Here is a 72,089-nt window from a genome sequence, read left to right on the forward strand (position 1 = left end):
AATCAAAACCGTGTGCATTCTGCATCTTACAGTTCCAGCAGTGTTTTATTCTCTCACCTGCTCCCATTCATCTCTTCCTGTCGCCACCTCCTCCAGACCGATCTGCTGTGATCAACAAGTCTTCACCACCCAGTATCACCGACTCCAACTGTACGTCTCACTCACACTCTCTATGTTCTCTCCATGCATCCTCCGTCTCTGCAAACAGTTTACTTTCTAACATATCGCAGTTTCGATCGAAGGCTGATTGACTCGAAGCACTAACCCTGGTTCTGTCTCCAGAGTCGCCGACTGACCTGCTGAGCTTTTTCATCAGTCCAATTTAGATTATTGTCACGTGTACCGAGGTACAGTGAAAAGCTTTTGTTGCATGCTATCCAGTCAGCATAAAGACAATACATGAATACAATCGAGCCATTTACGGTGTAAAGATAGATGATAATGGAATATTATAGTTAAAGTAAGCAATGTTGCTGTAGGATTAGATATTTAAGATTGTGGAGGGATTGCAATGTGTGACTGTAGATCTGTTTCTGTTGTCAGCACGCAAGTAGTCACCTGTGATAGACACAAAAAGCTTGAGTAACTGGAGCAACTCAGTGCATTACGACTCTATGACTCCCAAGCTGATGGCCTCAGTCTCCCAGTCTGAAGAAGGGTCTTGATCCAAAGCATCATCCATTCCTTCTCTCCAGAGATGCTTCCTGTCCCGCTGAGTTATTTCAGCATTTTGTGTCTATCTGTGAACACAAATATATCCTCACCTACACATAAATCTACACATAAAGTTTTGTCTCCCTCAATCTGTTGTCCCCTCACACCCCTCACCCAGTGACCAGCCTCCACAGCCTAGCTTTGAGAGGCAACAAGATGTGGGGGACCTCATTGAAACACACCAAATTGTGAAAGGCCTGAATAGTGGACTTGTAGAGGATGTTTCTACTAGTGGAAGGGCCGAGGATCAGAGGGCATAGCTTCAGATTAAACGGTTGTACCTTTAGAAAGGAGATGGGGAGGAATTTCTTTAGTCAGAGGGTGGAGGAGGTGTGGAATTCACTGCCACAGATGGCTGTGGAGGCTTGAAGAAGGATCTCAACCCAAAAACTCGCCCATTCCTTCCCTCCAGAGATGCTGCCTGTCCCGCTGAGTTACTCCAGCTTTTTGTGTCTATCTCCAAGTCATTGGGTATTTTTTAGGCACAAATTGACAGATTAGTATGGGTGTTAAGGGATATAGAGTGAAGGCAGGACAATGGGATTGAGAGGGAAAGATGTATATATATATATATATATATATATATATATATATGTTCCGTTTGAGACATTTGACAACAAAACATTCTTGACTCTTGACAAGAAGGACAAGGCTTTCAGCACATGGGAGCACCAGCACCTACAGTTTCCCTTCCATGTCCCACATCATTGTGACCTGGGAGACAGGAGAATGGGGTTGAGAGGGAAAGGAAAATCAGCCATGATTGAATGGCAGAGTAGACGATGGGCTGAATCGCCTAATTCTGCTCCTATAACTTATGAAACTGAACATAAGAAGTACCAGGCAGTACACTTCCTCACCAAAGCTCTACGCTTCCAGCCTGTTGAGTATAGATGCACAGACCAAACTGTTTGTGTTTCAACAAGTTTCATTAAGTTAAGCACACTGCCGATCTATATGCTGGTTTAGAACATCCTGGCAAATCATATCCCACATTTAATTGTTCCTTTTAATTATACCGGAAAGAAGGATATAAAATTAAGAGAAGTGCCGATAAGGTAGAGAGTCAGAACCTTTTGTCCCAAGGTAGCTTAATAATAATAATAATAATAATTTTATTTATAGAGCACTTTAAAAACAAACATAGGGCACATTTTAAGGAGATATGTGGGACAGGTTTTCTTCCACAGGAGGTGATGAGTGCCTGGAACGTGCTACCAGATGAGCTGTTGAGGTCAGATATCTAAAAATATCACATCTAGACATCCAGTCCTGACCTCCAATTTACCATATTGGAGACTTTCGTACTATCTCTAATTGGACTTTACTGGATTTTAACTTGCACTGACATAGCCTAGACCAGGGGTGGGCAACCTTGTTCTGCATTGGGGTCAGGGCGCATGTCTGCGAGCGGATGGCGAGCCACATCTATCAGGTGTAGACATGGATCCCGCCCCCATCCCGCCCCGGATGGCAGGCACCAGATCACATGTTCACAGAAGGTAGATTAAAATGCTGGAGAAACTCAGCGGGTGAGGCAGCCTCATGCAATCCTGACATGTCTCACCCGCAGATTTTATCAAGCATTTTTGTCTACCTTCGATTTTTCGAGGTATCTGCAGTTCTTTCTTAAACGTGTTCACAGAAGGTGCGCGGCCGTGCCGGCGGCTTTGCACACGATGCGGTACAGCTGGAGCTCGGCGCTTGGCTGCGCTCGGCACTCTGCAGGCCGGATGATTACGACACAAAAAATACGCCTGTGGGCCGGATGATTTCAGGTTACGGGCCGCATTCGGCCCGGGGGCCATAGGTTGCCGACTCCTGGCCTAGACCATCACACAACCAGCCGCCCTTCCATTGACTCCATCTACCATTCACGCTGTCTTGGCAAGGCCACCAGCGTAGTCAAGGATGAGTCTCACCCTAGACACTCCCTGTCCTCCCCTCTCTCATCAGGCAAGAGGTACAGAAGTGTGAAAACGCACACCTCCAGATTCAGGGACAGTTTCTTCACATTTGTGGTCAGGTAACTGAACGATCCTATCACCAACTAGTCAGCGGTCTTGACCTACCACCTACCACATTGGAGGCCTTCGGACTATCTTTGTTCACATTTTACTGGACTTTATCTTATACCAAACGTTATACCCTTTATTCTGTATTTACACTGTGGACAGCTTGATTGTAATCATGCATAATCGTTTCACTGACTGGAGAGCACTCAACAAAAAGCCTTTTGCTACATTTCATCCACTTGACAATAATAAACCAAAATAAACTAGAAACGATAGTAACATTTAAGAGGCTTTTAGTTAGGCTTGTGGATATGAAGAGAATGGAGGGCTGTGGTTCATGTACAGGCTGAGGAGATTAGTTTATCCTGGCTTTATGTTCAGCATGAACATTGTAGACCTGTTCCTGTGCTGTGCTGTATCCGTTGTTTAAGATGTGGACTCTTATACATTGGCAAGACCAAATGTAGACGGGGCGATCGTTTCGCTGAACACCTTTGCTCAGTCAGCCTGGACTTACCTGATCTCCCGGTTGCTTTGCAGTGTAACTACAGAATAAAGGGTATAACGTTTGGTATAAGAACACTTTAATTCTCCTTCCCATTCCCATACTGACCTTTCTGTCCTTGGCCTCCTCCATTGTCAGAATGAGGCCAAACCCACATTGGATGAACAGCATCTCATATTTCGCTTGGGCAGCTTACAACCCAGCGGTACGAATATTAATTTCTCTAACTTCTCTCTCTCCATTGTCGTACCGTCAAAGGTATGTAGTCGTAGCTTCAAAGGTGTCTTGTTGAGTCTCATTGCAACTCGTTTTCACCCAGCCCACAGTTAACAATAGCCTGTTTCCTTTATCATCATTACTTTTTTGCATATCTTTCTTCCATTTGTTCTATATGAATGAATGAATAAGTTTATTGGCCAAGTATTCACATACAAGGAATTTGCCTTGGTGCTCCGCCCGCATGCGACAACATGACATAGTGACAGTTAGGAATGACACATAAAACATTAATAATATCTCTCTACATAATGGTCTATATCCCTCGTTTCCCTTTCCCCTGACCAGTCTGAAGAAGAGTCTTGACCCAAACGTCACCCATTCCTTTTCTCCAGAGATGTTGCCTGTCCCGCATTTCTCCGGAGATGCTGCCTGTCCCGCTGAGTTACTCCAGCATTTTGTGTCAAACTTCAGATAATGCTTGAAAGCTCACAGTTGTCCTTGAGATTTCCTTTCAGGTTCAGCGCATGAGTCCAATCCCAGTATTGATTGTAGAGAAGTGACATATGCAAATCCTGCAGCCCGTACATTCATTTACAGTTAAAGCACACTTTATTTTTTAATTTCATTTCGTTCCAATAAATTGACGGTTCAATTTAACTCTGCCTTATTTTACACAGTCAGCATTTTATATATTGTTTCCGTTAAAACTGAACATTGCACTGCCTTTCTATTTTATTTTGCAAAAGCTTTTATCCGCTCCCTGTTGTATCAGAGTAATCACCTCTCACAACGCTCCAGCCATTCATTTCCATTAATGTGAGAGTCAGACCCTATTTCTGTCCGTTTAGGGGGATGGCTGCTCAGGATTGTTCTTTAGCTTTCTTTCGGGATCAGCAAAGCACTCCCCACCCCCCTCCACCATCCAAGCCGGAAACTCAGACCTTTCCTAACAGAGCACAACGGTCGATCCGAACACAATCATACCGTTGGAAGCATAGAGATTAAACACTCTACAGCATTCGTATCAAACTGGTTAAGTTGAATAAATGATCGATTCATCCAACAAACACTAAAAGTGTAATGTCACAGCCCGCCAGTGGTTAATTTGTGTGAATTAAATTGCACAATGTGGCAGGAAAACTGATCTTAGTTTAAAGATCAAGGAAACAGGCCAGAGATGGACACAAAATGGTGTAGTAACTCAGCAGAACATATCTGTAACAGGCAGCATCCCTGGATTCAGATCGAGACCCTTCTTCAAACAGGCCCTTCGGCCCATCGGTATCTGCGCCGACCATCGATCGTCCGTTCACGGGCGGAGACCGGTTCTCTGGTGGTGGAGGCCGGTTCTTTGGATACTTTCAAGAGAGAGCTAGATAGGGCTCTTAAAGACAGTGGAGTCAGGGGATATAGGGAGAAGGCAGTAACAGGGTACTGATTGGGGATGATCAGCCATGATCACATTGAATGGTGGTGCTGGCTCGAAGGGCTGAATGACCTACTCCTGCACCTATTGTCTATTGTCTATTGTCACACTTGTTCTATGCTATTCCACTTTCGCATCCACTCCCTACACACAAGGGGTCAATTTTATGGAGGCCAATTAACCTACCAACCTGCACGTCTAGGGGATGTGGGGGGAAACCAATGCACCTGGAGGTATTAACCCACGTGGTCACAGAGTGAACGGGCAAACTCCACACAGACAGCAATTGAGGTCAGGATTAAACCCAAGTCTCTGGCGCCGTGAGGCAGCAGCTCTACCAGCTACACTACCGTATTGCCATTAAATACTAGAAGTGTAAAATAGCAGCCCACCAATTATCACTTTTTGTGGATTAAATGGGATAATGTGGCAGAAAAGACTCAGTTAATGAGCTTGCCTTCAAATATCCTTTGCTTACTTTCTACGTCAATATGTCATGGAGTCAGAGAGTTGTACAGCATGGAAACAGGTCCATGTCCAACTTGCCCTTGCCAACCAAGGTGCGCCATCTACACTGTCCGACCTGCCTGTGTTTGGCCCATATCCCTCTAAACCTTTCCTATCCATGTACCTGAGTATAGAAGCTGGGATGTAATGTTAAAATTGTACAAGGCATTGGTGAGACCAAATCTGGAGTATGGTGTACAATTTTGATCGCCCAATTATAGGAAGGATGTCAACAAAATAGAGAGAGTACAGAGGAGATTTACTAGAATGTTGCCTAGGTTTCAACAACTAAGTTACAGAGATAGGTTGAATAAGTTAGGTCTTTATTCTCTGGAGCGCAGAAGGTTAAGGGGGGACTTGATAGAGGTCTTTAAAATGATGAGAGGGATAGACAGAGTTGATGTGATCAAGCTTTTCCCTTTGAGAATAGGGAAGATTCAAACAAGAGGACATGACTTCAGAATTAAGGGACAGAAGTTTAGGGGTAACATGAGGTGGAACTTCTTTACTCAGAGAGTGGTAGCGGTGTGGAATGAGCTTTTAGTGGAAGTGGTGGCGGCAGGTTCGTTGGTATCATTTAAAAATAAATTGGATAGGCATATGGATGAGAAGGGAATGGAGGGTTATGGTATGAGTGCAGGCAGGTGGGACTAAGGGAAAAAAGTTGTTCGGCACGGACTTGTAGGGCCGAGATGGCCTGTTTCCGTGCTGTAATTGTTATATGGTTATATGGTTATACCTGTGTAAATGTTGTCTGTCAACCTCCCTTCTATTTACTTAATTTACACTTTATGCTGTCTCTGCAAGGCATCCAACATAATCAAGGACAAGTCGTATTTCAACAACTCCCACTTCTCCCCTCTCCCTTCAGGCAGAAGGTATAGAAGCGTGAAAACGAACACCTCCAGATTCAGGTACAGTTTCATACCAGCTGTTATACAAACTGAACCATCTGACAAATAACTAGAGGGCAGTCCTCAACTACTATCTACCTCATTGGAGACCCTTGGACAACCTTTGATCGAACGTTACTGGACTTTATCTTGTACTAAACATTATTCTCATTAATCCCTTTATCATGCATATATGTACATTATGGGTGGCTCGGTTGTAATCATGTATTGTCTCATCACTGACTGGTTAGCACAAACAAAAGCTTTTCATTGTACCTCATAAACTAAACTCAACTCATAGCACCTACCTCCTCTGTCAGTTTGTTCCATATATCCACCTATATATATGTGTGAAAAATTAACCCTCCAAAGTCTGTCCACTGTCGACTTGAACTCAGGTCTGGGATACAAACTTAACTCCAGAGATGTGTCGGATGGAACGGCAGATGCAGGTTTAAACCGAGGATAGACACAAAAAGCTGGAGTAATTCAGCAGGTCCAACAGCATCTCTGGAAAAAAGGAATAGGTGACGTTTCGGGTCGTTACCCTTCTTCAGACTGGTCTCGATTGAAGTCTGGAGAAGGGTCTCGACTTGAAATGTCGCCTGTTCCTTTTAAGAAGGTTTTGCAAGTGGAAAATAAAGTTTAAAATGTCAATAACTTGTAAAATTTACCATCAATGTGAACGAAAATTGACATCACAGGACAATGGTGAGTAAGGTGGCGCAAATAAATTGTAGCGCTATTGTGTACCATTTTTGCGCAAATATACGTACGTACAAATATAGAAATATAGAAACAATATGAGAGTTTTAGTAATGTGTAGATAAGCCAGGTGCAGGCAGGTGGGACTAGTATAGTTGGGACATGTTGGTCAGTATGGGCAAGTTGGGCCGAAGGGCCTATTTCAACACTGAATGACTATGACTATGACATTTATCTTGTAACTCTCAGTAAGAATTTACGAGCAGCATACCTGGGGTGTCAGTTTACATCAGAAAGGGGTGAAGTGAATAAATTTGATAGACAAAAGGAAGACAATTTGCATCCTTTACTATTCCATTTTTACAACAAGCTAACATCTGTTCAAATAACACAGACAACAATTTAGGTGCATTAATTACCAGTGTTGTAAAGCTAATTAATTACCATCATTATAGCAACAACTTGTGCTCATAAGTATCTTTAACATAGCCTGAAATGTCCCAAGGTGTTGCAAAGCAAAGCACTCACTCAAAACTAAATCAAAATAAATAATCTAAGAAGGAGATATTATTAAGGGTGCTGAAACGCATGGACGTAAAAGCACATTTTAAGTAAGATCACAAAAGAAATGACATGAATGGAAAGACTGAGAGAGGTTTAGCGTGGAAATTCCAGAGCATTGGAGTTTGATAGCTAAAAAAGGCACAAAGTGCCGGAGTAACTCAATAAGTCAGGCAACCTACGATACGATAAGACAGATCTTTATTTATCCTAGGAGGGAAATTGACTTGCCAACAGTCATAAAATACAAAATATATGAAACATGAAATTAAAGTGACAAGTGGAAAGGATTGGGGATGTGCAAAGATTGGGAATGGAGGGGGGGGGGGGGGGGGTCAGGCTCAGTCTACCCCACAACAGAAGGGGGAGGAGTTGTACCGTTTGATAGCCACAAGGAAGAAGGATCTCATGTGGTGTCTCTTGGTGGGACCAATCTGTTGCTGAAGGTACTCATCAGGTTGACCAATGTGTCATGGAGGGGGTGAACTGTATTGTCCAGGATGCTCTGCAGTTTGAGGAGCATCCTCCCCTCCAAGACCACCTCCCATGAATCCAACAAAACTCACCAGGATTCCTGATGAGTGTGTTAGTCCTGTAGGCGTCCGCGGCCTTCGCCCTGCTGTCCCAGCGCACGGCAGTGAAGAAGTTGCCACTGGCTACCACTGATTGGTAGAAAATCTGCAGCATCTTACTGCAGACGTTGAAGGAGCAGTACCTGCTCAAAAAGTACATCTCTAGAGAATGTTTAGTTTGGTTTAACGATACAGTGTAGAAACTGGCCCTTCGGCTCACCGAGTCCACACAGACCAACAATCATCTGTATACTAGCTTTATCCTACACACGAGGGACAATTTGCAGAAGCCAATTAACCTACAAATCGGCACGTCTATGGAGTGTGGGAGGAAACCGGAGATCCCAGAGAAAACCCAAAAGGTCACAGGGAGAACGTAAAAACTCCGTACAGACAGCACCTGTAGTCAGGATCAAACCTCGGACTATCTTTAGTCGGACTTTACTGGACTTTAATTTCCACTAAATGTTATTTCCTTTATCCTGTATCTGTACACTGTGTATGGCTCGATTGGAGTCATGTAGAGTCTTTCCGCTGATGGGATAGACTGCACCAAAAAAGCTTTTCACTGCACCTCGATATTTTTACTGAATTATATGCAAGAAAGGAAATTCACTGTATCACAGTACTCATGAGAATAAAGTGCCATTAAACAATTGCATCATTGGACACATGAAAAACAAAAAAAACAATTTGTTAAACTATTTCTTCCCTTGGGAGAAGAATCTCCTGGTCCTCTGAATCACACACATGGCTCTTGATGAATGGACCTTTCTGAAATAGTTATGCTAAATTTCAAAGCTTTCACCATCCAGGCCTCTCAACTACTTTCAATGGTAAAACGTTTGGACATTCAGAAAGGAAATAATTTGAGAGATATTAGGCGTAGGGTGTTGATGTGGATAGAAAATTGGTTGGCAGACAGGAAGCAGAGTAGGAGTGAACGGGTCCTTTTCAGAATGGCAGGCAGTGGCGAGTGGAGTGTCGCAAGACTCGGTGTTGGGGCTGCAACTGTTTACCATATAGATTAATGATTTGGAAGAGGGAATTAGGAACAACACTAGCAAGTTTGCAGATGACACAAAGCTGGGTGGCAGCGTGAACTGTGAAGAGGATGTTAGGAGGTTGCGGGGTGACCTGGACAGATTGAGTGAGTGGGCAGATGCGTGGCTGATGCAGTATAATATAGATAAATATGAAGTTATCCACTTAGGTGGCAAAAACAAGGGGGCAGATTATTATCTCAATGGCGTTAGGTTAGGTAAGGGGGAGGTGCAGCGAGACCTGGGCATCCTTGTACACCATCACTGAAAGTTGGCGTGCAGGTACAGCAGGCAGTGAAGAAAGCTAATGGAATGTTGGCCTTCATAACAAGAGGATTTCAGTATAAGAGTAAAGAGGTTCTTCTGCAGTTGTATAGGGCTCTGGTGACACCACATCTGGAGTATTGTGTACAATTTTGGTCTCCTAATTTGAGGAAGGACATACTTGTGATTGAGGCAGTGCAGCGTAGGTCCACGAGATTGATCCCTGGGATGGCAGGACTATCATTTGAGGAAAGATTGAAAAGACTAGGCTTGTATTCACTGGAGTTTAGAAGGATGAGGGGGATCTTATTGAAACATATCTATATTACTAAAAGTCTGATCTTGACCGCTTTTGGCACACTGTGGCGTGATTTCCGAGAGAACGCCGCCACCTACGGCCGTTATTTTTGGCCACCTCGCTCAGAGCCCCCCTCCGCCTTTCGGGGCCAGAAGATTTTTCCCATCGATGAAAAATCAGAGAGATATTTATGTTTTTAAAAGATTTGCCATTCTCTCTGCTGCCCCTGCTGGTGGGAGGGGTAGGGATTATAAAACCCGGAAGTGGTGTGCCTCACTCAGTATCTTCAATATGGAGGAAGCCAGAGAGTCATGTTTCTCTGAGCTGTGAATAACACTGAACACATGTCTAGTCAACTGTGAGTGCCCTTAATGTGGTTCTAAAATGCTTGCAAAAAGTGTCTATTGGTTCGAAAATGCTTGCAAAAAGTGTCTCTTTTGGTTCTACAATGCTTGCAAAAAAGTGTCTCTATTGGTTCTAAAATGCTTGCAAAAAGTGTATATTGGTTCTAAAATGTTTGCGAAATGTGTCTATTGGTTCTAAAATGTTTGCAAAAAGTGTCTCTTTTGGTACTACAATGCATGCAAAAAGTGTCTCTATTCGTTCTACAATGCTTGCAGAAAATGTATTTTTTGGTTCTAAAATGCTTGCAAAGAGTGTCTATTGGTTCTAAAATGCTTGCAAAAAGTGTCTATTGGTTCTAAAATGCTTGCAAAAAGTGTCTATTGGTTCTAAAATGCTTGCAAAAAGTGTCTCTATTGTTTCTAAAATGCTTGCAAAAAAAATCTATTGGCTCTAAAATGCTTGCAAAAGGTGTCTCTATTGGTTCTAAAATGCTTGTAAAAAGTGTCTCTATTGGTTCTAAAATGCTTGCAAAAAAGTATTGGTTCTAAAATGCTTGCAAAAAGTGTCTCTTGGTTCTAAAATGCTTGCAGAAAGTGTCTTTTTTGGTTCTAAAATGCTTGCAGAAAGTGTCTTTTTTGGTTCTAAACTGCATGCAGAAAGTGTTTATTGGTTCTACAATGGTTGCAAAAAGTGTTTCTATTGTTTCTAAAATGCTTGCAAAAAAAAGTGTATTGGTTCTAAAATGCTTGCAAAAAGTGTCTCTATCGTTTCTAAAATGCTTGCAAAAAGTCTCTATTGGTTCTAAAATGCTTGCAAAAAATCTATTGGTTCTAAAATGCTTGCGAAATGTGTCTCTATTGGTTCTAAAATGCTTGCAAAAAGTGTCTCTATTGGTTCTAAAATGCTTGCAAAAAGTGTCTCAATTGGTTCTAAAATGCTTGCAAAAAGTGTCTATTGGTTCTAAAATGCTTGCAAAAAGTGTCTATTGTTTCTAAAATTCTTGCAAAAAGAATCTATTGGTTCTAAAATGCTTGCAAAAAGTGTCTCTATTGTTTCTAAAATGCTTGCCAAAAAAGTCTATTGCTTCTAAAATGCTTGCAAAAAGTGTCCATATTGGTTCTAAAATGCTTGCAAAAAGTGTCCCTATTAGTTCTAAAATGCTTGCAAAAAGTGTCTCTATTTGTTCTAAAATGCTTGCAAAAAGTGTCTCTATTGGTTCTAAAATGCTTGCAAAAGTGTCTCTATTGGTTCTAAAATGCTTGCAAAAGTGTCTCTATTGGTTCTAAAATGCTTGCAAAAAGTGTCTATTGGTTCTAAAATGCATGGGAAAAGTGTCTATTGGTTCTAAAATGCTTGCAGAAAGTGTCTTTTTTGGTTCTACAATGCTTGCAGAAAGTGTCTTTTTTGGTTCTAAAATGCTTGCAAAAAGTGTATTGGTTCTAAAATGCTTGCAAAAAGTGTCTCTATTGGTTCTAAAATGGTTGCAAAAAGTGTATTTTTTGGTTCTAAATTGGTTGCAAAGTGTCTTTTTGGTTCTAAAATGGTTGCAAAAGTCTCTATTGGATCTAAAATGCTTGCAAATAGTGTGTCTATTGGTTCTAAAATGCGTGCAAAAAGTGTCTATTGGTTCTAAGATGCATGCAGAAAGTGTCTTTTTTTGGTTCTACAATGATTGCAAAGTGTCTATTGGTTCTAAAATGCTTGCAAAAAGTGTCTGTATTGGTTTTAAAATGCTTGCAAAAAAGTGTCTATTTGTTCTAAAATGCTTGCAAAAAGTGTCTCTTTTGGCTAAAAGGCTTGCAAAAAGTGTCTTTGGTTCTAAAATGCTTGCAAAAGTGTCTCTATTGGTTCTAAAATGCTTGCAAAAAGTGTCTCTATTGGTTCTAAAATGCTTGCAAAGAGTGTCTATTGGTTCTTGAATGCTTGCAAAGAGTGTCTATTGGTTCTAAAATGATTGCAAAGTGTCTATTGGTTCTAAAATGCTTGCAAAGAGTGTCTATTGGTTCTAAAATGATTGCAAAGAGTGTCTATTGGTTCTAAAATGCTTGCAAAAAGTGTTTTTTTTTTAATCTAAAATGTTTGCAAAGTGTCTTTTTTGGTTCTAAAATGGTTGCAAAAAGTGTCTCTATTGGTTCTAAAATGGTTGCAAAATGTGTCTCTATTGGTTCTAAAATGCTTGCAAAGAGTGTCTATTGGTTCTAAAAATGCTTGCAAAAAGTGTCTATTGGTTCTAAAATGGTTGCAAAAAGTGTATTGGTTCTAAAATGGTTGCAAAAAGTGTCTCTATTGGTTCTAAAATGGTTGCAAAAAGTGTCTCTATTGGTTCTAAAATGCTTGCAAAAAGTGTCTATTGCTTCTAAAATGTGTGTGTGTGCGTGTCGTCTGTCTGTGCGTATGTGTGTGTCTGTGTTTTTTAGCGTGTGTGTATGTGTGAGTGTCTGTGAATGTGTGTGAGTGTTTGACTGTGTCTCTGTGTATGAGTGTCTGTCTGTGAGTGTGTGTCTGCGTGAGTGTCTGAGTATCTGTGAGTGTATGTGTGTGTGTCTGTGTGAGTGTGTGTACGTGTTTGTGATTGTGTGTGTGTGTGTGTGTGTCTTTGTGTTTGTGTGTATTTCTGTGTGAATGTCTTTGTGTGTGTGTCTGGCTGCATGTGTGTGAGTGTCTTTGTGTGTGTGTGTATGTGCACTCTGCTTGAAATGCTGTGAAATGTGGGCTGTGGTGATGTGCCTCCTGCTGGTGTGCTGTAGGTTGACTTGGGCCCGTGCTTGTTGAGGTTGGACTTGCTGCCTACACTCCATGATGACGTTTGAGGTAAATTCTCAGATTTTCTTGGTTAAAATTTGACCGCTTAATCTCTCTATATTAAAATTGTCCTTTTTTTATATCAAAAGCAAAGTGTTATCAAAAGGCAGTGAGCAGCAGAACACCGCAAGAGACACAACATAAAATAACTTAATAAATCTCATCTTTAACATTTAAATTGTTGTTATTTTAAGTCATTCACATTTTAAACTTTAATAAATCCCTTTTCCACTTGCCATGCCTGCGGGCTCTTCATCACAATAGTATCCTAATAGGCAGGAATGGTTGTCGGAGAGCCACTAAGAGTGCATGAGGGGAGATTGAGGGGAGATGGACTGAATGCGTGTGGGGGAGGGGAATGGCATGGAGCAGACTGGGGGGTGAAGGGAGGATGGTTGACTGAGTGAACTGCCACCACCAGCCATGTGTGACTGGGCTGCCAGCCCACCAGCCATGAGTAAGTGAAATGCCAGCCCACCAGCTGTAAGTGACTGAAGTGCCAGCCCACCACCCATGACTTAGTGAACTGCCAGCCCACCTGCCATGACTCACTGAACTGCAAGTCCAAAATTCCATTCAGTCCACAATGTCCATACTAGCCCTCTGGAAACCAGTCCCTTCAGCACAAAACAGACTGTGACTGAACTGCCCGGCCAGAGTGACGGAGCTGCCCGGCCAGAGTGACTGAACTGCCAGCCCAAGAATCCATTCAGCCCACAATGTCCATACTAGCCCTCTGGAAACCAGCCACTTTGACCCACAACACACATACTAGCGCCCCCCCCCCCCCCCACTGGCCAGCAATATTGGAATTGGTGCAGAGGTGGAATATTGCATTGGGGGACCAGCCCTCCCGTGTGAAGCTGGGAACAATGGGTCCCACTTAGTCTAGTAAAATTATAAAAGGACTGGGCAAGCTAGATGCAGGAAAAATGTTCCCAATGTTGGGCGAGTCCAGAACCAGGGGCCACAGTCTTAAAATAAAGGGGAAGCAGAGGTGAGAAAAACCCTCTGAATTACCTGCCACAGAGGGCAGTGGAGGCCAAGTCACTGGATGGATTTAAGAGATAGTTAGATAGACCTCTAGGGGCTAGTGGAATCAAGGTATATGGGGAGAAGGCAGGCGCGGGTTATTGATTGGGGACGATTAGCCATGATCACAATGAATGGCGGTGCTGGTTTGAAAGGCCGAATGGCCTCCACCTGCACCTATTTTTTATATTTCCACGTTTCTATGTTTCTAGATCGTATGTAGAAAATTCAAGACTTGGATTCATTGTCTCCAGAATGTGTCTTCTTTCTCAGTTCACCTCCGGGTTTGTTGTGGATCGTTTTATATATTTGTTCACAGCTCTTGAGGAAAGAGTGTTTGAAGCGATGTATGTGGAGTTCCCGAAACCCCCTTAACAAAAAATGCTACATAGCAGACCACTTATCGAAGCTGTAATTCGTGAATTAAAAGGAGCAGTCGAATCCCTCGAAAATGGACTAAATAAAAGGTAAATATGAGAGGCAATGAAAGGTTGTTTTTCAGAATGGAGGGAAGTGTGTAGTGGAGTTCTCCAGGAACTGGTTTGGTTTAGTTTAGTTTAGTTTAGAGATTCAGTGTGGACATCGAGTCTGCACACACCAGCGATCCCAGCGCCTACATACCTGTACGTCTTGAAGAGTGAGAGGAAACCGAAGATCTCGGTGAAAACCCACTCAATCACAGGGAGAATGTGCAAACTCCATACAGACTGCACCCATAGTCAGGATCGAACCCGGACCCCTGGGACTGTAAGGCAGCAACTCTACCGATGTGCGACGCCACCATGCTGCCTCTGAGAGAAAGTGTGAAGTAATGGAGGGCATCATATGAAGGTGTTGGCAAAAGAAACAGAAGTGAGTGAGGAGAAACCTATTTATGCAGTTAGTGGCTGGGGTCTGAAATACACACCTATTGAGGGAGTACAGCGTAGATTCACGAGGTTAATTCCTGAGAAGGCGGAACGGTCATAAGTTGATGGAATGGAGTGGCTGGGCTTGTATACTCTGTAATTTAGAAGGATGAGAGGTTATCTTATTGAAACATATAAGATTATTAAGGGATTGGAGGTAGGAAACATGTTTCCGATGTTAGGGGAATCCAGAACCAGGGGCCACAGTTTAAGAATAAGGTGTAGGCCATTTAGAGCGGAGATGAGGAAAAACTTTTTCACACAGAGAGTTGTGAATCTGTGGAATTCTCTGCCTCAGAAGGCATTGGAGGCCAATTCGCTGGATGCGTTCAAGAGAGAGTTAGATAGAGGTCTTAAAGATAGTGGTCAGGGGATATGGCGTGAAAGCAGGAATGGGGTATTGAATGTGGATGATCAGCCATGATCATATTGAATGGCGGCTGGCTCAAAGGGCCGAATGGCCTAATCCTGCACCTATTGTCTATTGTCTATTGTGTGGGGCAGAAGATAGACACAAAAAGCTGGAGTAACTCAGCGGGTCAGACAGCATCTCTGGGGAAAGGGAATAGGTAACATTTCAGGTCGAGACCATATTTTACATAGACCACTTCTACAGACGCTGAAGAAGGGTCTCGACCCGAAATTGCCTATTCCTTTTCCCCAGAGATGCTGCCTGACCTGCTGAGTTGCTCCAGCATTTTGTGTCTATCTTTGGTTTAAACCAGCGTCTGCAGTTCCTTCCTACATGTTGTGTGGGTCAGAATTGGCTCATCACCTGAAAGGAAACATCATGTAGGTCTGTGGGGAGGAGGGTGTGGGAGTGGGGCTCAATGAATTACACCTCCATAATGCCAGTATGTTTTAATTTTGATTGGGGATTAAGATCAAGATTAACAAGACTATCGTGAAGGCAGTTAATTTTATCTTGCCATTGATTTACCTGTAAAGAAACTAGCAATTTTGTCTGTTATGGAAAATAAATCAATTTGTTTAATTCACCATTGACTGTGAAATTAAGACTGAGCATAAGGCACTCTTCATTAAACCCACTAAAGAAACTAGCTTCCCATGAATACAAAAGGAGTCCATTCTCCCCATAGTGTCGACGTTGGTTGACAATGGGTTGACGTTGGTTGACAATTGGTTAACCAGTTTAATCCCACCCAGCAACACGTCCATCGAAGAAAGACACAAAATGCTGGAGTAACTCAGCGAGACAGGCAGCATCTCCGGATAGAAGGAATGTGATGTTTCGGGTCGAAAGCCTTCTTCAGATTATTTAATTTTTCTTCACAGGACTATATCCTTATTTCAGTACGACTGCCTTAATGTGTTTAGTAAGGAACTGCAGATGCTGGTTTACACCCAAAGAAGGTTCTCGACCCAAATCTTCACCCATTCCTTCTCTGCAGAGATGCTGCCTGTCCCGCTGAGTTACTCCAGCATTTTGTGTCTATATTCGGTGTAAACCAGCATCTGCAGTTCCTTCCACCACGAGCCCATTGTCTTGCTCTGTATCCTTTCGAATTATACTGAAGAATATTTTACGCCGTTTTTGTCAGTAGATTCTGCAGAAGAAATAGTGAGCAAACATCATCTTTTTTACTAGGCAGTGAGTCGGGTACAATGTTACAATTTGATAAATGAAAGCCTTATTTGATGGACAATATTGTGAAACAATATCACATTAGGCTAGACACAAAAAGCTGGAGTAACTCAGTGGGTCAGGCAGCATCTCTGGAGAAAAGTATTGGATGACGTTTTGGGTTGAGACCCTTCTTCAGGTGTAAACCAGCAACTGCAGTTCCTTCCTAGGGTAGTTGTACTGAAACATGGATATCCAGTTCAGTGAAGGAAAATAAAATAAAATACATGGGACAATTCACCATATTTAAACTTCATATCTTCTTACAATGTAAAAATGTGTAATTCGGCCAATCAAGGTTATGCTGGCTCTCAGAGCATTACCCTCAGTCCACCTGGGTACCACGTAGGCGATTATTCAGAGGACTGCCGGCGACTGTCAGAGTGGAACACACACACGAACGCACGCACGCACACACGCACACACACACACACACACACACATCGCAAAGGCGGGGGCCAGGGCAAGCGGGGGAGCCCCGTTTCAATTTCACACGGTACAAAGCCAAGGTGATACAGACACACACCGCGATGAACAGGAAGGTTGGCGCTGCAATTAAGACGGTAATTCCTTTAAAAGAGGGGAGAAGGGGGGAGAGGGGGGGAGAAGGAGTGGGGACACTTTTAAGAAGCCAGACAACTTTTAATGCCAGAGATACACAGCTGTGAAGTTTGGCGGACATTTAACATTACCGGTCGGTTCGCCTTGGTTCTGAAAACTCCTGCTTACGTTTTTTATTCCCCAATGAGCCAATGAAAATGCCTGGTCAGCAAAGGCGATTAACTAAAACTACCTACAACTACCTCGACTACCCATAACTACATGGCAACCCCACTACAACTGCTCCTACGACTACAGGATTATTGATTTTCTCCATGGCGACCAATTTTTGGTCACAGAAAATTTTTCAAAATTTTGAAAAATTTGCGGAGACCATATTGAGGCCGCGACTAGTTCCCACAATGCGGGAACTCCTCGTGACCATGAAGGAGACTAGCCAGAGACCACCAGCAAACATGTGGCGATCATGTGGCGAGCGCAGAGTCTTCTGCACTCGCCTAAAAAGTTGCCCAAGTGGGACAGGCCCATTAAAGACATCTCCCCTCTCATCAGGCAAAAGGCAGAGAAGTGTGTAAACGCACACCTCCAGATTCTTCCCAGCTGTATTCAGGCAACTGAATCATGCTACCACAACCAGAGAGCATTGCTGAACTACTATCTACCTCATTGGGGACCCTCAGACTATCCGTGATCGGACTTTGCTGGCTTGACCTTGCACTTAATGTTATTCCCTTATCATGTATCTATACACTGTAAATGGCTCGATTGTAATCACGTATTATCTTTCTGCTGACTGGTTAGCATGCAACAAAAGCTTTTCACCATACCTCGGTACACGTGACAATAAACTAAACTGGAACTGGCCTCCTGCGCCCCAAGGAATAAAGTCCTAATCTGCCTAAACACTCCCAATGACCCAGGCTCTCGAGTCCTGGCAACATCCTTGTAAATCTACTCTGCACCCTCTAGGGAACTATGTAGTTTTACTCCCAGATCCTCTGCTCCACAATATCCCCAGGGCTCTACTATTCACTGTGAAAGTCCTGTGTTGGTTTGACTATCGAAAGTGTACCACCTCACACTTACTAAACTTCAAGTTGTCCATTTTCCATCGTCTTTCTGTTGACTGGTTAGCAAGCAGCAAAACTTTTCACTGTACCTCGGAACACTTGACAATAAACTAAACTAAACTTGCCCAACTGGTCATGATCCTACTATAATTCTTGAGAACCATCTTTACTGCCGATGATATTACCTATTTAGGTGTCACGTCACCTCCGATTCTGCCTAGTTTTTAGTGTTTGATATTCCTCAAGTTTGATATTTTGTTTTTTTTAGTTTAGACCTACAGCGTGAAAATAGGCTCTTCGGCCCGCCGAGCCTGCGCCCATCAGCGATCCCCGTATATTAACTCTGTCCTACACACACTAGGGATAATTTACAAATTTTTAAACGACAATTATCTTACAAACCTGTAATCCTTTGAAGTGTGGGAGAAAACCGGAGCTCGCGGGGAAAACCCATGCAGGTCACGAGGAGAACGTACAAACTCCGTACAGACAAGCACCCGTAGTCTGGCTTGTTGGGGTTCTCTGTGACAGTGCAATGGACAATTCTGTAACAGTGCAAGGACAAAGTATGAAGGTTCAGATCAAACATATTCCCAACTAAACATAAGACAACGCTCAGATCTCAACACCCATGGATATTATGGAACATACAGGAGATGGACACAAAATGCTGGAGTAACTCAGCGGGACAGGCAGCATCTCTGGAGAGAAGGAATGAGTGACCCAGGGTCTTGACCCAAAATGTTAGCCATTCCTTCTCTCCAGAGATGCTGCCTGCCCCGCTGAGTTACTCCAGCATTTTGTATCTATCTTCCGTTTAAACCAGCATCTGCAGTTCTTACCCACACGTAGAGCATGTAGGGTTGGATAAAGCAAACCTGAAGATTATCACAAATTCCGACGGCTGCATAAGTGATGAAAGTTGGCAGCAAGTACAGGGGTTGGCAAAATTAAAAATACATTGAAAAGCCGAAGGGAGTGCATGAGAAAACTACTGACAACCAGGAAGAACTGCATGGTTACTTTTAAATAAATGAAAAGGAAATATTTTTTTAAGATCCAAATAGCAGCATGATTGTTGGCAAAAGGATTTTTAAATAACAACATTTATTTTGAAAAATATATTATTAAGTAGGTTTGAAAAGATAATCAGAAGTAAGGGACGACAGATGGCACAATGGGCTAAGTGTTCGGCTGGCGACCGGAAGGTAGCCGGTTCAAATCCCGCTTGGAGTGCATACTGTCGTTGTGTCCTTGGGCAAGACACTTCACCCACCTTTGCCTGTGTGTGAATGTGTGTGAATGTGTGTGAGTGATTGGTGGTGGTCGGAGGGGCCGTAGGCGCAGAATGGCAGCCACGCTTCCGTCAGTCTGCCCCAGGGCAGCTGTGGCTACAGAAGTAGCTTACCACCACCGAGTGTGACTGAGGAGTGAATGAATAATGCGATGCAAAGCGCCTTGAGTATTAGAAAGGCGCTATATAAATCCCATCCATTATTATTATTTAGAAGTAAATACCTGGAGAAGGCTTCACAAGTTAGGATGTTAGAGCCATTGACCAACAAGGAAGAATGCAAAATTGTGGAAACAAAACACACAGAGATAGAACAAATAACAAAGAGATTGGAGGAGCAGCCAGCATCTGAGGATGCAGGGGGATGATTGGACTTTCAGTTTAATACCCTGCATCAGGTCTATGTTCCTCCTCCAGTTTGTGTTGTTCTCTCCAGATTCCAACAAATAGCCCTCTCTTTTGTCTCAGAAGAAAAATAAGTCATATTAAGGGATTTAGAATCACTAACAGTGGATAAATCACCAGACTTATAGGTCGGCATGCCCGGCACAATGGTAGAGTTGCCACTTTATAGCGCCAGAGACGCCGGTTCGATCCTGACCAATGGTGCTCTCACTCCTGAGTTTGAACGTTCTCCCTGTGATCGCGTGGATTTTCTCCGAGTGCTCCGGTTTACCTCCACGTTCCAAATACGCACGGGTTTGTAGGTTAATTGGCTTCAGTAAAATTTGCAAATTGGTCCTAATATGTAGCACAGTGCTTGTGTGCAGGGATCGCTGGTCAGCGTGGACTCGTTGGGCCGAAGGGCCTGTTTCCGTGCTGTATCTCCAAACTAAACTAAACTAACCTTACCGAATACTTATCGAATAGTGACAGGCCTGGACAGAGTGGATGTGTAGAGGATGGTTCCGCTAGTGGGAGAGTCTAGGACCAGAGGGCACAGGCTCAGAATAAAAGGTCATTATTTTGTCAGAGCGTGATGAGGCTGTGGAATTCATTGCTGCAAAGGCTGTGGAGGCCGTGCCATTGGATATTTTTAAGGCAGAGAGTGACAGATTCTTGATTAGTACGGGTGTCAGAGGTTATGGGGAGGAGGCAGGAGAATGAAGGACAGATCAGCCATGATTGAATGGTGGAGTAGACTTGAGGGGTTGAATGGTCTAATTCTGCTCCTATGACATTAACTTATGAACTTGTAACACACCATGCCAAGGTGGCACAATGGCAGAGCTGTTATCTGCTGCCTCACAGCGCCAGAGACTCTGGTGCTGTCTGTGTAGAGTCTGCACGTTCTCCCTGTAACCACGTGGGTTTCCTTTAGGTGCTCCGGTTTCTGCCTTCATCCCAAAGACATGCGGCTTTGTAGGTTAATTGTCCTGTGTAAATTGCCCCCAGTGTGCAGAGAGTGAATGAGAAAGTGGGATGATGTGTGAAGCGTGAAGGTGGGATCGATAGTCAGCATGGTCCCAGTGGGCTGAAGGGCCTGTTTCCACACTGTATCATTAAACTAAACTCCCCTTCTCCCCATATCCCCTGACTCCATTATTTCCCCATATCACCTGACTCCATGTGGCACATGATTCAATCAGGACAAGCACAGAAAACATGGGAATAAACTAACCTAAAGACTAAACTAAGCTAATCTTTGACCCGTTGAGTTACTCCAGCTTTATGTGTCTATCTTAAACAGAACTGAAGATACCTCAGGCTCTTAGAAATGACTATGGGATGAAATAGCACAGGCTCCATCTAAGCTTCCAATCCGCTTCAAGTGCAGACAAAGAGGAATTGACCAAGTAATCACCGTCAGACAGGCCTTAGTTGGGGCACATTATTGGAAAATTACTGAGATAGGGCATAAATCAGCATTTGGCAAGGCATGGCTTAATCAAGGACTGTCAACATGGACATATTCATGGGAGGTCATGTCTAACCATAATTGCATTTTTTGAGGACGTTGCAAGATGCGTCAATAAGGGCAGTATATTTGATGTACATGGATTTCAGCAACATACTCAGCTGAGTCCCGCAAGGAGGATTAGTCAGGGAGGTAAAGGCCTGTGGGATCCAAAGGAAAGTGAATATCGATTAAAAATCGCTTCCGTGGGAAAAAGCAGAGTAATTGTCAATGGAAGTTTTGGTGAGTGTTGTCTGCATGTTCAGCCCTTTTGCAGTAGAGGTCCCTTGCCATGGGTAATTTTGTATAATGACTTGGAAATAAATATGGTGGCCATGATTAAGAACTTTACTGAGGACTCCAAAACTTGAAGCAGAGTGATCGATAGTGAGGAAAAAAGCTCAAAGAAGAATCGGTTGGATGCACATGAGTGCGGCAAATGCAGAGACATAGACAATAGACAATAGGCAATAGGTGCAGGAGTAGGCCATTCGGCCCTTCGAGCCAGCACTGCCATTCACTGTGATCATGGCTGATCATCCACAATAGTACCACGTTCCTGCCTTCTCCCCATATCCCCTGACTCCATTATTTCCCCATATCACCTGACTCCATGTGGCACATGATTCAATCAGGACAAGCACAGAAAACATGGGAATAAGTGTGAAATTAGGAGTCACTAGAGAGTAAAGGGACAGCTGAGAGTATAAAGGCGGCGGCACGGTGGCGCAGTGGAAGAGTTGTCACCTTACAGCGCTAGAGACCCGGGTTCAATCCTGACTACGGGTGCCGTCTGTACGGAGTTTGTACGTTCTTCCTGTGACGTGCTTGGGTTTTTTCCGGGTGCTCCGTATCCTCCCACAAGCCAAAGACGTACAGGTTTGTAGGAAAGTTGGCTTTGGTAAAATTGTAAATGCTCCACAGTGTTTAGGATAGTGCTAGTGTACGATGATCGTTGGTCAGCATGGACTCGGTGAGCTGAAAGGCCTGTTTCCACGCTGTATTTGTAAAGTCTAAAGACCAAAGTTTAAACGGAGCACATGCCCGCACATCCCTGAAGGTGGCAAGGCTGATTGATAAGGTGCTTAAGACTAGCTATGCTGATTGCCTTTACAGGTTGCGGAATTGAATACAAATTCAGGAACGTTCATCCCAGAACCTATGAGCGGCACGGTGGCGCAGCAGTAATGTTGCTGCCTTATAGTGACAGAAACCCGGTTCGATCCTGACTACGGGTGCTGACTGTACATGTGAATGGAATTGACCTGCTTCCCTTGGCTGGATAATCGATGGAAATGGACAACATAATTAATTGCTAGTAACTCTGGGAGTGTATTGAAGAAACACAGCAAAGTATTTCTTCAGTAGGAAGGAACTGCAGATGCTGGTTTAAACCAAAGATAGACACAAAAAGCTGGAGTAACTCAATAACTTCAAAGTCATCTTGTTTGGTCAAATGGTCTGTACTCAATCTCACACAGGCCACAGCTAACAATGGCCTATTTCCTTTATCATCATTACTTTTTGGCATATCTTTCATTCATTTGTTCTCTATCTCTCTGCATCACTGTCCACTGTCTCATTTTCCTCTCCTGAGACTCTCAGTCTGAAGAAGGATCTCGATCCAATGCATCATGTATCCCTTTTCTCCAGAGATGTTGGCTGACCCGCTGAGTTGCTCCAGCTTTTTGTGCCTGTCTCACAGCCATGAGAAAACTGTAAACATCCCCCAACTCTACTGTTCCCTGTTGCCACCACCATCCTTTCCACACTTCATCTTCCATATGAAAGGGAGGTGTGTGCAGTGTGAGGCAGAACATCTACCCAGTAATCTGTTCCACACGGTACAAGACCCGGAGTCCTTGCAATGCTATGTTTTAGACTCTTATACCAACCTCCCTCGGTCACAACTCTTCTGCAGTACAATCTAAGGGCTGTGAATTAACAAAGTGCCTTGCTAACTTTCTCTCCCTGATACTTTGCAGTGTCCAAAGCTCTGTCTCAAGTTCAACTCAACTTCTTCTACACTCCACTTCAGTTGGAGTTTAGAAGAATGAGGGGGGACTTCGTTAAAACATCCAGAATGGTGAAAGACTTGGATAGAGTGGATGTGGAGAGGATGTTTCCACTGGTGGGAAAGTCCAGGACTAGAGGTCATAGCCTCAGAATTAAAGGACATTCCTTTAGGAAGGAGATGAGGAGAAATGTCTTCAGTCAGTGGGAGGTGAATCGGTGGAATTATTTTCCACAGAAGGCTGTATGGGCCGTCCGTGGATATATTTCAAGGTTCAAGGTTTCAAGGTCACGGTCAGTTTATTGTCACATGTACCAGTTAAGGTACAGTGAAATTTGAGTCACCGTACAACCATACTAAGTGAAAAGCAACAAGACTCACAACCACTTAAAAGTTAACATAAACATCTACCACAGTGGATTCCACATTCCTCACTGTGATGGAAGGCAAGAAAGTTCAAGCTTCTTCCTCACAGATAGATTCTTGATTAGTGCAGGTGTCAGAGGTTATGGGGAGCAGGCATGAGAATGGTGTTAGGAGAGAGAGTTAGATCAGCCATGATTGAATGGCAGAGTAGACTTGATGGGCCGAATGGCCTAATTCTGCACTTATGACCTTATGATGCCTGACCTGCTGAGTTACTCCAGCACTTTGTTGCTCTGCTTCTAGTCCCAGGTATCTTCAGCTGAATGTTTATCAATGTTGAATGTATAGATACTAAGAATGTAATAAGAGGTTTTGCATGCTGTTTGATTTGTATATATGTTTTTAAATTGAAAGAAACTTCAGCTAACTTCAATTAACCACTACAGGCTAATAACCCAGTCACCCAGGAGACTAAAAACTATGTTAAATCACTGGGATTTAAAACTGTAATCTTAAGCAAATCTAATTGCAAAACAAAATTAAACCAATAAATTTAAAATGAAAATAAAATCATCCTGTATTCACCAAACTTCACCTCAACTGTCCCTGTGCAAACACTTTGAACAAACCCTACCCATTTGGTTTTGCATTCTTCAACGTTCTTGTGTGCTTGAACTTGCTCCTTCCTCTAATTTTCACTGACTTTCATTTCTTTAATTTTTTTTGCCTTAAACATCAACTGGTGCAATGTTAAGGGAAACTGTTTCCACTCCAGTCTGAAGAGTTGCCTGAAGCACTCCATCTCCCTTTGATCAGACTCCTGAGACCCTTGAGGAATAGAACCCAGTCTGCTTTCAACTTTAAGATTCAACGTTAGGGCCTGTCTTCTGCCTCTTCTTTATAATCATGTTTACTTCCACCCGCTGTATTTACAGAGTCTACAAATTACTGTTCTTAAAGGCATAATGCTGCCTCTTTTCCTGGGTGATTTATTTCCATTTGGAAATTGCAACATATATATCCTTTTCTGTAGATGTTGTAAGTTCCACCAACATAGAACATCTGTCTATCTGTCTGTCTGTCTGCCTGTCTGTCTGTCTGTCTGTCTGTCTGTCTGTCTGTCTGTCTGTCTGTCTGTCTGTCTGTCTGTCTGTCTGTCTGTCTGTCTGTCTGTCTGTCTGTCTGTCACTAAAACTCTGATATTGTGCTCTTCCGGTTTGCGTGGTTTTTCTATTTGCGCAAAGACGGTACACGATAGTGCTACGATTTTTCGCCACCTTACTAACCATTCTCTTGTGCTGCAAGTGCAACAAGTTTTGTTCCGATCGATGGTATATTTAGAAGATATTAAAGTTTAAAAATCTTAATAACCGTGCATGCACAGATTGGTCTCCTCTCCTGTCAGTCAAGGCCATGGCCGGGACGGCGACGCCCCTTCCTGCACCGTGGCCTCTCCTGCCTCACTCACAAACTCCTCTCTCCCCTCCTCACAGTAACTTTGGAAGGAGTAGGATGGGGACCCACAGCTCCGTTTATATCAACGGGTCGATGGTTGGAAGGGTGAAGAACTTCAAATTCCTGGGCGTGCACATCTCTGAAGATCTTTCCTGGTCCGAGAATACTAATGCAATTATCAAGAAAGCTCATCAGTGCCTCTACTTCCTGAGAAGATTACGGAGAGTCGGTTTGTCAAGGAGGACTCTCTCTAACTTCTACAGGTGCACAGTAGAGAGCATGCTGACCGGTTGCATCATGGCGTGGTTCGGCAACCTGAGCGCCCTGGAGAGGAAAAGACTACAAAAAGTAGTAAACACTGCCCAGTCCATCATCGGCTCTGACCTTCCTTCCATCGAGGGGATTTATCGCAGTCGCTGCCTCAAAAAGGCTGGCAGTATCATCAAGGACCCACACCATCCTGGCCACACACTCATCTCCATGCTACCTTCAGGTAGAAGGTACAGGAGCCTGAAGACTGCAACAACCAGGTTCAGAAATAGCTACTTCCCCACAGCCATCAGGCTATTAAACCTGGCTCGGACAAAACTTTGATTATTAATAACCTATTATCTGTTATTTGCACTTCATCATTTTATTTATTCATGTGTGTATATATTTATATTACGGTATATGGACACATTGATCTGTTTTGTAGTAAATGCCTACTATGTTCTGTGTGCTGAAGCAAAGCAAGAATTTCATTGTCCTATCAGGGACACATGACAATAAACTCACTTGAACTTGAACTTGTCTACCGTCTCCCCCACCACCAGCGGCAGGGTTGGGGAAAGGAGAGGGAGGGAGAGGTGAGGGAGGGAAGGAGGAGTGGGGAAAGACGCTGGGGAGGTGAAGAGGGGGGATTGAGGGAGAGAGATGAAAGTGGGAGAGGTGAGGAGGAGGGGGAATAGAGAGATAGGAGGGGGGAGTGGGAGAGTGGGGGAGGGAGGGAGTGGGGAATGGAGGGAGAGGAGGGCAGTGGGGATGGGCAGGAGGGATGGTGGGGGGGGTAGGGGGAGGTGAGGAGTGGAGTGGGGCATAGAGGGATAGGAGGGGGATAGGGGGAGGAGTTATGGAGGGAGGGTAGGGGAAAGGAAAGGGAGGGGGAGGTGAGGGAGGGATTGTGGAGGGGAGGAAGTGAGGGGAATGAAGAGAGAGGGTGAAGAGGATGGGGAGGGAGTGCTGGGGATGAGGGAAAATGAACCGCGCCTGCGCAGTTGAGGGCTATGCGTGAGTGGTGGAATATTTCATTGGGGGAGCAGACCCAACGGGTCTGCACTTAGTCTAGTAGAGCTTAATCCCATACAGCATTGGAACAGGCTGGTAATGCCCTTGCCGATCATGATGCTAAGTTGAACTAATCTGCTCTGCCTGCACGTGATCCACTTCCCTCCATATTATGCATCCTAAAACCTCTTCAACACCACGATCATAGCTTCCTCCACCACCACCCCCGACAGCGGGTTCCAGGATCCCACCACTTCTCTGTGTAGAAAACATGCCCCACACCTCTCCCTTAAATAGAGACAATGGTGAGAAGTCTGGTCTGTGTGATGGGCTGGGCTATATGTACAACACTCTGCAATTACATGCAGTCGTGGGTAGAGATGTTCCAAAACCAGGCTGTTACATAACCAGGCTGTTACATAACCTGGCAGTCTGCTTTCTATGGTGTATCTGAAGATGTTTATTAGAGCCATTGGAGACATGCCAAATTTCCTCAGTCTCAGACTGGTGTGCCTTCTTGGCAGTTGCATCAATGTGATTGATCCAGGACAGATTGTTGCAATATCGACGTTGCATAATCTGGCACAGAATGGAGGGATATAGACCATGTGTAGGCAGATAAGGTTAGTCAGATTGGCATCATGGGCGGCACAGATTTAGTGGACCAAAGGGCAGGTTCCTGCGCTGTAGAGTCCTATGTTCTACGTTCTACATTTTATGTTTTATGTTCTATGTTCTATGTTCTATGATCTTGTTCCCTATTGCTTTTCCATTGACGTGACTGTGGGATATGTGTGTGTTTGTGTGAGTGTGGAGTTGTATTGGAGAGCTGTGGGTTGAGCGCAGTGTGTGGGTGGGATGTGTGTGTGTAGGTGAGTGTGGAGTTGTATTGGAGAGCTGTGGGTTGAGCGCAGTGTGTGGGTGTGTGTGTGGGATGTGGGTGTGTAGGTGAGTGTGGAGTTGTATTGGAGAGCTATGGGTTGTGTGCAGTGTGTAGTGTGTGGGTGTGGGTGTGGGGTGTGTGTGGGTAGGTGAGTGTGGAGTTGTATCGGACAGCTGTGGGTTGTGCGCAGAGTGCGTGGTTGTGTGAAGTTGCAGCTGTTCACGCCACTGACAAGGAAGTCAGGACTCCAGCATGAAGAGGCCGCATCATTCATTGAGTTTCCCCGTCCAGCGTTACCCCTTCCTCTGCTTCACATGTCATCAAAGAAATTACACAGCAAATATATTGCAAAATATTTTTTTCTGAACAAAATCCATCCAATTTGCAACAGAATGAACCAATTCTGTTACCTTCGTACTCAAGAGTTCCTCTCCCACTGATCCACCGCTCACTCATCAAAATTATCCTCCCGTGAATTGGTTTGGAGCCTGTCCATCCCCCATAGAAACATATAAAATTCTTCAGGGGTTGGACTGGCTAGATGCAGGAAAATTGTTCCGGATGTTAGGGGAGTCCAGAACCAGGGTCACAGATTAAGAATAAGGAGTAGGCCATTTAGAACTGAGTTGAGGAAAAACGTTTTCACTCAGAGAGTTGTGAATCTGTGGAATTCTCTGCCACAGAAGGCAATGGAGGCCGATTCACTGGATGTTTTCAAGAGAGAGTTAGATTTAGCTCTTCGGAAGAACGGAATCAATGTATATGGGTAAAAAGCAGGAACGAGGTACTGATTTTGGATGATCATCCATGATCATATTGAATGGCAGTGCTGGCTCGAATGGCTGAATGGCCTATACCTACACCTATTTTCTATATGTTCATATACTTCCCACAGACTCAATATACCCTACACATACGCCAAACTACCCATATACCTTCTACACTCCCGTACCACCCCACTAAATCTGCACACTCACACACACTCACACACATCTCACAACCCCCACATCCTAATCTCCCCATACATCCCCCACACACTCCTGAAACCTACATACCTAGATATTTCCCATGGTGGGGTAGCACAATGGTAGAGTTGCTGCATTACAGTTGCAGCATCGGAGACCCAGGTTCGATCCCGACCATGGGTTCTGTCTGTATGGAGTTTGTACGTTCTCCCCATGACTGCATAGGTTTTCTCCGAGATCTTTGGTTTCCTCCCACACTCCAAAGACGTACAGGTTTGCAGGTCAACTGGCTTGGTATAAATGTAAATTATCCTTAGTGTGTGCAGGAAAGTGTTACTTTGCGGGAATCCCTGGTCGGTGTGGACTCAGTGGGCCGAAGGGCCTGTTTCCACGCTGTATCTCTAAACTAAACTAAGCTTCATGCTTCCGAAATGTCCTCACACCCAGACACACCACACATTCCCCTCAAAACCTCTACATTCACACCCTCGCACCCTAAACTCACACACACTCCATATACATCCATGCACCCCACCAAACCTACATTCTTAGACACCACTACGCACCTCACAAACTCCACCCCTACAAGCTCCCCCCACTGCTCATGCACACCTACACTCTCCATGAAACTAACACAGTCCAATTTGTGTATTGCAGTCCAATTTGAACGCTATAAAGAAGTCAGGGACAAAGAGGGAAGATATGTATTAGTTAAAGGAAAGCTGGAAAACAAACTTGTGACACTGATCAATGTATATGCCCCCCCAGAGAGTACCAAATGTTTTTTCAAAACTCTGTTTGACATTATTGCCTTCGAGACTGAAGGAATTTTGATATGTGGAGGGGACTTCAATGTGGTCATGAATCATAATTTGGATACAACCAGCCTAAAAAAACCCAAGATGCATCTGACCAAGTTTATTAACACATCAGTGCAGGAAATGGACCTAATCGATGTTTAGAGAGAACTTCACCCTTTAGAGATGGACTACACACACTATTCAGTGCCTCATTCAGTCTACTCCAGGATTGACTACTTTTTAATGAATACGGGTGAAAGCTACAGGATCACAGAGTGTAAAATCGGGGTGGCAGATGTATATGATCACAGTGCGATCAGCTAGACAGTACACCTGAATAGTAGAAAAAGAAAAGGTACACAAAAATGTTGGAGAAACTCAGCGGGTGCAGCAGCATCTATGGAGCGAAGGAAATAGGTAATATTTTGGGCCGAAACCCTTCTTCAGACTGATAGGGGGTGGCAGGGAGAAGGAAGGAAAAAGGAGGAGGAGGAGCCCGAGGGCTGGGGGATGGGAGGAGACAGCTCGAGGGCTAAGGAAGGGGAGGAGACAGCAAGGGCTAACAAAATTGGGAGAATTCAATGTTCATGCCCGCCGAATGCAGGCTCCCCAAGCGGAATATGAGGTGCTGTTCCTCCAATTTCCGGTGTTGCTCACTCTGGCAATGGAGGAGACCCAGGACAGAGAAGTCGGATTGGGAATGGGTGGGGGAGTTGAAGTGCTGAGCCACCGGGAGGTCAGGTAGGTTCTTGCGGACCGAGCGGAGGTGTTCGGCGAAACGATCGCCCAACCTCCGCATAGTCTCACCGATGTAGATCAGCTGACATCCAGAGCAGCGGATGCAGTAGATGAGGTTGGAGGAGATACAGGTGAACCTCTGTCGCACCTGGAACAACTGCTTGGGTCCTTGAATGGAGTCGAGGGGGGAGGTAAAGGGACAGGTGTTGCATTTCTTGCGGTTGCAACAGAAAGTGCCCGGGGAGGGGGTGGTACGGGAGGAAAGGGAAGAATTGACAAGGGAGTTGCGGAGGGAGCGGTCTTTGCGGAAGGCAGACATTGGGGGAGATGGGAAGATGTGGCGAGTGGTGGGGTCACATTGGAAGTGGCGAAAATGATGTAGGATTATTTGTTGTATGTGATGGCTGGTGGGGTGAAAGGTGAGGACTAGGGGGAATCTGCCCTGATCGTCCCTTATCAATAACCCATGCCTGCCTTCTCCCCATATCCCTTGACTCCACTAGCCCCTAGAGCTCTATTTAACTCTCACTTAAATCCATCCAGTGATTTGGCCTCCACTGCCCTCTGTGGCAGGGAATTCCATAAATTCACAACTCTCTGGGTGAAAAAGTTTTTTTCTCACCTCAGTCTTAAATAACCTCCACTTTATTCTAAGACTGTGGTCCCTGGTTCTGGACTCGCCCAACATTGGGAACATTTTTCCTGCATCTAGCTTGACCAGTCCTTTTATAATTTTATATGCTTCTATAAGATGCCCCCTCATCCTTCTAAACTCCAGTGAATACAAGCCTAGTATTTTCAATCTTTCCTCATATGACAGTCCTGCCATCCCAGGGATCAATCTCGTGAACCTACGCTGCACTGCCTCAATCACGAGGATGTCCTTCAAATTGGAATGAAAGAATGGGCACAAAAAGGCATAACGGCAATATATACAGTTTCAGAAAAGTGGCGAGTTTATGAGCTTTCAAGATTAAAAGTCAAAGGACAGTCTCGAAAACAAAGATTTTTTTAGATACTTGCAATTAAGGGACTACTTTACAAAAGAGATAAGGCCAGAGCTAGATGAAACTTCAAATAATGTGATCAAGGTGATTGTGGATGCATACAAACAGAAGGGGTCTCGGGTCATCTCTGCTTTCTACCAAGCTCTGGTGGGAAGCGGGGGAGAATCAATGCTCTACATAAAAACTAAAATGGGAAGCAGGATTAAAAATTCAAATAACAGAAGAAGAATGGCATCAAATGTGTAAAACACAGTGTACATCCACAAGCTCACGAGGATGGAGAGAATTTTGCTGGAAGAATCTAACTCGCTTTTTTATAACACCCTAAATAAAAAGCAGACAACTTGTTGTACAACAACACTGTTGGAGGCTGTGTGGGAGTATGGAGGCAGACCACTCGCATATTTTCTGGTACTGTGTAAAGATAAGGCCATACTGGGAAAATGTTAACGCAGCTATTAAAAATATTTTGGGTTATAAAATCCCAAATACCGGCCCTGTGATGTATCTGGGGCACATTAAAAATATTGTAAAGATGGAAGATACCTATTTGATTAAAGTTTTGCTTGCAGCAAGTAAGAAGGCCATGACCAGGCAGTGGCTTAATGAAAAAAGTCCAAAACAGGAACAGTGGCTAGAAATTGTGTGAGACACCTTTACTATGGAGAAACTGACATATTTCTTGAGAATCAAGGAGAATTTATTTGAGAAGATCTGGGAAAAATGAACCGTTTATTTGAGCCATGACACCAACTAGATAAATGCCGAGCTAGATATGGGAAGGTTGTGTTATATAGAACTAGATGGTATGTTTGGGCAAATATTGAAATATCTCCAGATAACTAATCAATGCAACTTTGTGTACCACATGGTCTCATTCCAATTATTTATGTATTTATTTGTTGGGGGGAGGGGGGGGGGTTCTATTTATTTTGTTTTTTGGTTGTTGCTTTTCTTATTTTATTATATTTATGGTGATGGTGTTTTGTATACCTCTGTGAAAATCAATAAAAACTTAATTGAAAAAAAAATAAACTTGCACACCCAGACACCCACAAACCCAGTCAACACCACACATTCCATACCTATCATCTACCTCCAATACAGACTGGGTACTCTGATCTGCAGTCTGTAGATGGGTCCTGATCTGAAACTCCACCTGAAACTCCATGTTCTCCAGAAATGCTGCCCGGCTCACTAATTTAACCCAGCACTTGGTACCTGTTTTTTGTAAATCAGCATCTGTGGCTCCTTGTTTCCACTCTCCTCTGCTCCTACCCTTCTGCACAGGAAGAATCAACTCTACAGATTGGCATTATCTCCCAGCTTATGGATCCCAACAACCTCAACCATATTGTTGGGTGGCATGGTGGCGTAGCGGTAGAGTTAAGGGCCTGTCCCATTTTCGAGACCAAATTCACAACCTTTTTTACTCGTGGACATTTTTCATCATGTTGAAAAACGCCCTGACCTACCTGATGCCACAACTACCTACGACGAACATCACGACCTGCTATGACCAACATATGACCTCCCACGACCTTCCTATGACCTCCTACGACCTTTGTGACGAGTATGCTGCGAGTATGAGTCAAGGGCAAACTTGGCAGAGGTCGTGAATTAGGTCGTGAAAGTGGGACTGGCCCTTAACTGCCTTATAACACCAGAGACCCGTGTTCGATCTTAACTACGGGTGCTGTCTGAACGGAGTTTGGACATTCTCTCCCTGATCTATGTGGGTTTGTTAAAAGATCTTCGGTTTTCTCCCACACTCCAAAGACATACAGGTTTGAAGTTTAATGGGATTGGAAGAAAATGGGAAACTTTCTCCCCAGTGTGTGTAGGGTAGTGTTAATGTGTGGGGATCACAAAACCTAACCTAAACTAAACTAACTTAAACTAAACTAAATTAACCAACAAAATTAGACTAAACTGAACTAAGATGTCAATAAAAACAAGCCTGACGGTTTTCAAGGCAGGGAACTTTATGATGTTTAGATGTATTCTGCCAACCATTTTGTTGCTACACCAGGCAACTGGCCCAATTCTAATCTAGAAGTTTGCAAAGGAGTCTGGTACTAGTTGGGAAAGGATGGAGTTTACACCGTGGAGCCGAGGAATAGGCTACATATGCCTCTCTCGACTCGATTAATATTCAGAGCCTTCTGCTGGTTGATTTGCATAATAACCCCAAACCTGCTGGGGCAATGTGTTTTACAGTCACTGCTTTGAATTGGATGTCGATCCTCACCAAGCTGCCCTAATTAATCTCAGCCCACAGATTGCTGGAAGTTTGAGCTGATAACAGCACAGAGGGGTCAATGGGGTGTCAGTAGCCTTAGCGAACAATGAGGCCAATGCTCCAGCTTCTTAAACCACTGAGAAATAAAGACTTGAACAGTGAGAACAACTTACAAGCAAGAAAATGCGTCATGCTCAGATTTGTATTTGTCTGGGGTCACTGAACCGAACTGCACCAGATGGCCACATAAGATAATGGCTGCTTTTAAATTCTTTACAATTTAGCTGCTGTCGATTTGCAAAATCTATTTATTTTACAACAGTTCACATCAAATTAAATTTAGTTTTAGAGATACTGCGTGGAAACAGGCCCTTAAGTAAGGCCATCAAAAAGGCCAAAAGGGACTTCTGCTCCAAACTGGAGGATGAGACAGATGTTCGGCAGCTGTGGCGGGGCCTGAATGCAATCACCTCCTACAAGGCGAAACCAGGAGGCAGCTCGAATGTCGGCGAAACATCACTCCCTGATGAGCTCAATGCGTTTTACGCACGCTTTGATAGGGAGAATACTGATGTGCCTTCCCGATCCCCCATTCGCTGTGATGGCATCTCAGTCTCAGTCACAGAGGCCGACGTCAGGAAATCCTTCAGAGGGGTGAACCTCCAAAAAGCACCTGGACCTGATGGTATACCCGGTCGTGTTCTAAAAATCTGGGCGGACCAACTGGCTGGAGTTTTTACGGACATTTTCAACCTCTCACTTCTGAGGTCTGAGGTCCCCACCTGCTTTAAAAGGGCATCAATTATACCAGTGCCCAAGAAGAGTAAGGTGATGTGCCTCAATGACTATCGACCAGTGGCACTAACGCCGGTGGTGATGAAGTGCTTTGAGAGGTTGATCATGGAGCAAATCAACTCCTACCTCGACAAAAACCTGGACCCACTGCAGTTTGCTTACCGCCACAACAGATCAACGGTGGATGCAATCTCGCTGGCCCTCCACTCCGCTCTGGACCACTTGGACAACAAAAACTCATATGTCAGGCTGTTATTCATCGATTACAGCTCGGCATTTAACACAAACATCCCCTCCAAGCTGGTTACCAAACTCGCAGAACTGGGTCTCTGCGCATCCCTCTGCAATTGGATCCTCGACTTCCTCATTCACAGACCACAGTCTGTTCGTATTGGTGGAAATGTGTCAGCCTCGATAACAATCAGCACGGGAGCACCTCAAGGCTGCGTGCTCAGCCCCCTGCTGTACTCACTCTATACTCATGACTGCGTATCCTATCACAGTGTGAACTCCATCATCAAGTTCGCTGACGACACCACTGTTGTGGGGTGTATCACTGATGGGGATGAGTCAGAGTATAGAAGAGAGATCGAGCAACTGTCCATATGGTGCCAGCACAATAACCTGGCCCTCAACACCAGCAAAACCAAGGAACTGATTGTGGACTTTGGAAGGAGTAGGAGGGGGACCCACAGCCCATTTATATCAACGGGTCGATGGTTGAAAGGGTCAAGAGATTCAAATTCCTGGGCGTGCACATCTCTGAAGATCTTTCCTGGTCCGAGAACACTAATGCAATTATCAAGAAAGCTCATCAGCGCCTCTACTTCCTGAGAAGATTACGGAGAGTCGGTTTGTCAAGGAAGACTCTCTCTAACTTCTACAGGTGCACAGTAGAGAGCATGCTGACCGGTTGCATCGTGGCTTGGTTCGGCTATTTGAGCGCCCTGGAGAGGAAAAGATTACAAAAAGTAGTAAACACTGCCCAGTCCATCATCGGCTCTGACCTTCCTTCCATCGAGGGGATTTATTGCAGTTGCTGCCTCAAAAAGGTTGGCAGTATCATCAAAGACCCACACCATCCTGGCCACACACTCATCTCCCTGCTACCTTCAGGTAGAAGGTACAGGAGCCTGAAGACTGTTACAACCATGTTCAGGAATAGCTACTTCCCCACAGCCATCGGGCTATTAAACCTGGCTCGGCCAAAACTCTGATTATTAATAACCCATTTTCTGTTATTTGCACTTTATCAGTTTATTTATTCATGTGTGTATATATTTATATTATGGTATATGGACACACTTATCTGTTTTGTAGTAAATGCCTACTATGTTCTGTGTGCTGAAGCAAATCAAGAATGTCATTGTCCTATACAGGGACACATGACAATAAACTCACTTGAACTTGAACTTGAACCTTTGGCCCACCGGGTCCATATCGACCAGCGATCCCTGCACATTAACAATATCCTACACACACTAGGGACAATTTACACTTATGCCAAGCCAATTTCTGACTCCAATAGTTTAGTTTAGTTTAGAGATACAGCATTGAAACAGGCCCTTCGGCCCACCGAGTCTGCACCAACCCGTGATCCCCTAGGGACATTTTTTTACACTCATACGAAGCCAATTAACCTAGGAAACCTGTACGTCTTTGGAGTGTGGGGGGATATTGAAGATCTCGGAGAAAACCCACACAGGTCACGGGGAGAATGTGCAAACTCCATACAGACAGCACCCATAGTCAGGATTGAACCCGGTGTATCGGCACTGCAAGCGCTGTAATGCAGCAACTCTATTGCTGCACCACCGTGAATGTGATGGTGGTTACAGCTGTCAGACACATTACTCAGTTAGCTGGCTGGTTGTAAGCCTGTGTAATATCAGGCAACTGCTTCCAACAGCATTCTCCCATCATGTGTAGATTTATTTTCTTTCAGCTCAGTCCGTACAATGTATTCCCTCTGTGAAGGGGTTATATGCTTTTGTAATTCCCCAACTTAACTTGCATCCTAGCTGCCTGCTTCATCTTGGACGTGTAGAATAATTAGCATTAATTGCTAACCGGTTTCAAAGCAACATAAAATAGTTTGTCTTTCGACCTATGGAGAAGCAGTTCCAACATGTCTCCGTGATGTTGATTCATGTTTAGGAGTGCGGTACTGTCAAAGCAGGTGTTGATAGATTGTTGGAGACAAAAGGAATGAGAGGGCATTGGGCATCGAATCATAGAACACAGAGGCACAGCGGTAGAGTTGCTGCCTTACAGCACTAACAGCGGCAGACTCCCGGGTTCGACCCTGACTGCTGGTGCTGTCTGTACAGAGTTTGTGCATTCTTCCCGTGACTGCTTGGTGTTCTCTGAGATCTTCGGTTTCCTCCCACATTCCAAAGACGTACAGGTTTGTCGGTTAATTGGCTTGGTATAAATGTAAATTGACCCTAGTGTGTGTAGGATAGTGTTAATGTGCGGGGATCGCAGGTCGGTGCGGACTCTGTGGGCCGAAGGGCCTGTTTCCACGCTGTATCCTCCCTGAAACTAAAAATAAAATAAAACTAAACAGGCCATTCAGCCCACCATCACTATGTTAACCATGGTACACAAAATTGCTGGGGAAACTCAGCGGGTGCAGCAGCATCTATGGAGCGAAGGAAATAGGCGACGTTTCGGGCCAAAACCCTTCTTCAGACTCTGTGAAACTGTCTCCGGAGAGAGGAGGAGAACTTCTTCAAAGTAGGCATACCTTGAGGAGATATCGCAGTGGAGTAGACAAAGTGTTCAAAAGGGAACTGCAGATGCTGGAATATCGAAGGTACACAAAATTGCTGGGGAAACTCAGCGGGTGCAGCAGCATCTATGGACCATAGATGCTGCTGCACCCGCTGAGTTTCCCCAGCAATTTTGTGTACCTTCGATATTCCAGCATCTGCAGTTCCCTTTTGAACACTATGTTAACCATGATGGTTTGGTCGCAAGGGGGGCAGTCTGGCTTATTCATAGAAGACTGAGTGTTGTGGGGAGAAGGTAGGTATTCTGGCTGGGGACCTGTGACCAGTGGAGTACGTAAGTTCATAAGTTCATATGTTCATAGGTTATGGGAGCAGAATTAGACCATTCGGCCCATCAAGTCTGATGTTATAACATGATAAACATAGCGGGAACCTCAAAGGTCTTCAAACATTGGAATATTCAAACATTTGGACTCTTGCAGTGCAGTCCGAGTCATCCCATTACAAGAAGGATGCGGAGATATTGGAAAAGGTGCAGAGTTGGTTTACCAGAGTGATGCCTGGATCTACTATTTACTACTGGTAGGCATTGGACAGACTTGGTTTGTATTCCCTGAAATACCAGAGGTTGTGGGGTCACCTGATAGAGGTGTATAAAATTATAAAAGGCATGAATAGGATCGACAGTCAAAATCATCACTACCCATTAATAATAATAATAATAATGGATGGGATTTATATAGCGCCTTTCCAATACTCAAGGCGCTTTACATCGCATTATTCATTCACTCCTCAGTCACACTCGGTGGTGGTAAGCTACTTCTGTAGCCACAGCTGCCATGGGGCAGACTGACGGAAGCGTGGCTGCCAATCTGCGCCTACGGCCCCTCCGATCACCACCAGTCACTCACACACATTCACACACAGGCAAAGGTGGGTGAAGTGTCTTGCCCAAGGACACAACGACAGTATGCACTCCAAGCGGGATTCGAACCGGCTACCTTCCGGTTGCCAGCCGAACACTTAGCCCATTGTGCCATCTGTCGTCCCAATTATCCAACCATTCATCCATGAAACATCTCCTGCACCCTCCTCACCCCCCTCCCCACCCCCCACCTCACCCTCTAGCCTGTTCACTTATTAACTATGCGTTGTCCAGCCCCTCCTTCCTTCCAAGGTCCCAACCTGTCCATGTTCTCCAGTGATGCTTCCTGACCCACTGAGTATATATATATATATTTTTTTTTAAGAGATATAGCACGGAAACAGGCCCTTCGGCCCACTGAGTCCGCACTGACCAGCGATCCTCGCACATTAACACTATCCTACACACACTAGGGACAATTTATACTTGTACCAAGCCAATTAACCTGCAGACCTTTACGTCTTTAGAATGTGGGAGGAAACTGAAGATCTCAGAGAAACCCCAGAGTAATCTTCGGTTTCCTCCCACATTCTAAAGACGTACGGGTCTGTAGGTTAATGGGGAGAATGTACAAACTCCGTACAGACAGCGCCCAAGGCCAGAATCGAACTCGGGTCTCTGACGCTGTAAGCTCTGTAATGGGCCTGTCCCACTTAGGCAATTTTTCAGGCGACTGCCGGCGACTGTCAAGTATTAGCAGGCCGCTGAAAAAAACGGCGACTGTCAGAGTGGATTACACACACATCGCTTCCTTCACCAGCCCGTTATGCAGGCGGGGGACAGGGCAAGCAGGGGGGGAGCGCGGTCTGAGTGAAATTCACACGGTGAAAAGCCAATGTGATACAGACACACACCACGATAAACAGGAAGGTTGGCACTGTAATTAAGACAGTGAAAGCACAGTATGGGAAGGGTTACTTAAGTCCTTTAAAAGAGGGGGGAGAGGGGTGGGGGAAGGGGGGAGAAGGGGGAGACGTGTTGGGGAGAAGGAGTGGAGCCAACTTTTAAGAAGCCAGAGATACACGGCTGTGAAGCTCGGCGGACATTAACATTACCGGTCGGTTATCCTTAGTTCTGAAAACTAGAGATGATGAGACAATGAAATTCACCGGTCAGCACCGGATACAACCTAAGAAAACCTACGACAACCTACGACCTCCTGGCGACCCACTACCACTGCACCTACGGTACGAGAATTCTCGCTATTCTCTCTGGCGGCTTCATTCTGGTCTCCGCTAACTGTTCAACATGTTGAAAAATTAGCGGCGATCAGAATGAAGCCGTGACTAGTTCCCAGAATGCGGGAACTCCTCACAACCATGAAGGCGACTACCCGGCAACCACCTGCGAACATGTGGAGACCGTCCGACGCCTAAAAAGTCACCTAAGTGGGACAGGGTGAGGGACATTATTGCCCATTACCAAGACTGCCTTGTAGCATCACTGCTGAGCAAAACGTGCAGAATGAGACTGAGGCAGTGAGAGAAGGTTCCAACACAGGGATAACCTCCCACTTTCCTCTGCTCACTTCGTAATTTAAAACTAACTTGTTTTCATTGAACTTTGGTTCTGACAAGAGCTCTTTGAACTGCGCAGGACCTGCTGAGCATTTCCAATCTCTTATGTTTCCATGCACCAGACGGAACAGAGTGATCTTGCATCCAGCAGATCAAAGCTCGACAGTCCTAACGCACCCAGTTGCTAACGTCGGTGAGTAATTTAACAGCTGACAGGAGGAGGAGATTCCAAGAACATCTCCAGCTTCCACGGTGGCGGGACTCAGCATGTGAGCGCTCATGGTAAAGCTGAAGCCTCCGCAGCTGTAGACAGGCACAAGAATGCTGGAGTAACTCAGCGGGTCAGGCAGCATCTCTGGAGAAAAGGAATAGGTGATGTTTAGGTCTTCACAGACTTGAGACCATTACCCAGACCGACATGTCGGTGGAGTCTTGGTCGAGATTCCGAGTAATAGTAATAGTTGGTAATAGTTACTTTAGTGCCACATGTACCTAGATACAGTGAAATTATTTGTTTTACATGCAATCCAGTAAAATTATGTGTAGGTCTGAAGAAGTGTCTCGACCCGAAAGGTCACCTATTCACGCTGCCCGAGTTATTCCAGCTTTTTGAGTCTATCTTCGGTTTAAACCAGCATCTGCAGTTCCTTCCTGTACACAGCCTATGCAATAGTATTGATCCAAAAGTACTGAGCTTCAGCCTGAGATCCCATCCCAACATCAGGGGCGGCACGGTGGTGCAGCGGTAGATTTGCTGCCTCACAGCGGCAGAGACCCTGGTTCGATCCTGACCATGGTTGCTGTCTGCATTGAGTTTGTGCGTTCTCCCAGTGACCTTGTGGGTTTTCTCCGGGTGCTTCGGGTTCTTCACACATTCTAAAGACATGCAGGTTTGTAGGCTAATTGGCTTATGTAAAATGTCCCTTGTGTGTAGGATGGAACTAGTGTACGGACGATCAAAGTTGATGTGGACTCAGTGGGCCGACGGGCCTGTTTCCACACTGTATCTCTAAACTAAACTAAACTAGTCTTTAGCCAATTCTAATCACCCCAAGTTACATCAAGAGATGACTGAGAGCATTGGACACAGCAAAGGCTGCAGGAGTAGACAACATCCCAGGAATAGGATTGAAGACCTGTTCTCCAGATCTGACCTTGCCTCTAGCCAATCTGTTCCAGTACAGTTATAAACCTGGCATCTTGCCTAGGTATGTCCCTCATTCAGAGAGAGCAGGACGAATCTAATGCAAATCCAATGCAGCTAATTACTACTCAGTCACTCTCTTCTCAATCATCAGCATATTTTAAGAAGACATTGTCAGTGCTGTCAAGCTATACTTACAATGAACTCACTCAGAACTATGGAACAAGCTGCCAGAGGAGGGTTGAGTCAGGTACTGTCGCAATGTTTGAGAAGCATTGAGACAGGTACATGGATGGGACAGGTTTAGGGGATATGGGCCAAATGGAGGCAGGTGGGACCAGTGTAGGTGGGTCAAGTCGGTTGGTATGGGCAGTTGGGCCAAAGGTCCCGTTTCCATGATGATGTCTCTATAACTACACAGCAAAATACATAACGTATTGGAAAAACACATTCGGCCAGGCAGCATCTCTGGAGAACATGGATAGATGACGTTTCACGACCTGAAACATTAACCTTGCTTCCCTATCCACAAAGTGTGCATGACACTATGTTCTTCAGAGATGCTGCCTGACCCGTTCAGTTACTCCAGCACTTTGTGTCTTCTTTTCGCAAAACCAGCATCTGCAGTTCCTTCTTTCTCTTGAACCACACAGGCCCAGATCTCAAACATGGACAATGGTGCTGAATTCCAGATTTACAGAGTATCAGGGACATCAGAAGAGAAATATCCCCTTCAGCCCACCAGCCAGTAAATGCCATCTAAGCTTCATACCATTTACCACCAATTGTCTATAGACTTCCATGGTTGGAGATTCAAGTGCCAATCTAAACTCTTCATAAATGTTACTGGTAGTACGTGCTTCCACCACTGACTCAGGGAAAGCATTGCAGAGTGACTGCCTGTGGCATTAAGGCATTATTTGACCAAATGTGGCTTCAACGAGTCAACCTGAAAAGTTAACTCTTAGTTTAGTTTAGTTTAGAAATACAGCGCAGAAGCAGGCCATTCGGCGCACCGAATGCTGACCAGCGATTCCCATACACCAGCACTATCCTATACACTAGGGACAATTTACAATCTTTACCAAAGCCAATTAACCTTCAAACCTGTACGCCTTTGGAATGTGGGAGGAAGCCAGAGCACCCGGGGAAAACCCACGCGGTCACGGGGAGAACGTACAAACTGCGTATAGACAGCACCCATAGTCAGGATCTAACTCGGATCTCTGGCGCTGTGAGGCAGCAACTCTGCCTAATGGATCAGGAACTGCTCCAGCAGACCGTGTGTGTTGGCGGACCAGACTTTGGACTGTGGAACATGGTGGCGCCCACATGTGTAGGTATGAAGCACATGTGGTAATGGAACCACTGAACCTTTAACTTACTGCAAATATCCTGTAAATATTTAATATCCCAAAATGCGTGACCTCCCACATGGGCTAAATTCCGTCTGCCACAACTCCACTCATCTTCCGCATCCTTTCCCATCCTTCTCTGCTATCCGCTACTCTGCCATTTCTCATCAGCAAACCTACTCATCAATCCACCTTCATTCTCTTCCGAGTCATTTATTTTTGTGCCCAACCCAGGTGATTATGTGCGTACTTGCCACAGAAGCCACATATCTACAATCTCATATTACAATTGCTCCACACTCTTATATCTCTATTCAAACTGTAAATGGCTCGATTGTAATCATCTATTGTCTTTCTGCTGACTGGACAGCACGAAACAAAAGCTTTTCACTGTACCTCAGTACACCTGATAATAAACTAAACCAAACTAATTCCTGCAGTATACCACTGGTTACAGATTTTAAAGTAGAAAAATTAGAATTGGCACCATCGAGTGTGGCAGCCTCGTCTGCAGCTGTTCATCCATTCACCCTTTTTTGTAATTGTTAGTATGTCAAAAGTTTGTTTTAAAGATTTCTTAGTCGTTTTTATGTGGGGGTGGTGGGGGGAATTAGGGAAACCATTTCCCAGTCACTTATCTGCATGGAGATGGATCTTTTCTCTGAGTCGCATCTTCGCCCCACCCCACCCTCGCGGCCTGCCAACTGGATTGGCGCGGCCTTTCCTGCCAGAGCTTCAGCAGCGGCGCAGCACTGAATTCCATCGCGGAGCGGGACGATGCCTTGCCGGGGATAGCCAGTGTTGAAGCTCCGGAGTGTTAGGCCTGCTGACTTTAACACCGTGGAGCTATGATTTGCAGAGCTTCTAGCCACGGGTGGTGCTGACTTTAACATCGTGGAGCCCCGGGATGTTTTGCCGGGGGTCGCCAGTGTTGGATCTCCGCCCAGCTCGGCCTGTGGACTCAGAAGTCGTGGTCTCCGATAGGAAGCGACCAATTTGGAAACTCCAAGCCGCAGAGTGTGTTCTTCCGTTCCGTTGCCGGAGCTCCGATCAACCTGTCGAGAGGGCTTGCACATCGGGCCGCCCATAGCGGTGACTGCGGAGAGTTCAAAGGCCCTGACCATGGGTGAAGAAATAACTTTATTGCCTTCCCTCACAGTGGGAAACTTTGATTCCGCTGTGAGGGGATGTTTATGTTAAATTCTATTATGTATTGTGTTCTTTTTATTCATATGGCTGTATGGTAACTCAAATCTCACTGTACCAATTGGTGCATGTGACAATAAATGTAACTTGAACTTGAACTTGAACTTTGGCTTCCAATCCAGAAAGCTAACACTGAATGCGATTTGCCAACATGCCTTGGAACCCATCTGCACTAACCTTCTGAACCAGCCTACCAGAAGTTGGACTTTGTCAAAAGTGTTGTGAAATCCACATAAGACTTCAGACTTTAGAGATGCTGCGCAAAACATGTCCTACGGCTACCGAGTACACGTCTCCCCATACACTAGCACTACCCTACAAACTAAGGACAATTTCCAATTTTACCAAAGCCAATCAAACTACGAACCTGTACGTACTGGGGATGTGGAAGGAAACCAGAGCATCCGGAGAAAACCCACGCAGGTCATGTGGAAAACGTACAAACTCCGTACAGACAGCACCCGTAGTCAGGATTGAACCCGGTTCTCTGACGCTATTAGGCAGCAACTCTACCTCAGCAACACCATACTGCCCATTTACCATCCTTTCATCAATTTTCTTCGAGACCTGCATGTGCTTTACATGCATCTATTCACAAGAATGTATTAAAACATAATTTTACCCTGATGAGCAATGGTTATCTGCTCAGCTACAGTTTATAACACACAAAGAAACTCCTCTGCAGCTTCTCTGCAAACAAAAACAAATAGCCCCACACATTTCCCAGACTGTTATATTTTTCACATGTCTTTAAAACTAATAAGAGTGTGTGCTATGTTTAAACGGTGGCTGAGGGGAGACCTGATAGAAGTATATAAAGCTATGAGAGGCATAGATAGGGGAGACAGTCCGAATATTTTTCCCAGAGTGGAAATATCAGACCAGAGGGCATAGCTTTAAGAGATGTAAGAGCGTTTTAGTGTCATAAGCCAACATTTAAATTCTTACCTGAAGCAGCACAACAGAATATGTAAACATAGCACACTGTAAACAATATAATAAAAAGAAAAAAAAATCAGTGTGTCTATATATACACATATCCACATATACATATATATATTGTATATGTACATATTTGTGGTATTGAAACCTATGGGTGAGTGGTGGAATATTGCATTCGGGGACCAGCCCTCCACTGTGACTCTGCGCGCACACGTATATACTAGACCAAGTGCAACCAGTTGGGGCCCGTCCCCAAACGCTGGGGGGTGTGTGCATGGCGTCACAGTGGAGGGCTGGTCCCCGAACACAATATTCCACCACTCATCCATAGGTTTCAATACCACTCCCTAGAGAGGGAGGGGCGGCAGAGAGGGAGTGGGGGCTAGATAGGGAGGGGGAGGGGGGTAGAGAGGGAGAGTGAGAGGGTAGAGAGGGAGGGGGAGGGGAGTAGAGAGGGAGAGGGAGGGGGTAGAGAGGGAGAGGGAGAGGGTGGAGAGGGAGAGGGAGGGGGTAGTGAGGGAGCCGGAGAGTGTAGAGAGGGAGGGGGAGGGGAGTAGAGAGTCAGAGAGGGAGGGGGATAACGGCCCTACCCCATCTCCCTCCTCCTCATTTCCCTCATCCTCCTCCCCTCACTCCCATTCCCTGCCCTAGGACATACCCAGGTCGTAGATCAGCGCCAGGGCCTGGAACTCGGCCTGGTTCTCGTACTCGACCCGGCCCTGGCTGTAGACCCAGTCTTGTCCTTGACCCTCCAGCCATCAGCTCGGCCACCGCCTGGGCTCCATTGCAGGTTCCGACTTCACCGTCCCTGACCCCGGACAAAGGCTCGTCCTTGGTTCCACCGGCAGCTTCTTTCTCGGCCCCGGTCACGGCCTCATCCCAAGCCCCGGACTCGGCCCTCACCCCAGCTCCAGGCTCTGCTCCAGCCCAGGCCCAGCCACTAGGCTCGGCCCACGGTAGCAGCAGCCTCCCCACGAGGCACTGGGCGGCTACAGGGCACCGGGCGGCCAGTAGAAGCCACCACTCCTCGTTCACCACGAGCGGTGGAGTGCCCCTCCCCCCAGAGTGTCCCGTCCTGCCTTGCGAGTACATTGTGACGTCACTTGGGTTTTTTTCCGAAATGGGTTAGTTTACAGGCTGTTTTTAAAACTTGAAACAATTAAAAAGTTCGGAAATATTGGTGGGAATGCGACGTGAAGATGTTTATCTCTTTGACGGGAAAAATGTGAGTAGAATGTGTGAAAATGGGAAGGCTGTGCCCTAGCGTTTAGAAGAAAATAGGAAAATATGAAAATCAACCAGATTGACACACACACACTGCCACAAACAAGCCAAAGAGTTGTAGTACTATAATAGATATACACACATGTGTACACACACACACACACACACACACACACACGCCTTCACGTAAAAACCAAACAAACAATAATAGTCTATTAATAGTCTGTGTATTTCAGAACCTATTTGGAGAGTGCAGTGTTTAATTGCCTAATGTCTGTAGGGAAGAGCTGTTCCTGAACCTGGACGTTACAGTTGTCAGGCTCCTGTACCTTCTTCCCGATGAGAGGGGCAAAGATTAAAGCAGATGTGTGGGGCAAGTTTTTTGCACAGAGGGAGGTGGGGGCCTGGATCACGCTGCCGGTTGTGGTGGTGGAGGCAGATCCAACAGCGGCATTTAAGAGGCTTTTAGATAGGGACATAGATATGCAGGGAATGGAGGGGTGTGGATCATGTGCAGGCTGAGGAGATTAGTTTAAAGAAGGCTTCCAACCCAAATTTTCACCTATCCTTTTCCTCCAGAGATTCTGCCTCACCCGCTGAGTTACTCCAGCATCTTGAGCCTATCTTCAGTTTAACTTGCCATTCTGTTTAACGTGGTGACTTTTTGTGTACTAGGTGCCTAGGTGAAGTCTGCTGTATGATTTTACTGGATTGTATGCAAAAACAAAGAATTCTGCTATACCTAGGCACATGTGACAATAAAGTATAATTGAATTATTGAATTGAATTGAAATGAATGTTCAGCGTGGACATTGTGGGCCGAAGGGCCTGACCCTGTACTGTTCTATTTCTATATTTGATGAAACTCTGTAATCCTGTCTCAGCCTGAGAAGCGTTCCAAGGAATCAAATTCTAGCCAGGAGATTTGTTGGTGAATAAAAGGGGGCAGCACGGTGGGGCAGCGGTAGAGTTGCTGCCTTACAGCGCTTACAGTACAAGAGACCTGGGTTCAATCCTGGCTACGGGTTCTGTCTGTACGGAGTTTGTTCGTTCCCCCAGTGACCTGCATGAGTTTTCCCTGGGTGCTCCGGTTTCCTCCCACACTCCAATGACGTACAGGTTTGTAGGTTAATTGGCTCGGTAAAATTTGTAAAATTGTCCCTTGTATGTGTAGGATAGTATTAATGGGTAGGGATCGCTGGTGAATGCAGACTCGATGGGCCGAAGGGCCTGATTCCACGCTGTATCTCTAAACTAAACTAAACTTGACTAAAAAGCCTGTGAATCCCAGTCATAATTGTGATGGATTGGTCCATTATAAAAAACGGCAAGCATCCCTGATTCCTAAACGCAAAATAGACATAAATGGTCATAAATCAGCCTAAAGAATCCAGTGAGGAAATGTTGAATCCACTCTGGTGTAATTTTATGGTTAAGAGTTTTACCCCAGTTCACTATCGTTTCCACACATTAAGCATTATGTGTTTGAAAATCTCCAGCAGGGAAGATTCTCAATTTTTTATGCGACTTTCAGTTTGCCTTAGAAATGTATTACAAGAAACAAATAAAACTGAGCAGATCTCAGATGGGATTAATTCAAAGAAAAGCATCCCAACTGAACGGTAGTTACAAGTCCAGAGAATATGGCCTTATTTCTTGCTGGGCCTAAAATCTGGCAACGACTTCACTGACCTTTGAACTAGTACAGCAGAAGGAGGCTCTGTTCGTTGATACGGGGATTTTTGCAAAACACAAAGTGTTGGTGTAACTCAGTGGAGCAACAGTTGTGTAGGGAATGGATAGGCGATGTTTCAGGTCTGTTAAAGAAGTCGTCTCAAACTGAAACATCTTTTATCTATTCCTTCCACAAAGGCAGCAATTCTCCCGCTACGCCACCCGCTGAGTTACTCCAGTATTTTGTGTTTTGCAGGAGAAAGAAGGGCTTTTGAAAGCTCAAATTGGTGAAGGAAAACCCGCAAAGTGTTGGAGTAACTCAACGGGTCAGGCGGCATCTCTGGTAGACATGGATGGACCGCATTTTGGGTTGGGTCCTTTCTTCAAGCTGATTGTAGAAGGGGGGCAGAAGGCTGGAAAAGGGAAGTATAGTTTAGTTTGGTTTCGTTTAGAGATACAGCGCAGAAACAGGCTCTTTGGCCCGCTGACCTCGCAACGACCAGCGATCCCCGCACACTAACACTATCCTACACACGCGGGGAACATTTTTTAAAACATTTATACCAAACCAATTAACCTACAAATCTGTACATCTTTGGGTTAGGGTTAGGGTTAGGGTTAAGGCTAGGGTTAGGGTTAGGGTTAGGGTTAGGGCTAGGGTTAGGGCTAGGGCTAGGGTTAGGGCTAAGGTTAGGGTAGGGTTAGGGTTAGGGTTAGGGTTAGGGTTAGGGTTAGGGTTAGGGTTAGGGTTAGGGTTAGGGTTAGGGTTAGGGTTAGGGTTAGGGTTAGGGTTAGGGTTAGGGTTAGGGCTAGTGTTAGGGCTAAGGTTAGGGCTAGGGTTAAGGTTAGGGTTAGGGCTAGGGTTAGGGTGTGGAAGAAAACCCATGCAGGTCATGGAAAGAATGTACAAACTCCATACAGACAGCACCTGTACTCGGGATCGAACCCGGATCACTGCCACTGTGAGGCAGCAACTCTACCGCTACGCCACCATGCCTATTCATCTACTTTCCTATTCTTTTTCATCCATTGGGAATTTTCATTGTGTTCCTCATCATAATGATAATGATTCAGAATCCAGTGGAAACAATCATTCACGGCTCTTTGTCAGAAATCCCATCATAATCTTTCACTTTGCCGTTCAATCTTCTTTATTCTTCTCATTGTCTGTGAAAAATGTCACATTCTCCCTAACAAATATTTCTCCCTGCGATCGAGTTCTACTCAAGTGCATTGCCTCTGCTGAGTTCTCACGTGGCACAAGTGAACGGGTTAAGTGCATGCGGAGCTTGCTTGGAATGGTGTAATGTACTTTCTGAATACCATATTACTGAATTATTGAACCACTAGGAAAGGCTCACTTTGGACCGTGGGGGTGTCACAGAATTTGTGATAGATCAGTATAATTCAGTATCAAGAGATCAGCCTCAAATTGCCCACATTTATTTCAGTTAAAACCCTAAATAACTTTCAAAGCAGAAGGACCTTTATTTCACTTTCATAGCTTGGTTGGCGAGCGCTACCTGACAAAACTACAGAAGCATCGAGTGGAATGATGCAGCTTTTAAGGGAGCTATTCTTTCGGTAGAGCTTTAAACCACTGCACAACCCCAGAAAACCGCAGCAATCTTTTCTCTCCCTTGAATTTCGAAGGATGACGGGCACCTCATTTAAACCTGCAGTATATTGGGTGGAGTGGATGTGGATCTGCATTTGGAGTATTGAGTATTGTGAGCAGTTTTGGGCCCCATATCTGAGGAAGGATGTCGCTGGCACTGGAGAGGGTCCAGGGGAGGTTTACAAGAACGATCCCTGGAATGTGCGGGTTAACTTATGAAGAGCGTTTGACGGCACTGGGCCAGTACTCGCTGGAGTCTGGAAGGATGAGGGGGTGACCTCATGAAAGCTTACTGAATAGTGAAAGGCCTGGATAGAGTGGATGTGGAGAGGATGTTTCCACTAGTGGGAGAGTCCAGGGCCAGAAGGCACAGCCTCAGAATAAAAGGATGTACCTTTTTAGACAGGAGATGAGGAAGATTTTGTTAGTCAGAGATTGGTGAATCTGAGGAAGTCATTGCAACAGAAGGCTGTAGAGGTCAAGTCATTGTATATTTTTAAAACAGAGGTTGACAGATTCTTGATTAGCAAGGGTGTCAAAGGTTATGGGAAGAGGGCAGAAGAATGGGGTTTTCAAGGAAAGATAGACCAGCCATGTTTGAATGGCGGAGTAGTCTTGACGGGCCGAATGGCCTAATTCTGCTTCTAAGACTGATGAGCTTATGAACTCTCTATTGGTTGCTCCTTGCACATCTTCCCCTCCCCCGATCTCTAAGGTTTCCTTTAACAAAGTGCATTCCAGACCATGGGGAATCAGCAAAACCTTTAGTGTAGAAAAGAACTGCAGATGCTGGTTTACACCGAAGACAGACACAAAATGCTGTAGTAACTCAGCAGGACAGGCAGCATTTCTGTATAGAATGCCCTTTTTCAGACTGTCTCGACCCAAAACGTCACCCATTCCTTCTATCCAGAAGTACTGCCTCCCACTGAGTTACTCCAGCATTTTGTGTCTATCTTCAGTAAAACCTTTCCCCTGCTTAAATATGTGTATCTTGCCAGCCACCTTAAACCTCTGTCGTCTGGATGCTAGCTATTCAGCCACTGGACCATTCCTTTAGACCATTAAAGCCTTTCATCAAAACACTTGACCTCCTTGTCTCGAAAAAGAACAATCCCAGCTTCTTCTTGCAGCCCCTCATCACCGGCACCAATTAAATAAATACCTTCTGCCTTTCATGAGGGTGATAACATCTTCCTAAAGTCTGGAGCCCAGAAATGAGCAGGGCTGAGCCATTGTTACCACACCAGTGTATGGCAAAATTCCTCTCTCGTCTCCTTTCTTCCATTTAGGATCCAGTTTTGTTTTTCGAACTCAGTCATCTTGCCTTGACATCTTCAGGGATTTATGTATGTTCATCGCTCGGGATTTGTTTCCATGGAGCTCCTAAAAACTGTACCATTGAGTTTGTGCCATTGCTCCTGATGCTTCCTTCAGGAGTGAATCACTGTGTGTTTGTCTGAGTAAAATTGCATCTCCCTAGTCAACCTGGGATCTACTGAAATTATATCATAGAATGCTGGGGAGACTATGGAGGAAGTTTTAGCAAAGCACAGAGGCTCGATCCTGACTGCGGGTGCTGTCTAAACAGAGTTTGTCAGTTCTACCTGTGGCCCCATGGGTTTTCTCCGAGAGCTCCGGTTTCCTCCCGTACTCCGAAGAGGTGCGGGTTTGTTGGTTAATTGGCTTCTGTAAAGTGTAAATTGGCCGCAGTGTGTAAGATTGTGTTTGTGTACGGGATGATTGTGCAGCCTCAGTGGACCTGTTGCCATGCTGTATCTCTAAAGTAAAGTCTAAAGTATCGTTAACTATATCAGGTTAAAAAAAAACATAAAATGCTCGAGTAACTCAGTGGGACTGGCCACGTTTCTGGAGCGCATGGACAGATAACGTTTTGGGCCGGACATGGATAGGTGAACCAAAATGTCACCAATCCATGTCCTCCTAAAATGCTGCCTAACCCGCTGAGTTAATCCAGCATTTTGTGCTTCTTTTCAAAAAGTGCATAAGTTCATAAGTTCTAATAAAGCCATTTGGCCCATCAAATCTACTCCACCATTCAATCATGGCTGATCTACCTTTCCCTCTCAACACTATTGTTGAGGTCAGTTCATTGGCTATATTTAAGAGGGAGTTAGATGTGGCCCTTGTGGCTAAAGGGATCAGGGGGTATGGAGAGAAGGCAGGTACAGGATACTGAGTTGGATGATCAGCCATGATCATATTGAATGGCGGTGCAGGCTCGAAGGGCCTAATGGCCTACCCCTGCACCTATTTTCTATGTTTCTATGTTTCTATTCTCCTGCCTTGTCCCCATAGCCCCTGACACCTGTATCGATCAAAAATCGATCAATCTCCGCCTTAAAAATATCTAGCATATGCAAATCCTTGTTTCTACTCTCTAACGTATTCAGATAATGAACTTTCACCCATGGTTGCCTCTCCACAGATGCTGTCTGTCCTGATGAGTGTTTCCACCATTTTCTAGTTTTGATTTCAGATTCCACACACCTACAGTGTATTGATTTTTGATTTATGCCTTGTTGCGATCATCCATCTGGTTGTTTACTTGACTCGTAGTTTGGTGTCATTTTCAATTTTTCAAATACGCCTTGTGCTTCCAAATTTAGAGCATCAATATTGAACAAAAATTGCAGTGCTCCTGATCTTAACCTAAAGTTTGCCTTTGTGTGCTGTCTTCAGTCAGAAGAAGAAGAATTCCTCCCATCTAAGATAGACACAAAATGCTGGAGTAACTCAACAGGGCAGGCAGCACCGCTGGAGAGACGGGGTGGGTGCTGACCCATTCCTTCCATCTAGAGAGTCTGTCTATCTATCTAGAGAGACCTTCATCAGTCTGAAGAAGGGTCTCGACCCAAAACATCACTTATTCCCTCGCTCCATAGATGCTGCATCACCCGCTGAGTTTCTCCAGCATTTTTGTCTACCTTCTATCCAGAGATGCTGACCCATTAACGTCATAAGGTCATGAGGTCATAAATGATAGGAGTAGAATTAGGCCATTCGGTCCATCAAGTCTACTCCGCCATTCAATTATAGCTGATCTATCTCTTCCTCCTAACCCCATTCTCCTGCCTTCTTCCCATAGCATCTGACACGTGTATTAATCAAAAATCTATCTATCTCCGCCTTTGAAATATCCAATGACTTGGCCTCCACAGCCTTCTGTGGCAAAGAATTCCACAAATTCACCACCCTCTAACTAAAGATATCTCTCCTCATCTCCCTCCTAAAAGATTGTCCTTTAATTCTGAGGCTATGACCTCTAATCCAAGACTCTCCCACTAGTGGAAACATCCTTTCCACATCCACTCTATCCAAGCCTTTCACTATTCTGTATGTTTCAATTAGGTCTCCCCTCATTCTTCTAATCTCCAACGAGTACAGGTCCAGTGCCGACAAACGCTCTTCATAGGTTAACCGACTCATTCCTGGGTTAATTCTTGTAAATCTCCTCTGGACCCTCTCCAGAGCCAGCACATCCTTCCTCAGATATGATGCCCAAAATTGCTCACAATATTCCAAATGTGGCCTGACCATTTTTGTTTACAAGCCCTCTTGAAATAAATGCTAGCATTGAGTTTTCTTTCTTTCCCATTTCTTCTATCCAGAGATGCTGCCTATCCCGCTGAGTTACTTCTATGACGCTGATGTGTCTATCTTCAGTGAAAACCAGCATCTGCAATTCCTTCCTACACATTCCTCCCATCTCTCTGTTCTCTGCCGCATAATTTGATTTACCCGCACACTTCAACTGTCCCTTTAATTCACTGTCTTAATTTTATGAAGATGTGTGTATTATCCCCATAAATGGAAGGGAAAGTGTGCTGGATCTACACTCTCCTGTGTGTGAGGCCAACATCCTCGAATCACTGAAGCTGCCAAGGTCCAACAGGCTTCAAGCAAAGTCTCCAGAGCCCCTGGCTAAGCGATATTTTAATGTTCCCTTTGCAAATGAGGCAGTTTAGAGAGCAGAGCAGATACTCTTCTCACGACTGTGATGAGAGGAATGGCTTTCCCAGGACGCTGTGCTTGGAGCTGAGTAGGCGATGTAAAATGAAGCAGTAATGTGTCAGTGGGTGTGAGCAACAGCAGGAATGATGGATAGCTGGTGGATTTTTTGTTCCATCAGGAAATACAACCCAGCTCTCTGCGCAAATTCCCCTTTTAAATAAAGTCTTTCTCCAAATGGATATATCTAGGGTGAGACTGGAGGATACAAAATATATTTGGGGCCAGATCAAATCTTGACTGAATGTCACATTTGTGTACGTTTTTTAACGGTAGCACTTCAGTGACACAGGTCCAAGGGGGATGACTTCATTACTAACTCATGGATCCTTCAGCCCCTTGCAACTTAAAGTGATTGCATTTATAGACATGCAGCACACACACAAACACAGACACACTCACAGACACACACGCACACATATGTACGCACACAAACACGTTGACCCACACACTCACAGATAGGTACAAGCACATGGAGACATCCATATGCACACATACATAGACACACTCACAGACACACAAACACAGTGACATACACACAGAGCCAAGCACACATATGGACACTTCCCCATAGCCTCTCACACAGGCAGTCACGCACTCAGAGACACACACAAGCACAGAGACCAAAACATACACACACACACACACATAAACACAAAGAAGGACAGACACAAGGACTCACACCTCCGGCGTCATTAAGACTTCTTCAAAACATAATTACATTTTACTGAGGAATGTAGATTGATGCATTAATGACACATTGAGAATTTCTTAAAACTCACCATCATGAGTGAGAACTTCTTCTTGGTCTGCAGCAGGTTAGTCATTCAATTTACCTACCGACCCATGTTGTGTCTCTCTCCCTCCCTCTCCCTCCCGTGCTCACTCTCTCCCTCCCTCTCTCTCTCGTGCGCTCTCTCTCTCTCTCTCTCTCTCCCGTTCCCCACATCTCTCTCTAACTCTCACAGCATTCCCGGAATCATTGACGTTTTGATGTAGACAAAAATGCTGGAGAAACTTAGCGGGTGAGGCAGCATCTATGGAGCAAAGGAAATATGCAACGTTTCTTCAGACCCAGCTATTTCCTTCGCTCCATAGATGCTGCCTCTGTTTCTCCAGCATTTTTGTCTACCTTCGATTTTCCAGCATCTACAGTTCCTTCTTAGACGTTTTGCAGTGATGGCTACAGTTACGGTTCCTTTCTGTTGGGGGGGGGGGGAGTCCTGGCCCGTGAAGGCTCCTGATTAGTGATACGTTCCCTCCGCGGGTGCTGCCTTACCTGCTGAGTTCCTCCAGCACTCTGTGTTTTTTGTTTGGCTCTGAAGTTGAAGGTGGACCCCCCTGTGTCTACCTTCAACTCCCTGTCTGTGGTGGCTCAGCGGGACGGGCAGGGGCTCTGGGGAGAGGGTTGCGGTTCTGGTTGACACCCTTCTTCAGACAATCACAAGTACTCTCACCGACGAGAGTTCAGTTCAGTCTGAAGAAGGGTGTTCTCTCCAGAGTCGCTGCGCTGCCTGTCCTGCTGAGCTACTCCAGCTTTTGTCTATCTTCAATTTCAGAGTTAGATAAAATTGTAGACTTGATTTTTTAAATCTCAAAATGTTGTAACATTGCTAGATAATGTACCTGCTTCTTGGAGGTCGAAGGTTAGGTTGTTAGCCAAGGATAGACTTCGTTATCCCTCAGTACAGCAACATCAAGAACGATGTTGCTATACTGAGGTATAGCCAAGTTTATCCCTCATTGCTAGCAGCTGATGGGAAGCGGCTGAAAAAGGACAGCGCTGCTGGGGGCGGGGGGTCCTTTCACAGCGTGTGGGTAGTCTGTCCAGGGGTAAAGTTGCGGGGAGGGCAGGGGGGTTGAGAAGGAGGGGGTCGGCCGGGAATCATCCAGCTCAGTGAGTGTTACAGGCATGAACCCGACCCCCTCCTTCTCATCGCTCCTTCCCTTCTCGCAACTTTACCCCTGGCTAGACTCCCCAGAACTCTCCTCCGAATTATCGTGTTACTCACGACACGTGACTCATTTATAATTATGTATTTATATTTCTAAGAAAATGTTTCCCAATTGGGCCCCGCACCTCCTAAGGCCGGCCCTGCACACATGCACACAAAAACACAAACAGACATGCACACACAATCACACATACATAGGCACACACAAGCATGCACACACACAAAGACACAGACATATACACATGTGTACCTTTAGGCAGATATTCACAAAGTCTCACACATGTATGCATGTACACATATGCACACAGAGGCACACACACACCCACACACAAAGGCACACACATATACACACAAAGACACACAGTGAAATCTGCAGCCATACTATACCCAATTCCAAAGTCCAACTCAAACCCACTCCCTCATCATTCAGACCCGCATCTAAACTCATAGCCAAACCCATACCCGTACCCAGAGAACTACGTACCTGTACTCCCAGGTCCCTTTGTTCTACAACACTCCTCCAGGCCCCAACCATTTACTGTGAATGTCCGATTTTGATTTGTCTTCCAAAAATGCAACACCTCACACTTTTCGGAATTAAACTCCAAAAGTCACTCCTCGACCCAACTACCAGCTGGTCAAGATCCCGCTGTAATTCTTGATTGCCATCTTCACTATCGACGATACCACTTACTTATCTGTAAACCTACCATGCTTTACATGTTCTCATCCAAACAGCCACAGATGCAGCACCAGTCTCCAAGCCACACCACTAGTCACAGGCGTCCAGTCCAAGAAGCAATCTTCCACCACCACCCTCTACTTTCTACTATCCCTGGATCCACTGCGATCTAATCTTCCAAAGCAGCCTACCATGTGGAACCTTATCAAAGAGCTTGTTGAGGTCCACAGAGACTACATTTCCTAGCCTGCCCTCATCAACACTCTTGGTTACATCTTCTAAAAATTCAATCAATTTTATGATGCATGATCTCTTATGCACAAATCCATGCTGACTATCCTGAAGCATTTCCTGTCTTTCCAAATGCACATATATATATATACCTTATCTTTCAGAATTCTCTCCAGTGATTTACTTATCATAGATAGTTACCTATGCACACAAAGGGTGGTGGGTGTATGGAACAAGCTGCCAGCGGAGGTAGCTGAGGCTGGGACTATCCCAACGTTTAAGAAATAGCTAGACAGGTACATGGATAGGACAGGTTTGGAGGGATATGGACCAAACGTGGGAAGGTTGTACTATTGTGGCTGGGATATGTTGGCCGGTGTGGGAAAGTTGGGCCGAAGGGCCTGTTTCCACACTGTATCACTCTATGACTATGATTCTATGACTCAATGAGTCTATGATAGCCTTCCAGGTCTATAGTTTCCAGGTGTTTCTTACCAACCTTTAAGGTTGAAGGCACAACATTAGCCACCTTCTAGTCTATCTTACTATCTCAAGCAGGACTCCCACAATTTTTTCTCTGGCTTCCACCTTGTTCTTGGTTATTCTTGAACAAGCCCCGAAGATTTATCTACCATCATACATTTTAAGACATCTAGATTGGTCTTTAGATTTAGAGATAGTGTGGAAAGAGGACATTCAGCCCATTGAGCCCATGCCGACCAGAGATCACCTCATACACTAACACTATCCCACGCACAAGGGACAATTTTACAAGTTTTACTGAAGGCAACCAACCTACAAACCTGTACGCCTTTTGAATGTGGGGTGAAACCGGAGCACCCCGAGAAAACCTATGCAGTCATAGGGAGAATGAACAAACTCCGTACAGACAGCACCCTTAGTCAGGACCGAACCCGTGTCTCTGGCGCTGTAAAGCAGCAACTCTACCGCTGTGCCTCCGTGCCACCATCTTCTACTGTAATGCCATCCCGAAAACACTCCATTAAGTTCCCAGGTCTTCATGACTTTCACCACAGAACAAACCGGGGAGTTTGTACGATCTCCCCGTGACCTGCGTGGATTTTCTCCGAGATCCTCAGTTTCCTCCCACACTCCAAAGACGTACTGGTTTCTAGTATTATTGGGTTGGTGTAAATGTAAAATTGTTCCTAGTGCGTGTAGGGTGAGTGTTAGTGTGCGGGGATCACTGGTCTGTGCAGACTTGATGGGCCGAAGGACCTGCTTCTGCACTGTATCTCCACACTAAACTAAACTACAAAGGTTGTATACATAAAGTAGGCCGTAGGGCCTGTTAAGGTGCTGTATGACACTATGACACTGTGACCCATGGTCAGGATTGAACTCCGGTTGCTGGGGCTCTGAGGCAGCAGCTCCACTGGTTGTACAACTATCCTGGATTTCTTTGTCTTGTGGCCGAGAATTTCCTGCATCCAAAAAAAAGTCAACATGTCGTCTAGAATCTAGACTCTAGATTTTTGTCACCTCAAACACTTTAGAATCTCTTCAGTTTTCAATTAAATATCAGCCCCAATTTTACGCCTAAGGAAATGGGGTGAATCCTGAGCTACAAGTTTGTGAATGACAATATTCCCGCAACCTGTACTATCAGTATTTATTTCTGATATGTTAGTTTAGTTTATTAGTATTAGATACAGGGCAGAAACAGGCCCTTCGGCCCACCGAGTCCACGTCGACCAGCAATCCCTGCACATTAACACTATCCTATACACATGAGGGACAATTTACAATTTTACCAAAGCTAATTAATGGGGTGCACAGTGGCGCAGCGGTAGAGTTGATGCCTTACAGCGCTTGCAGCGGCAGAGACCCGGGTTCGATCACGACTGCGGGTGCTGTCGGTACCGGAGTGACCCACGTGGGTTTTCTCCAAGTTATTTGGGTTCCTCCCACACTCCAAAGACATACAGATTTGGTTAATTGACTTGGTATAAGTGTAAATTGTCCTTCGTGTGTGTAGGATAGTGTTAATGTGCGGGGATCACTGGTCGGTGCAGACTTGATGGGCTGAAGGGCCTGTTTCCATGCTGCATCTCTAAACAGTCTTTGGAGTGTGGGAGGAAATCAGAAATCCAGGATAAAACCCACGCAGGTCACGGGGAGATCGTACAAACGCCATACATACAGCACCCGTAGTCAGGATCGAAACCGGAGTCTCTGGCGCTGTAAGGCAGCAACTCTACCACAGAGCCACCGAGCTCCGTCCCGAATATGGATTCTTTATAAAAATATTCAGATTTGAAATTCCCAAGTGCTATTCAGCAAGATTGGCACAAAGTTCTGGAGTAACTCAGCGGGTCAGGCAACATCTCTGGAGAAAAAAGATGGCTGACATTTCCGGTCGGGACCCTTCTTCAGACTGAAAGACCTATCCTTCAGACACAGCAATCTTTATTCCGCATTTTAAACTACATTTAACATAAAACATTGATAACCTGGTATTCAAAAGCCAATACCTGACATTAAATACAAAGTATAGTTATTGAATTTTGCAAATAGGTCGTGTGCCTTTGGACGATTATTTAATATTAAGAATTAAACTACCTTGTAGAATTACAATAACAGTACAGGCGGTGGGGGAAAATTATTTTAATTAATCAACTTTTAATTTTCTGTCTGCATGAATAAAGAAAGGTTAATAATTAAAATGTAATAAGGGGTCTGTTATTAAAATGGCATTACTAAAGCATGAAATGAATTAATAAATCCAGAACCATGTATCAATCAATATTTAAACAAACAATATTTAATAAAGGATTGAATCCATTAATATCTGAACTAGATTGGTCAAAAGCTGAGCACATCTGATAAATGGAAGGACATATTAAAATATGAGATAACATGGGCAGAGCAAGAGAATGACAAATGGCATCACACAGACTTGACACAGAGAGTAACAGGTCATAAGGTCATAAGTGACAGGAGCAGAATTTGCCCATTCGGCCCATCAAGTCTACTATGCCATTCCATCATGGCTGATCTATCTCTCCTAACCACACTCTCCCGCCTTCTCCCCATAACCTCTGACACCCGTACTAATCAAGAATCTATCTACTGTATCTCTGCCGTAAAAATATCTATTGACTTGGCCTCCACAACCTTCTGTGGCAAAAAATTCCACAGATTTACCATCCTCTGTCTAAATAAATTTCTCCTCATCTACTTCCTGAAGAAACGCCCTTTAATTCGGAGGCTATGACCTCTCGTTCTCGACTCTGTCACTAATGGAAATACAGTCTCCACATCCACTCTTACCAAGCCTTTCACTGTTCTGTACATTTCAATGAGGTCCCCCCTCATTCTTCTAAACTCCAGCGAGTACAGGCCCAGTGCCATCAACGCTCATCATATGATAACCCACTCATTCTTGGGATCATTCTTGTAAACCTCGTCTGGGCCCTCTCCAGAGCCAGCACATACTTCCTCAGATTCGGTGCTCAAAATTGCTCACAATATTCCAAATGCGGCCTGACCAGTGCCTTATAGAGCCTCAACATTTACTGTACCTTCAGAGAGGTTAAGCAGCCAATTCACCAGGTGGTAAATGTGGTATTAATAGAGGGGTTAGTCAGAGGGGGATTAGGGTGTGTTACACTAAGGGTGATATAGTGTTTGTTGTGAGTTAAGTAATGGGTAGGTTCAGTTCAGTTTTATTTTTGTTCTTGCAAAGTCTTACCATTTACAGATCAAAACTTTGTTAATGTGGCACAATTATTGCATTAGGTTCAAGCTGTGGCCCCATGTGGTTTAAAAATGTTGAAGCAGCAGATGCCCACACCAAGGTTATGCACATATTACCCATCTCGTTATTCCACATTCAGCTCATTAACTATCAGAATTAATCAACCCCTCGGCTAAATCACCTCAATCACCTAAACAACCATTTCCGTTACAGAGAACATCGAACACCAACAAGTGTAGCACAAGAACAGGCCATATGGCCCATCGTGTCTGTTCTGGATATAATGCCCCGATAAACCCTTCTCACCTGTCCTCATGTGATCCATATCCCACAATTACCCGCAAGTCCATGTGTGTGTCTAAAAGTCTTTTGAATGCCATCAGGCTCCACATCCATCTCTGGCAGCACGTTCCATGCACCCACCAACCTCTGTACCCCGCACATCTCTTTTAAACTTTTCCCCTCTCACCTTAAAGTTATGCCCATTCGTCGTTTTTGATGTATAGCTTAGTTTTGTTTAGTTTGGAGATACACCGCGGAAACAGGCCCTTCAGCCCACCAAGTCCACACCGACCAGAGATCCCCGCACATTAACACTACCCTACACACACTAGGGACAATTTACATTTATATTTAGCCAATTAACCTACAAACCTGTATGCCTTTGGACTGTGGGAGGGAACCGAAGATCTCAGAGAAAGCCCACATGATTATGGGGAGAACATACAAACACAGACAGCAACCGCAGTCGGGATCGAACTCGGGTCTCTGGCGCTGTAAGACAGCAACTCTACCACTGCGCCACCCTATCCTGGGAAAAAGGCTCTGACTGTTTCTCCCCTAATAATTCATGTATTATGAAACATAAATATAATTCATGCCTCTCACAATGTAATATACTTCTGTCAGGTCTCCCCTGAATATCCAACATTCCAGAGAAAACAATCCAAGTTTGTCCAACTGCACCTTGTAGCTAAAATCACCCAGTCCAATCCTCTGCACCATCTCCAAAGCCTCCACAACCTGTCAACAGACATGTTTAAATATCTGTTGTGATTATGCAAGTAACAATTTGTTTTAGTTTTGGAACGTATGACAATAAAACACTTTTGACTTGACTTGACATCTAGATGATCAGAGCTGCATTCAATACTCCAATTGTGGGCTAACCAAGGTCTTATTAAGCTGCGGTAGACAAAAGTGCTGGAGAAACTCAGCGGGTGAGGCAGCATTTATGGAGCGAAGGAAATAGGCAACGTTTCGGGTCGAAATCCTTCTTCAGACCCTTCTTCTTAAAGAGCTGCATCTTGTTGTTGGAAATGTTCATGCAGCAGATACTACCACCAAGGTTATGCACAAGTTTATGGGCAGCATGGTGGCGCAGCACTAGAGTTGCTGCCTTGCAGCACCAGAGACCCGGGTTCGGTCTGTACAGAGGTGTCTGTAAGGTGTTTGTACGTTCTCCCTGTGACCTGCATGGGTTTGCTACAGGTCCTCCGGTTTTCTCTCACACTCCAAAGGCATACAGGCTTATAGGTTGTTTAAGAAGGAACTGCAGATGCTGGAAAATCGAAGGTACACAAAAATGCTGGAGAAACTCAGCGGGTGCAGCAGCATCTATGGAGCGAAGGAAATAGGCAATGTTTCGGGCCGACACCTTCAGCATTTTTGTGTACCAGGCTTATAGGTTGAATGGCTTTATTAAAATTGTAAATTGGACCTTCTGTGCATGTTAGTGCGTAGGGATCACTGGCCGGCATGGACCCAGTTGGCTGAAGGGCCTATTTCCACACTGTCTCTAAAATAAAATAAACTAAACACATATTACCCATCTCGATATTCCACACTCAGCTCACCAACTATCTGAATCAGACATATTCTCAACCAAATCAACTCCACCATTTTCCATTCCCTCTCCTTCTGTATCATGGTCCAAAACTTCTTTAATCTTTGTTCAGCTCAGCTTTTTTCTGCAAGTAATCATGCATATTATCACCCATATTTTCTTACTTACTCTAAATCAGTTTTCACTGTTTAATTGTTTTTAATTGGCATGCCCATTTCTTTGAGGCAACACAACAAAATGCCAAGGGTGTGACAACAAGAATGTGGACAAACTCATCTGGCAAGATTAGTGATTCCAACTTTACATTTACAGTTCCAGGGTTTAAAATGTAATTACACAAGTTAACTCTTTCCTTAACTCGTATAAATAACCTATTTGCATTATTAAATGTTTTAGTTTAGTTTCAGTTAGAGATACAGCACAGAAACAGGCCATTCGGCAACCTAGTCCTTGCAAACCAGCAATCCCTGTACACTAACACTATCGTACACACTCGGGACATTTTTCAATTATACCAAGCCAATTTAACTTCAAACCTGTATGTCTTTGGAGTATGAGAGGAAACTGGAGCAGCCGGAAACAAAACCCACACAGGTCACGGGGAGAACGTACAAACCCCATACAGACATCAGGATCGAACCAGGGTCACCGGCTCTGTAAGGCAGCAACTCTACCGATGGAGTCGACTTTTTTGAAAAAAGATTTTGGGATATATATCGGGATTAATTGAAATAGGTACAGTAGTTGCGGTAAGAAGATCATTTTTATAGCATTAATTCTACCAAGCATTGAGATGGGAAGTGTTTTCCAGTATTGAATATTCTTGTGTAGTTTATTCAGTAAGGGTGGAAAATTTAGTTTAAATAAAGAGGTATATGTCTTAGTTACATAGATTCCTAAGTATTTAAATTTATCTTTAACTATTTTAAAAGGGGATTGTTGTAATGTATGTAGATTGAGTTTTGTTATTGGCATGATTTCACTTTTATTCCAATTAATTCTATATCCTGAGAACTGACCAAATTGAGTTATTACATTTAATAGATTTGGAATACTAGTTTCTAACTTTGTAATATATATTAGTACATCATCTGCATATAAGGAAATTTTATTCCTTGTTTCTCTAGTGTTATATCCGTATATTCCTGGATGGGTTCTAACGCTTTCTGCTAAGGGTTCGATTGCAAGAGCAAATAATAGTGGGGATAGTGAACATCCTTGTCTAGAACCTCTAGAGAATTTAAATTTAGTTGATAACATTTGGTTTGTTAATATTCTAGCTGTTGGATTATAGTATAACAATTTAACCCATGTACAGTACTTCTCTCCCAATTGAAATGTTTCCATCACCAAAAATAAATATGGCCATTCAACCTGGTCAAATGCTTTTTCAGCATCTAACGAAATAATTGCTAGATCTGCATTAGGAATTCTATTGGAGTATATAATATTGAATAGTCTTCTCAGATTATAAAATGAATAACGTTTTGGAATAAAACCTGTTTGGTCGGGGTGTATTAATTTGTCAATCACTAAGCTCAATCTATGAGAGAATTTTAGTTAGTATTTTCTGATCAGTATTTAAAAGGGCTATTGCTCTGTATGAACCTGGGTCTTCAAGATCCTTGTCCGTTTTTGGTATGAGTATGATTGTAGATTCATTTAGAGTTTCTGGGAGTTTCTGTTGAGTGTAAGCATATTTGTACAGTGTCTGTAGGCGTGGAGAAACCAGGTCATAACATTTTTAATAAAATTCAGAACTTAGAATCAGGACCTGCAGCCTTTCCATTTTTTAAAGATTTAATTGACTCTTCGATGTCTTTTATCGTAATTTCAGCACCTAGTGATTCTCTCTCTTTCTGATCTAAACCCACAAGCTTACATTTCAGTAGAAATGTTTCCATTCCTGCTGATTGTTCAGTCATTTTAGATGAGTACAATTTTTGATAGTATTGTAAAAATCTATCTTTAATATCTTTAGGCAGTGTTAGTGTTTCTCCCTTGTCTGTTTGTAAATTGTTTTTTCCCCGTCCAGTTTACGAAGTTGTCGCGCTAATAGTTTTTGTGGTTTATCACCAAATTCAAAATGTAATTGTTTTTTATGTTGATAAAGTTTTATAACTTGATCTGAGTATATCTTGTTCAATTTATATTTCAGTACTGCAATTTTATTGTGTTTTATCATGGATGGTGCTGCTGCATTTTCTATGTCTAATTGCCTTATTTCCATTTCCAATTTCTGTTGTTTGGCCCTATTCTCTTTGTTAAGAAATTATTGAGAAGAGATTAATGCTCCTCGCACAAATGCTTTAAATGTTTCCCAAAGAAGGGAAGCAGAGATTTCAGGGCTATCATTAGCCTCAAAAAACATATTAATCTGTTTTACGAGGTATTCATTACATACCTTTTCTTTTAAGATTTGGGGATTAAGTTTCCATTGTGGCTGTGTCTCTGCCATTCCGTTTACTTTAATCATAAATGTTAGTGGAGCATGGTCTGAGATTATGATATTATGATATTGCGAGTTATAGGTAAATGGGATAAGTTTTGAGTCTACTAAAAAATAATCTATCCTTGAGTAGGTTTTATGTACTGGTGAGTAAAATGAATATTCTCGACCCGATGGGTTTTCAATTCTCCAAACGTCCTTAATGTTGGTAGTATTAATATACGAGTTTAGAAATTCACTTGATTGGGATTTTAGTTTTCTTTGAGTTGTTGATCTATCCAAATAAGCATCCAATGTACAATTTAAGTCTCCACCGATTATTAAGTTTTGTTGTGTACATTCCGGGATATTGTTAAGTATTCTCTTAAAAAACAGGGGGCTATCAAAATTTGGTCCATACACATTAAGGAGAGTCACCTTTTTTTAGTATAACTCCCCTATTATTACAATATATCTGCCTTCAATATCTTCTATCGTTGATATATGTTTAAAGGGTATACCTTTACGAATTAATATTGCAACCCCTCTAGATTTATGTGAGAATGAGGAGTGGTACGCTTTAGCAATCCATTTTGCTTTCAATCTATGTTGTGCTTCCTTTTTCAGGTGTGTCTCCTGGAGAAATATTATATCTGTTTTCAATGATTTTAAATGAGCTAACACTTTGCCTCTCTTAATAGGTTCATTAATTCCCTTAACATTCCAACTACAGAATTTAATTCCTTCACCCCAATTTTCCTATTCACGTCTTGCATCTTGTGATTAGAGTGGTTAGAGCAGATGGCTCAGCACCCTCAACCCTACCTTATACTCGAACATCAGGTAGATGAGTTTTAAGTCTCGTCTGTTTTCCATCCGAACATATCTCCCTAAATAAAATATGTAATTCCACTCCAAATACAAAATATAATATATTATATATAAGGTAGAAGAGGTAATAAAAAATGGTATTAGTAATGTGTAAACGATTGAAAAAGAAAAAAACTACAGCTAAGATTAGTGCAGTTAGTGATAGCCACCCTAATGTGGCTAAGCATCTAAGGACTTCCGTAGCTTTTGGTAAAAAAAAAATTACTAGCTCCGTACTTTCCTTAAAAGAAAAGTTTCAAATTCAGTGCAAGCAATTTATGGGGGGGGGGGGGGAGGGGGGGGGAGGAAATAATGGTTATATTCCATTAATGATATAATTATTAGTCTCAAATTGAAATGTTAGTCTCGTATAACATAAACATTTGTCAAAGAATACTCAGGCTTTTATGACTCAGTGCCATTGTTGATCGATGATGTCACTGTAAAATTATCTTTGACACTCGATGAGAAGGAAGGAACTATAGATGCTGGTTTACACCGAAGATATACACTAAATGCTGGAGTTACTCAGTGGGTCAGGCAGTATATCTGAAGAAAAGGAATATGTGTTTTGGGTTGGGTCAGGTTGAGTCATCTGATTGGCTTTGATTTGTTATTTCCATACCTTTCATTCATTTGTTCTTTGTAACTTAATTTCTCTAGTTTCCTTCGCCCCTGACTATCAGTCGGAAGAAATATCTTGACCCAAAATGTCACCTATTCCTTTTCTCCAGAGATGCTGCCTGACCCGATGAGTTGCTCCAGCACCTTGTTCTATCTTTGACACTCTGTTCAGGGCTTGATGTAGGTATCTACCTGCTTGTAGGTATCTGAAGCAGGCAACATCTATGGAAAGCAAAGCTGTTAATATTTCAAAGATGGACACAAAAAGCTGGAGTATTTCAACGGATCAGACAGCATCTCTGGAGAAAAGGAATAGGTGACGTTTCGGGTCGAGACCCTTCTTCAGACTGAGAGTCAGGGGAAAGGGAAATGAGAGATATAGACAGTGATGTAGAGAGATATAGAACGAATGAATGAAAGATATGCAACAAAGTAACGATGATAAAGGGAACAGGCCATTGTTAGCCGTGGGCGAGGTGAGAACAAGTTCAGACACTGGGACTCAACAAAACAACTTTGAAGCTGCAAGACTTGAGTGTGGGAGGGATGGAGAGAGAGGAGATGCAAGAATCAAAGATTCTTTGGCACAACCAGAACCGTTGTCAGAATCCGTTTCTGAGTCAGAATCTGTAACAGTAAAGGGCCTGTCCCACTTTCACGACTTAATCCAAAACCTCTGCCGAGTTTAAAGCACCTAAAAACAAAATCAAGATTTTGGTAATCCACGAACTCCTATGACCTTCCACGAATATGCTCACGAACTGGAGTGACAGAGGTCACATGCTGATGTTGACTTAAGCTTTTTTTTTCACTCACCTTTTTTTCTCTGTCCAGCTGCAGATTTACGAGTACCCACGAATATCTATGAGTACCCACGACTACCTACGTCTACCCTCATGGCCTAACTACGAGTAAAAAGTTGCAATTTTTTTCATCCCGGCTATTTTTTTGCTCGTGGACATTTTTCATCGGGCTGGAAAAAACGTCCCGACTTACCTGATGCCCCGAGTACCTACGGCTGGCATAACGAGCCACTACGATATATATACAAACTCCTACGGCCTCCTACGGACTCATTACGAACATTCTGCGAGTTTGGATGAGGGGAAAACGCGGGAGAATTTGAGAATTACCTCGTGAAAGTGGGACAGGCCCTTAACTATGTTTCTCTCTCCACAAATGCTGCCTGATCTGCTGAGTGCTTCCAGCATTTTGTTTTTTGTTTCAGATTTCCAGCAATTCCAGTCTTTGATTTGATTTTCATTTGCTAAAGTTATGACATGGTGTTTTAGGAAAGTGAGTACCAGAGACGACAGGACAGTAATGCCCCTGTCCCACTTAGGAAACCTGAACGGAAACCTCTGGAGACTTTGCGCCCCACCCAAGGTTTCCGTGCGGTTCCCGGTTCCTTTTCCCTTCCGGTGTCCAGTGCAGGGCTATTCTTGGGTTGCAGGTGGTTGCCGGAGGTTGCAGGTAGTCGAAGCAGGTAGGGAGACTGACAAAAACCTCCGGGAACCGCACGGAAACCTTGGGTGGGGCGCAAAGTCTCCAGAGGTTTCCGTTCAGGTTTCCTAAGTGAGACAGGGGCATTAGGAATCAGCTCAATGCATTGTAAAATCCTTGTGACTAACGTACTTTCCACACATTCCATCCCCATATTGAAAATCCTTTTTGTGTGATGAAACATTAAAATTTCTAAATAAATTATTCAAATGATGGAATGTTTCGTACATTTTCATTATTGGAGTCACCTCATTCTGTGCACTTTGTAAAAATAAAATGAGCAAAATTAACATTCTGAGAAACAAGCTCCCATATCTCATGGCAAAATCCTTAATCGATAATGACAAGCAGTTTTTAATTGGAAGACTTGAGCGGAGAGGTCTGGGTAAAATTGGTTAATATATAGTCAGTGAGTCAAAAACAATGCAGAAACAGGCCCTTTGACCCACCATGTCCACGCCAGCCTTTTGTGCCTAACTGCAGTGATCATGTGTGTCATGGTAACTGACGTCATATATTTCAATGTATCACGTGTTACTATGAGTCACAAAGGTCAGAGGACACGTGTGGCCGAGATGTAAAGGAATGGCGGAAGAATAAAACAAAGCGTTTATGTTCAGTGTCCTTGAAGCATGTTGATTACATTCGGATCCAAGCGAGGATCTGACAGTGAGGAAGCAGGGAACAGTAGATGCTGGTTTACCAAGGAAAGACACAAAATGCTGCAGTTCACAAGTTATAGGAGTAGAATTAGACCATTCGGCCCATCGAGTCTACTCCGCCATTCAATCATGACTGATCTCTGCCACCTAATGCCATTTTCCTGCCTTCTCCCCATAACCCTTAACACCCGTTCTAATCAAGAATTTGTCTATCTCTGCTTTAAAAATATCCACTGACTTGGCCTCTGCAGCCCTCTGTGGCAATGAGTTCCACAGATTAACTGCCCTCTGACTAAAGAAGTTCCACTCACCTCCCTTCTAAACGAGCACCCTTTAATTCTGAGGTTGTGACTTCTGATCCTAGACTCTCCCACCAGTGGAAACATCCTTTCCACATCCACTCTATCTATGCCTTTCATTATTCTGTAAGTTTCAATGATGTCCTGCCTCAACCTTCTAAACTCCAGCGAGTAGAGGCCCAGTGCTGTCAAGCGCTCATCATATGCTAACCCACTCATTCTTGTAAACCTGCTCTGGACCCTCTCCAGAGACAGTACATCCGTCCTCAGATATGAGGCCAAAATCTGCTCACAGTAATTCAACGGGCATGCAGCATCCCTGGAGAATTGGTGACTTTTCATGCGTGGACCTTTCTTCAAACTTCAGAGTCCTCAGGGTCTGAAGAAATGTCTCGACCCATAACATCACCATTCCATGTTCTCCAGAGATGCTGTCTGACTCGCGGAATTACTTTAGCATTTTGTGTCTTTCCTACAGCGACTATGCACTTCAGCAACAAACCTCAACAACTATGGGCTTCTATGAAATGTGCCTTTGGCTGTGTTATGGACCTTGGTTTTTACACTATTATAGCTATCTAGTTTAGCTGTTATTAATGTATTGTATTGTTTCAAGTGTTATATTTTATCAGGGTTTTATTGCATTTATAATTCCTGTTACGCTGCTGCGAGTAAGAATTTAATTTCAATTGTCAGTTTGACAATTCTTGACATTTTCTAATCCCATTTGGCCACATTAGGACCATATCCTTCAATCCTTTGCCTCTTTGAATATCTGTCTCAATGCCCTTAAACATTATACTTTTATTTGATTCCTTCCTATTCTCTGGCACCATGTTCCAAATATCGACAATTATCTGTATAAACATTCCACTCAGATTCTCTTTAAAACTCCTCTCTCTCACTTTAAACCTATTGTCAATCTTCTGAATTCCTCCACCTGGTTATTTGCTGCTCCATTTTCCCACTTGTACAGTCTCTTGTGTTTCCATTAGACCTCTTATATTTGATATCCCGATCATGGGAAAAAAAAGATTTTGGCGATCTACCCTATCTACGCCTCTCATGAACATAGACCTCTATCAGGTCATCTCTCCTCCTCCTTTGTTCCAGGAAATACAAGTCCTGCTAATCCAATCACCAGTTCACACATTATAGGAGCAGAATTAAGACATTTGGCCCATCAAGTCCACTCCGCCATTTATTACTTCCAGCTCAAGTCTCTGTGTTCCATCACTAAGCCAATTTTGGAACCAATTGAGATAGATACAAAATGCCAGAGTAACTCAATGGTTCTGGCAGCATCTCTAGATAAAAGAAATGGGTGGTTTGGGGTCGAGACTCTTCTTCAAACTAAGAGTCAGGAGAGAGGGACACAGAGATATAGGGCAAGGTGTGAAAACGAGATATCAAAGGCGTCGAAGGTCAAGGAAAATGTAGAATAGATCGTAGCTTGTTAATTTAACAAACTTGTTAGCTTGGGGAAGCTGACATCGAAGGGGCCAGTCAGATTGGCCGGAGAACTTAGATGGAGAGGGGTGGAGAGAGGTTAAGCAAGGGTTACTTTCAGTTAGAGTTGATATCCAGTTAGCCAGCTTGCCTTGGATCCTTGAATCACTGGACTTTTTAACAGCCGAGAATTTACCTCAATACTGCCCAATACTGCCCTGCAGGAGTGCTTTGCAAATTGTGAAATGGCATGTACTGCTCACTCATACATACTGTATATAGTACAGGGTGCCATGAAGATGCTTACACACAAGTAGTTAACACCCACAGAAGGGGCAGATAGTAAAGCCAGTCAGTATACGCTCCTGATTTAATCCCAGTGCTGCCTTTTAGGTGCTTTTACAGAACTCCATCGATTTTCCAGCAACTGATGATCCAGCACCTCCTTTAATCCGGCCAAAATTACGAGAGCGCACTTGAAATCCCCACGATAATCAGCCATGGTCACCAGTGAATGGCAGTGCTTGCTCGAAGGACCGAAAGACCTACTCCTGTACCTATTGTCTATTGATCGCCAGACCAGTTCACTGGGTGGCCACATATGGCGCTGCGTATCGCTCCGTCCCGAAAGAGATAATTGTTTACATCTTAGAGACAGGGAAGGGGGTATAACTCGTGGGTCAGTGGTGTGTTGTTGAACTGGTCTGGTAAGCGGATAATCCGGCAAAGGCTCAGGAACCAAGGGAGACAGAAATCAGTGGTGGACCTGTATCTGTCACCCACCGCAAGCAGACCTGGATCTGGAGGGAAGAACCCTCCCATCCCAGCCTCTCCAGTGGTGGAGTGGGGGAGGATGGAGAGAGAGGAAAAGCAAGGGTTACTTGAAGTTAGGGATGTCAACATCCAATTAGTTAGCTTGCCTTGAATCCTTGTCTCATCTGATCTCTGCGTCTCCCTCTCCCCGACTCTCAGTCTGAAGAAGGGTCTCGATCTGAAACGTCACCCATTCCTTCTATCCAGAGATGATGCCTGTCCCGCTGAGTTACTCCAGCTTTTTGTGTCTGTTGTGTGTTCTGGGTGTCTGAAAGGCAAGGGCACTACTGGAGAGGCTGGGGTGGAAGGGTGATAAATTTTACAGCTAGCTGGGCCTCTCAACAAACTGCAACTTCTTGCCTCCTCTTCACCTCTCTTCCAGCTCTCTTCCCTCCTACAGTCAGTCTGAAGAAGGATCCCGATCCAAAAGGTCACCCATCCATGTCCACCAGTGGCTGACCCGTTGAGTTACTCTAGCACTTTGTGTTTTTTTTTTTGTAAACCAGCATCTGCAGTTCCTTGTGTCTCAACTTTCCCTGCATCAAAAAATGGGACTTGGGGGAGACAAAGATACTTACTTACTTACTTACTTACTGCCTATTATGCCTCCTGGCATGTAGGGCAGCAAGGAAGGTCCTGTTCTGGGCCAGCTTCTAGACACTACCCCAGGTCAGGTCCATTGTTTTCATTTCCTCCTCTACAGTTCGACGCCAGGTGGTTTTGGGTCTCCCTCTTTTCCTTTTCCCTTCCGGTGTCCAGTGCAGGGCTATTCTTGGGATGCTGTCCGGTTAACATTCATCCTAGCATCTGTCGATAGCCCTGGAAGTCCATCACGCCCAGTAGTGTCGATTCCTTCAGTTGTTGTTTCCGTAACATATTTGTTTTACGAGACAGAGTTGTTAGCCCTGTGCTCAACCTCCAACCTGGAGGACCAGTGGACCGCTCTATGTCTCGCCTCTACCCTTCGACCTGTCCAGCATGGGAGACCCTAACAGGAGACGAATCTCCCGCTGGCAAAGCACTAGGGGTCACTGAGACACACAAGCTCCCCGACCACGACAAGGTTGCAATCCAACGGGGAGAGGGGAGTCAAGGTTGACTGTGCAGACTACAAGCTGGCGTGCAGACTACAATGCAAGATGATCCTACACCTGTTCCATGGTGAGCAGTCCACATATCAGCGGTCTACCCACTGAAAGTACTTTGATTTCCAGTCTGCGTGACTAACGGGCTCAACAATGAAGATTCGCATTTTGGAGTATTTGTGTGTTAGTCGCTTTGAAGCTGAAGATTATAGAATAGATCTTTACAGAGATAACAGTTAAAGTGACTTATCTGTCAGACCACCACGCTGTATATCTAAATGTCTGTCCTGTTTCCATACTGTATCTCTAAACTAAACTAATTGGTGGGAGATTTGTCCCAGTGCTGGTGAAAATTGTCATTGTTTTAGGTTTAATTTTCGAGAAACAGGGTGGAAATACTGAGTTCCTGCGGGCCATTGATCATCAGTACATTAGTTCTACCCGACACACTGGAGATAATTTACAGAGGCCAATTAACCTACAAAACCTACACGTCTTTGGAATGTGGGAGAAAACTGGAGCACCCGGAGAAAACCCACTCGGTCTCAGAAAGAATGTGCAAACTCAGCATAGGCAGCACCGGAGGTCAGGATCGAACCCGGGTCTCTGACGCTGTAAGGCAGCAGCACTATCATCTGCCGACCTTATTCAATGATATTTATATCAACATTTGTGATAATGATTCTGACCCAAAACATAGAAGTACCGGGCCGATATGGCACAGTGGTGCAGTGGTAGAGTTGCTGCCTCACAGCGTCAGAGACCCGGGTTCAATCCTTCAATCGTTGGTCGGCACGGACTCGGTGGGCCGAAGGGCCTGTTTCTGTGCTGTGCTTTGAAAACTAAAGTAAAACAGTAGCTGGTTTTAGGTGGCAATGTCACAAAGAATGTTCAGAAAGTTGCTGCCCATTGAATTGGAAACTATTTCAAATGTAATGTAGGTATTCATGTTTGTATTGTGGAGTCAAGGAGTGACACAGTGTGGAAACAGGCCCTTCAGCTCAGCTTGCTCACATCAGCCAACGTGTCCCAGCCACACTAGTCCCACCAGCCTGCTTTTGGTCCATATCCCTCCAAACCTGTCCTATCCATGCACCTGTTTCTTAAATGTTGGGATAATCCCTGCCTCAACTACCTCCTCTGGCAGCTTGTTCCGTACACCCATCACCCTTTGTGTGAAAAGGTTACACCTCAGATTCCTATTACATTTTTTCCCCCGTCACCTTAAACTTATGTCTTCTGGTCCTCGATTCACCTACTCGGGGCAAGAGACATTGTGCAGCTACCTGATCTATTTCTCTCATGATTTTATACACCTCTATAAGATCATCCCTATACACACCGCTATACACCTCATCCTCCTGCGCTCCAAGGAATAGAGTCCCAGCCTACTCAACCTCTCCCTATAATGCAGACCCTCTAGTCCTGGCAACATCCTCGTAAATCTTCTCTACACCCTCTCCAGCTTGGCAACATCTTTCCCATAAGTTGGTGGCCAGAACAGAACACAATTTGTGGAATTCCCTGCCACAGAGGGCAGTGGAGGCCAATTCACTGGATGGATTTTAGAGAGAGTTAGATAGAGCTCTTGGGGCTAGTGGAATCAAGGGATATGGGGAGAAGGCAGGCACGGGTTATTGATAGGGGACGATAAACCATGATCACAATGAATGGCGTGCTGGCTCGAAGGGCCGAATGGCCTCCTCCTGCACCTATTTTCAATGTTTCTATATTTCTACAAT

Source organism: Amblyraja radiata, chromosome 33 (assembly GCF_010909765.2).
Source record: "Amblyraja radiata isolate CabotCenter1 chromosome 33, sAmbRad1.1.pri, whole genome shotgun sequence".
In the NCBI taxonomy this organism is placed as follows: domain Eukaryota; kingdom Metazoa; phylum Chordata; class Chondrichthyes; order Rajiformes; family Rajidae; genus Amblyraja; species Amblyraja radiata.